Genomic DNA, 72,089 nt, shown 5'->3' with positions numbered 1-72,089 from the left:
CCACATTGCTTTCACATCCCACCTTTTTTTGGTCACAATGGCTTTCTGTTGGTTCCCTGAACACTTCAAGGTCATCATGCTTTAAAGCCTTTGTACTAATTATTCTCTGTGTCTGGAGTTGTCTGTCTTTTGATCAACTACAGTTGCTTCTTCTCTGTTCCCTCAGTGTCTCCTGATTCCATCACCATATTTTAGTTCTCCTTGTAGTGGTTGATTGGTTACCAGGCTCACCTACTAGAATATTATCTCTATGAGGCCACAGATTTTATCTGTCCTGCTCACTATGGTGTCTCCAGCAATACTGTCTAGACATTCTTATTTAAATATTCAATGCCCAGACATTATTATATGTATTTATTGAACATTCCAATAATGTCTGACATATAGTGAATGCTCAACAAATATTTACTAAAGTGAATGTTTATTAACACGTCATTTTCATTTCCCCATTTCTTTGAGCCAGAGAGAAATAAAATGCTATTGAAATAGAAGCCAGCAGTAAACCACCAGGGCAGGGTAGGAAGAAGGAGTCTCCCAGGAGCACCATATTGACTGGCAGCGTCGGTGGCTCTTAAAACTCTCACAAAAAAGTCCGACTCCGGAAGTCCATGCCCGGTTTTACTGGCCACTTTGGTCTCATCCACCATTGCTGTTCTATGTCACTCTCTTTACCTAGTCCACCCCTCTTCTTCCCTAAATATCCAACTCCTCTGCCTGTTCCATATATTTGTTTTTACATTATTCCCACAACAAAAATGCCTGTACTTTTTGTCTCAACCTGTTCTTCAAAACCCACCCTGAGCCCCACCTCTATAGGCTGACACACCTTTGGTGAGCTCTTACTGCAGGTCAGGCCTGCTCAGTCACGTGACCCTAGGCAGCCCTCACAGTGGCAGGTGCCACACCTCACACGCATTTTACAGATGGCCCTGGACTCAGCCTCTGGACTGGTGGAGAGAGTCAGGGGAGGCTGCCTCGGGGAGGGGAGGCTCCTAGAGTTTCTCTCATGTCACTGCATCCGAGCAGGGCTACTTTGTCTACTTTTATACGGTGAATTACCAGGGGTCCCCAAACTTTTTACACAGGGAGCCAGTTCACTGTCCCTCAGACCATTGGAGGGCCGGACTATAAAAAAAACTATGAACGAATCCCTATGCACACTGCACATATCTTATTTTAAAGTAAAAAAACAAATCGGGAACAAATACAATATTTAAAATAAAGAACAAGTAAATTTAAATCAACAAACTGACCAGTATTTCAATGGGAACTATGTTCCTCTCACTGACCACCAATGAAAGAGGTACCCTTCCAGGAGTGCGGCAGGGGCCAGATAAATGGCCTCAGGGGGCCGCATGTGGCCCGCAGGCCATAGTTTGGGGACCCCTGGTGAATTACCATCCTAACCAGGGTGAGGAACCCCTTCAGAAGGCACGGCTCTGGAGAGCGACTGTTGACATGTGTGCAGCACAGCCAGTTGTGTCTCTAGTGGGGCTGCTGGACCCCAAGAGAGCAACGCTGTCTTCCCATTATTGGGCATCTTGTAGACAATGCATCCTTATACCTTTAAGTGATGGCGCCCCCTTCAGCTCACGCTCTAAAGGAGGCCTAGTGGGAAGCCCCCCAGGGTCCAGCAGCATCACACCCGTTCACATGGTGGAACACCCGATCGGTTGAATTGGCGGATTTTTGTGTTCGCAGGCTGTAGTAACCATAGTGGTTTGGGGTTTTGCCCATGGGACTGCCTCATTTTTAAAGCCTCTTACATTTTATTTCAATAAAGAGCGCTGCTTTTAACACGTTGAAACCACAGCTCTCTGTATGTTGTCTTTGGTACCTCATCAAATTGTTGCACTTGCATGATGCAATATGCATATGCAATATATCTTGGAAAGGATCTGAGGCCCACAGTGTAATTATGGCTTTGAAGTTTTAGGAGCAGGAAATTCATCACCTGTGCCATAAAATACAATCATGAGAGATGTGCAGCTGTACGATTACAGCAAGCTGTTTCGGCTAAAAAGAATGCTATCGAGGTGTTTCATCCTTTTCATTCTAAGTCCTCAGAGTTTAAGGCTGTTCAATTAGCAAGGTCGAGAGAAGAAAGGTTTCTAATGGAATACACTGAAAGCGGCTTCATTAAGCATTGTATGAACTGAATAATTAGGATTTCTAATCCCTTGTTAAAATACTCCAGGGGATTTCAAGAGCAGAATTTTCTTGTGATTCACAGCGTATCAACAGAAAAGACCTGTGGGCTTATGTCATTTTAGGAGGCTGATGCCTTTAGTTCATCCATTCGGTCAGTATTTGCTGAGTGCTTGCCTTGTGGTGGGGAGTGTCCCACATGCATTGGGTGATGACCATTCACAACACAGGCAGGGGCTCTGCTCCCAAGGAGCTTAGTTCTGGTGGAGGTGGAGAGAGATAGGCAATGTGAATAAACAGACAGGGTTTGGGAGAGTGCTATGTGCTATGGATGGACCATAGGAGCAACAGTGATGAGAGCAGAGGGAGGGCGTTAGGCTTACTAGGGTTGGGGAAGACATCTCCAAGATGGGGACACTTGAGCCGAGATAAACTGATGTGAAGGAGGGAACCGCACCAAGTTTTGGGGAGAACAGTATGAGCAGGAGACTGGCTCGTGCAAAGTGCTGAGACTATCTGGAGGAGGATGGCAGGAACAGTGGTCACGGCAGGTGGGGTCCTGTTATGGGGGACCTGGTAGACCACAGTCAGCACATCCCCAGAATGGAGATTTGATTCTAATTGCAATGGGAAGCCATTGGAGGGTTTTACGTAGTACTTATGCCTGTGAGAGAGCAGATCAAGTCCAAGGTGATTAGGACCAAAAATGTCTGGCTGAGCTGCCAGGTAAGAAGAGAATTGTTGCAGTCACGGGCATCAGATAGGACTGGGTGGTTCTTTATCTAACGTGGAGGGTCCATTGTTTTCCCATTGCACCTTGGATTTAAGATCTAGCTCACACATTCCTTAGCAATGATCCAATTGAAAAAGAGCCTTTCTTTTTTGTAGATGATCTGAACTGATACTGGTGCATGGTTTTAGAATTTCCGAGCCCTATACCCCATAGATTTCACTTCCAGGTGAGATGTCTTCATTGCCTCTAAGGAAAATTAGTGTGTTCACCCAAAAATCCATTAAAATTTTTAGCTGCTGTAGGTCACATCTTTAACCTTTTCAAGAGGGGGCAGGGGGAATATAGTGACTGAGCTTCAAAGCCACTCCAGGGGGTGAAATAAAGCTTGGCTTTTCCAGAGGAAAAGCCTGGTTCTTAAAGCTTTCATTGCTAACGGTGAGCCTCTTCTCTTGTGAACTAAATAAACAAGTGTTTGGAAGCCGTTTGTCAGAGCACCCTCTCCTTGATTTTTAAATTTTGCCCCTTTTAGAACCTCAGTTTTATACCAGTTTACATGGAAAGTTCTAGACCTGTTTTACCAGGCTGGACTTCTTGCTCCTTTACGGTTATTTTCAAAGATGAGCCATCAGGCTCATCTATTCCGAACTCCTTGCGGTGGCCCGTGAGGCCCCTGCCTGTTTTTCCTCCTCCTCCACTCTTCTCTCCTCCTCACCCCCTCCAGCTCTCGGTTCAACCACACTGTCCTCAAGTTCCTGGAAGATGTGACACTTCTTACCCTCTTAGGGCATTTGCACCTTCTGTTCTCTCTGTTTGGAATGCTCTCCCCCCAGATCTTTACATGGCTGGCTTCTTCCCTTTGTTCAGGTCCCAGCTCAAATGTCACCTTCTCAAAAAGGTTCTTTCCTGACTACCCAATCCAAATAATAACCTCATCAAAGGTGATTGAACAATGGTAAACGACTTTCTCTATCACATTCTCTTAATTCTTTTTTAAAATTTTTATTTCATGGACACACTATCTGAAAATTATTTTGGTCATTTCTTAATTGTATATCTTCCTACTCAAGAACATGAACTCCACGAGGGCTGGGGTTTTATCCCGCACACCTCTCCAGTGCCCAAGGCAGCGCTGGGCTGAACAAATGTTTATTGAATGAAAGAATCTAATCTCATTGTTTCCAGATTATTCCTCCTGCCCAGGAGTATAACCATGGTCTGTATCAAATATCAGAATGTGAAAATATAAAGCAGGTCAAAGTGAGGTGTCCCATCCATGGCAGTGGCAGAGCACCCAAAGTCCAGTTAGTGTTAGCCACCCAGAGCTCCATGGAACTTGGCCTGAGAATCGGTATTCCAGGCCAACCCTTCCACTGTGCAGAAAGGAAGGCTAAGACAAGCAGGGGATGAGACTTGCTCAGGGTCAAACAGTGGATCCATGATGCAGAGCAAACTGAAACCCTGAGTTCCTAATTTCTACAAGCCAGGACTTTCTTTAGTGTTCTTCACTTCCTGGCAGTGTTATTCACATCATCCGTGTAGCTAATCATTAGACAACTAGTTATTAAATACATTGTAGGTACTAGGCATCAAAAATGGGTTTAATTATTTAAGATTTAACCCAAAGGCATGCCCTCAGACAGTACCATTTAAAGTCTCTAGCCTTGAGTCCTCATGTTTTTCAGTCCAGCAAAACACATCGGAACAAATTTTACCAGAAAGTGGCCATGAACCAGTCACTTCTCTTTACTTCTATAAATAACAAGATGTATATCCCAAAATATGCAGTGGGTTTCTGCCATGTGACAGACACTGGGACACAGATAAAGCAAGCGTAGTCCCTGTCCTCACAGCTCAAGATCCAGTGAAAGAGGCCACTGCAATAACACAGCAAATGAATAAGTGATGCAAGTAGAGTCAGGGAAGGCTTCCTGGAAGAAGAGGCATTTCATCCGAATCCCAAACAATGAGTAAGAGTGAGTCAGAGGAGATTAAGGGAGGGATGGGGTTGAAGATGAAAAAGGGCTTTCCAGAAGCTTGGAACATCCCATGCAAAGGCACTGAGTAGTTGAAGAGCTTTTGCGGGAGCTCCAAGTGGCTGGCTCAGAGTGATCAAATGTTCCGGAAATGAAATACCAAAGCTCTGTGGGAAGAAGGAAGGTATGCTTTTCTTCTGACTCTTGTTTCTGTTGTATCAGAATGGATGTGGTTGAGGACAAAGATCCTTAGATCCCACTTTCAAATTAGTTTTATTCCTCCACTTGGTAGGCATCCCCTAGAGTAAAGTTTAAACCTCCAAAACAAGGGCAAAAGCAGCTAGACTGACAGGGTGGGGTCTTTCTGCTCCCTATACAAATGTATTGGACTGTGAGGACCCTCGTTTGTGGGATTGGTCCTCAGTGAGGAAGAACAAAATGAGATCTTCAGTCTGTGTGTGTGTGTGTGTTGTCTGCAGTTGAAATGGAACTAGAGGGAGGACTGGGAGCCAACACACTGAAATGATCATGAATACCTTTTCTGAAGTCCTACTTTGTTACAGAAGCTGAGGGGTTAACATTGATTTCATAAAACTAGTATTTTTGGCAGGAGAAGTACCTGGTAGCTTATCTCACTCTCTCCAGGATTCTTGTTTCACCCTTGTAGTAACATTTAAATTAATTTGCTTTGATGGTCTCGAGTCCGCATGGCAGGTTGCACAAGATAGAAATGTGCTCACATTAGCAGAAGAGAGAAAAAATATGCAGGCTTGCCTATAAAGGCTGACACAAACCATTTTGTGAGCTGATAGATTTCCCCAAGAGAGTTTTGACTTTCTTTTCTTGAATATTTTGCACAAATGGGGAGAAGGGTATGAAAACAATAGATAGTGTTCAGGCGGCAGAAATAGAATTCTGATATAAAGGCAACAGTTAATAGATAACATCACGGAGAATGTAGAGGGAGCTAAGCAGTTTATATGTGGGGGTCCCATTTAACGCTCGTAATTGAACGAGGAGTCATAACTGTCTTCATCCTCATTTTGCTTATGAAGAAGCCGTTGCTTAAGCCATTGCCCATGTCATGCATTCCCTGAGCTTCTAGCTCCTGAGCAGTTTACCTGCCGTAGTAACTCAGCGGGTGAAGAGTAGAGTGGAGAGCGGAATCCCAGCAGTTTAACCTCAGACGGTAAACACTTAATCATGGCGAACACGACCTCGCAAGGTTATTTCCTTGTTGAGCTTTTTCTAAGATTCACAATCACAGTGGGGCTTCGTTGGGAAAAATGCTCACTTCTTTGTTTCTTAATGGACTAGAAAAAGAAAAACTTTACAGAAAAAATCCTTAACGACCAACATTTTCTGGAGACCTTGGTTTTGGAATGGTCTTTGAAATTAAGCACTGAGAACGGTTCTGCAATTCAGCTGATGCTGATCTATGGACTGGCAGGAGACCATTAAAACATTGAGAGCAGAAGGAGCAATGTGGAAAATCAGAGATAAGGAACTGAAGCAGACGGTGAGGCAGTTTGCCAGGGGGGAGTGGTGGGAGGTAAGGAACAGGTGTGCACGAGCTAGGTCTCAGACGACCACGTCTGGGAGGAGGTAGACTTCATCCTGAGGGCAATGCAGAGCCACACTGGAATATTTTGATCTCAGACCAGTCACTGAGTGAGGTGCAGGGACTCACTAGAGAGGTCAGACTGCGGCCTGAGCACCTGGTTCGAAGGCAGCTGGCAGTGGTAGAGCCTCAACTAGTGGGGAGAGATGCAACTGCAGTTGCAATGGATGGAATGGAAAGATGATAGGGAAGGTTTCCATGCATGCTCTGAAAGAATTTTCAGATTAGAGTGTCACCCTCTTAAGGCAATGTCAAGGTCTTCTTTCCTTTCTTTTTAAATTAATGTGTAATTTACAGACAGTGAAATGTACAAATCTCAACTGTACAGTTTCTTGGAATTTTGATAAGTTCATGAAACTATGTAACTGGTATCCCTATCAAGGTATAGAACATTTATATCATTCCAGAAAGTTTCTTATTCTCTCTCTTCAGTCAATTCATGGCTCTCTGTTGCATAGAGGTGACCATTTTTCTGATTTCTGTCACGGTGGGTTAGTGAGGCCTGTTTTACAGCGGCTTCTGAATGGAACCATGCTGTACGTACACTTTTGTATCTTGCTTTTTCACTCAGCAGCATCTTTTTGAGATCCATGTGTGTGGTCGCATGCTGCGTAGTACCCTATTGTATGAATATACTGCAGTGTGTTTATCCATTCCTTATCGATGGACATTTGGGTTGTTCCCAGCTTTTGGCTATTATGGCTGTCTTCTCAATACATTTTTTAGGGGCATATATACTTTAACTGTTCTTGAAAATTTCACTAAGAGTGAAATTACTGGGTCACACACGGGTAGACATATGACGTAACTCTAAGAAACTGCCGTCAGCTGTCAAATGGGGTTGCACCATTTCCCACTCCCTCCACCAGTGTGTGAGGGTTACGATTAGTCCGTATCTTTGACAAAACTTGGTGTGCCCAAGTTTTAATATTAACTATTCTCGTGGGAGTGTTGTGGTTTCTCATGGTGGTTTTATTTGTATTATCTTAATGACTAATGCTCTTAAGCACTTTTCCACATGTTTGTTGGTCACCCTTAGTGACATATACCTTTAAGTTTTAGCCTACATTTGTCTTGGGTTGTCTGACTTATTTTTATTAAGAGTTCCTTATATATTCTGAAGTCTAACTTATTGTTTTTTCCTTCTCAGTTAGTGTTTCCTGTGTACTGTCTAAAAAAATCTTTGCCTGCTCAAGATTGGGAAGATACGCCTTTTTTACTTTTAGTTTTTCTATTTAGATCTATGACTCATCTCAGATAATTTTTTGATGCATGAAGCAAGTTATTGTTTTTCATATGCATATCTAATTGTTTTGACATCATTTATAGAAGAGACTTTCCTTTCCCCTTTGAATTATGTGGTCTTTTATAAAAAAATCAATGGAAAGTATAAATGTGGGGCTATTTTCACACTGTATTCTATTCCATGGGCCTATTTATCTATTCTTATGTTAGATTGTGTTGGATACTCTAAGTCCCTTGAAATTTCTCATGCATTAAAATTAATCTATTGATTTTTATCAAAGAATATGGGCTTTTGATTGGCTTATTATATTGACTTATCAATCAATAATAGAGAGAAATGACATCTTAACAATATCTAGTGGTCTGACCCAAGGAGTGATAAGTTTCTTCCACTTCTTACAGTCTTCGAGTTAGCACTTTTCAGTGTAGAGCAGGAGTTAGCAAACTTTTTTGCTAAAAAGTCAGGTTGTAAATAATTTACACCTAATGGGCCAAGAGGCAAAATCAGATATTTAGGTTCTCATAAAAACAAGAGAGAAAATAAATTTCCACAATTTTATAATACAGATCTGCTAATGTGAGGAATAGAATTCTCTTTTCAAGGGACAACATTTTATATAAATAGAGTTCAGAGTTAGTTTACTCTATCATAAAATCCAATTGCTAATGTTCCTCTGTGAACGGTGACCTGTAATGAGATCTTCTGTATTTTCTTTTAGAAAGAGAAATGTTTTCTTTCTTTTCTACCTGGATTGGTAGGAACTCAGAGTCCTGATGCCAGACCATGAACATATGTCTGTAATCGAGCATAGTCACCATTTACCACTCAGAAGGCATTTAAAAAATCTATTGGATTCTTCTCTTGGTAATTCTCTTCCAATAAGCCATTGCAAAGCAGATATATCCCTTGCGACTGAAAATGAGGAAGAAGCTTCTCAATTGCCCAGCTGAATGGGTTTGGAAGTATAGACATTAGCTTTGCACTTACATCAGGTTTGAAAAACACTGCTGGAAACTGGAGTTTGAACTATGAAAACACACACAATGCACATTTGCATGGGAATGGAGCTTTCGCTTTTTGTTTTAACTTTTGACAGCTCGGTTAGCACAGAAAAGCAGCTTGACGTTATTTGTGATTCAGACAATGCTAGTTGTAGCCAAATGACTTCATTGCGGTACGCGTTTTACGAGGTCAGACTGTGCTGCCTTGTAATTTCAGGTTGCACCGAACAAGAAATATTGTTGAGTCTGCAGCAAAAGCTAATTTCTGAAGCCATTTAAGTGTTTGGTAATACTGATTGAGGCAGGCTCTCTTGGAAAAGTTTCAATCTCATCAATGAGCTTACAAAAAATTTTGCAATAAATATTTAGCACTGCTAAAACATCCAACTGCTATGTGGCAGGGCAAGTCAAGATATTCACTTTTGGCCCTGGCCAATTGGCTTAGTGGTACAGCGTCAGCCCTGCGTGTGGCTGTCCTGGGTTCAATCCTGGTCAGGGCACACAGGAGAAGCAACCATCTGCTTTTCCACCCCTCCTCCTCTCCCTTCTCTCTCTCCCTCAGCCATGGCTCGATTGGTTCATGCGCATTGGCCTGGGCACTGAGGATGGCTCTGTGGAGCCTCCACTACAGGTGCTAAAAATAGCATGGTTGTGAGCATGGCCCCAGATGGGCAGAGCTGGGTGGATCCCGTTGGAGCACATGTGGGAACCTGTCTCTCTGTCTCCCCTCCTCTTACTTGGAAAAGAAGAAAAAAAAAAAGATAGTCACTTTATATTTGAACCAACATGGAACTTCTTTCCCATAGGAGTAAATGAATTTCACCATTGATGATACTGATTTAATAACATACAATAAATGTAAGTATTTTCTACAAACTACCTACTGATGAATAATATAATGAATAAAACCTTACATTTTCACAAGATTTGTACATTTGTCCAACTAAGAGTCCTGCTCCACACACATTTTTACCGCCATCAGTTACAACACATCTAGGCAGATTCCTCTTTAAAATGTACTTACGTAGTGTTTTCTCCACATCGTTGATAATATTCTTACCTGGAGTTGTTTCATAAAGTCTATTCATGGAGGCCAACTGTTCATTCATTTCAAATTTGGCAGCGACTTCTCGAATAAGCAACTAAACAGCATTGGTAACATCTGTCAACTCATCAATAGCCAAGAAACATTAATCATTTGCCTTGTTTTTTAATTGACTACTGATGTTCCTCCCAATGTCCTCAATTCTTCGAGCAACTGTTCTTGCCAAAAGGTAAACAGCCTTAAGCAAGTTTATTTTCTGTGCTCTGAACACATTGCGTTAGCTGCTGCAAACATGATTTCATTCACTCACCATTGGTAAATGGCTCCCCTTCTTGGCTAACAAATGAGCCACTTGGAAACATATTTTGATTGCAGCTTCATTTCTGTTATTTACGTATTCTTGTGAAGAAATTACGCTGTGAGGAGGTATTTTATTTTCAATTTCTCGGTTTTTCTGACCATTGCTATCCCATGAATTGGAAATTCTGTGACGAATGCTTACTTGGTGATGTTGACATACAGTGTATTCTTTTAGCGCAGCTGTGGTATCATTGCGTAATGATACACTGCATTGCCATCTACAGATAAAATAATTCCTGCACCATGTGGCCCTAATGTGAGACATCTTCTCTTTTGCGAAATGAAAGTACACTTTTTCTCTTCTTATTTTTTATTTTATTTCAATGTTATGGATTTGTACTGGTAACAATAAAAAGAAGTATGAGGCTCAAAATGCTGTTAAGTTATAACTGCATCACTGTGATCTGTAGTTTCCCACATGGCAGTGAGAGGTGATAAGAGCCATGAATATGGTTTCTGCCACCGCTACTCAACTCAGCTCTTCTTGTGCAAAAGCGGCCGTAGATGCTACCTAGGCAAATGGGCCTGTGTACTAATAAACAATTTTTATGGGCACCGAAATTTGAATTTCATATAATTTTTCACATGTTCTGGAAAATTCTTATTGTAGCATTAGATTATTTTTTTCCTTTTGATTTATTTTCAATCATTTAACATTACAAAATGTTGGAGCCATTCTTCTGACCTGGGGTGGTGCAGTGGGTGGAGCATCGGCCTGGAACGCTGAGGTTGCTGGCTTGAAACCCTGGGCTTGCCCGGTCAATACACGTAGGGCAAGCAATGAGCAGCTGGGGTGAAGCAACTATGAGTGGATACTTCTCATTCCTCCACACTCCTTTAAAAAAACTGTTGCAGCCATTCTTACCTTGTGCGCTGTACAAATATTGGTGGCAAGCCAGATTTGGTCTGCTGGTGGTAACTTGCCAACTTCTACTTAAAATAGTTCATTGTCTTTTAAAAGATTAGCAAATTAGGTAAGATTCCTTTTCTATTCCCTCTTCTACTTGCCATTTCTGGTGCTTCTGCTCCTTTGTGTAGATCTTTGCTGTGAGTTCATTTCCCTTAAACCCAATTCTTCCAGTGCAGATCAACTGCCGGTGAAGTCTGTTTTTGTGTATTTTAAATGGTTTATTTTGCCTTCATTATCCCCTTTTAAGTATTTTTATATTCCCAAACAGAAACGAGCAAAAACAGCACACGAAATAAAGACAATATTAATAGTGTTGTAAGGAAATAAGAAGTTGCAGCAGGCATTATATAATTGCATGTTTATATTTTGTCTTGCCCATTAAAATACCCAGTGCTGTTAACTTCCAATCAGCATTCTGATTGCTTATGAGAAACCTTTCTGATCCCCCTGCCTTCATTCCCAGATGATGCTTATAAGTTTGTTTATGTCAATCATAACATCACAAGAGGCCCCCATGGGAGAGTGTGTGTGTATTGTGTGCTGAGTGAATGCATGTTTTGGTCCTCTATTCAAACTGTTCAAATGTCAAGAAAACCTGGAGATTCTCTTTCCTGGGGCTCCTTCTCTGTCACACCCTCTCGGTTCTCTGCATCTTTACCAAGGCTTTGCTTGAGTTAAAGTTTATTTTCATTCAAAACATTATATTCCTCTGCTCTCAGTTTCACTAACTATAGTTATTCCGTTAGCTACAAATTAAAATTCTTAAGGTTACCAAAATAAAATTCAGCATGTAAGAACTCTCTATTAAGAAGGAGAAAATAGAGAGAGACAAGATGGCGCTGGAGTAGGCGGACGTACCAGCATCTACCTCCCAGAACCAATGTGGATTACAAACTAATTTTATGAACTATCAGCTGGAAAAACCAACTTTGGACTGAACTAAAAGGACTCTTCAACCCAGGAACACTAAAGAAGCCACACTGAGACTGGTAGGAAAAGCGGAAACGCGGAGAGGGCTGCCCAGCTTCTCGGAGCAAACGGCAGCAGGGAGAGACTCGCATGGCGGGAAGTGAGTTTAGCAGAGGGGAAAGGGTCCTGAGCCCCAGGAAAAAAGCCCCAGCCTGCAGCCCCAGAGCCCAGAAGAAGCATAAGGACAGTATTTAGCTGGAAACAAGTCAGGATACTGTTTGTGAGAGAGTCTGATTTCTCAGACCCAGGATCCTTCTTAAAGGGACCACGCAGAACATCTTTCTCATAACCACCCACATGGGGCTCCTGAGGAAGGGGGGAGAGGGGAGAGAACCACAGTAACAGGAAGAGAGTGCAATCTAGGAGGCATAGGGAGAAACATTTTGAGAGATAGCCATCCTAACCCCTGGGACGAGTCACTCCCCAAAGCTGAAGTGAATATTTCCCCCGGAAACAGCAATACCAGCAAAGGGAAGCAGGAGAGCAGCCAAACAAACTCCCCCGCAGCATTCAGAGCAGAGTCGCATAGAAGGAGGGAGCTTTCGGGTCTACAGTAGTGAGTCTTAGGGTCCGAGCTGCAACGCCCCCACCCACGCGGCTGAGGGCGCACCGGAGAGCGGGCGGCAGCGGGAGACAAAAGCACAGTTCTGCTGGCAGGGGAGGAAGCCGGCTGGCCACCAGTGGGCTCAGGTGTGAGCTCAATCTTGCCTGGCTGGGGAGAAGGGGGCGTGCAAAAGCGGCCAAGCTCAGCTGCCGGCAGCCTGTAATCCAGCCTCTGGGAGAAGGGCGGGAAACCCAGAAAGGGTAGAAACCAGCCCCGGAGCAAGGGCAGAGGAGCACATCCCTGCCCCGCCCGTGCAACCCAGGCTTGCAGTCTGACTTGGTAGCCGGCTCCTCCCGTGAGGGTGGAGCCAAAAACCCAGAAGAGGTGGAGTTCCGGTACGAAGCTGAGCTTGGGCACGCAGCCCTGCCTGGCGGTAGAGCCAAAGCTAGCAGCTGTTCCTTGAGTGGGATCATCCTGCAAAGGCAGGGCGAAAGCTCGGAAACAGGCGGAGACCCGCAGCTGAGCAAAGGTGCTCGCCAGTGCCCTCAGGACCGAGCATAACATCACACACGGGGGCGGGGCAAAGGCCAAGGCCACCAACCCTTGTGCACCCGAGCACGTGATCACAGCCACTCTCGTGAAGAGAAAATGCGGAGGCAGAGAAATACAACACAAATAAACCAAGAGAAATCCCCAGAAAAGGACCTAAGTGAATCAGATATAACCAAATTACCAGATGCAGAGTTTAAAATAACAATTGTTAGGATGCTCAAAGATATTAGAACCACCATAGATGGCCATTACGAAAACCTAAATAAAGAGATAACAAATATAAAAAAGGACATTGAAATAATAAAAAAGAATCAGACAGAAATGACAAATACAATATCTGAAATAAAGAATACAATGGAAGGAATTAAAAGCAGGATGGATGAAGCAGAGAATCGAATCAGTGAGTTAGAGGACACGATAAATAAAGGCATGGAAGCAGAGCAGAAAAAAGAAAAGAGACTCAAAAAGTCTGAGGAAACTCTAAGAGAGCTCTGTGACAACATGAAGAGAAATAACATCCGCATCATAGGGGTTCCTGAAGAAGAAGAGAAAGAACAAGGGATAGAGACTTTGTTCAAACATATAATAGCGGAAAACTTCCCCCAATTAAGGCAGGAAAACATTTCACATGTTCAGGAAGCACAGAGAACTCCATTAAGGAGAAACCCAAAGAAACCAACACCAAGACACATCATAATTAAATTACCAAAGCTAAATGATAAAGAGAAAATATTAAAAGCTGCTGGAGAAAAAAAGATTATCACCTACAAAGGAGCCCCCATAAGGATGACTTCTGACTTCTCAACAGAAACACTGGAGGCCAGAAGGGAATGGCAAGAAATATTCAAAGTAATGCAGAACAAGAACCTACAACCAAGACTACTTTATCCAGCAAGGCTATCATTTAAAATTGAAGGAGAAATAAAAAGCTTTACAGACAAAAAAAAACTCAAGGATTTCACTGCAACAAAACCAAGGCTGCAAGAAATGCTAAGGGACCTGTTGTAAACAGATCAAAGGAAAAAAAGAATATAGCAAAAGAGAAAAACAGTTTAAAAAAAAAATGGCAATAAACAATTACATATCAGTAATAACCTTAAATGTTAATGGATTAAATGATCCAATCAAGAGACATAGGGTAGCTGTGTGGATAAGAAAACAGGACCCATACATATGCTGTCTACAAGAGACACACCTTAAATCAAAAGATGCACACAGACTGAAGATAAAAGGATGGAAAAAAATATTTCACGCAAATGGAAATGAAAAAAAAGCTGGGGTAGCAATACTTATATCAGACAAAATGGATTTTAGAACAAAGACCATAGTTAGAGATAAAGAAGGTCACTACATAATGATAAAGGGAGCAATCCAAAAGGAAGATATAACCATTATAAATATCTACGCACCTAATATAGGAGCACCTAAATATATAAAGCAGACTTTGATAGACTTAAAGGGTGAGATCAACAGCAATACTATAATAGTAGGAGATTTCAATACCCCATTAACATCATTAGATAGATCCTCAAGAAAGAAAATTAACAAAGAAACAGCAGACTTAAAGGACATATTAGATGATCTCGATTTAATAGATATCTTCAGAACCTTTCACCCTAAAACAGCAGAATATACATTCTTTTCAAGCGCTCATGGTACATTCTCTAGAATAGACCACATGTTAGGGCACAAAAGCGGGCTCAACAAATTTAAGAAGATTGAAATCATATCAAGCACTTTCTCTGATCATAATGGCATTAAACTAGAAATCAACCACAATAGAAAAATTAAAAAACATTCAAACACTTGGAAACTAAATAGCACGTTATTAAACAATGAATGGGTTAACATTGAGATCAAAGAAGAAATTAAAAAATTCCTAGAAACAAACGATAATTAGCATACATCATCTCAAAATTTATGGGACACAGCAAAAGCAGTCCTGAGAGGGAAGTTTATAGCATTACAGGCATACCTCAAGAAGCTAGAAAAAGCTCAAATAAACAACTTAACCCTGCATCTAAAAGAACTAGAAAAAGAACAGCAAGTAAAGCCCAGAGCTAGTAGAAGGAAGGAAATAATAAAGATCAGAGCAGAAATAAATGACATAGAGGCTAAAGAAACAATACAGAGGATCAATGAAACCAGGAGCTGGTTCTTTGAAAAGGTAAACAAGATCGATGAACCTTTAACAAGACTCACCAAGAAAAAAAGAGAGAGGACTCAAATAAATAAAATTAGAAACGAGAGTGGAGAAATAACAACTGACACAACAGAAATACAAAATATTGTAAGAAAATACTATGAAAAACTGTACGCCAAAAAACTAGACAACCTAGATGAAATGGACAAATTCCTTGAATTATATAATCTTCCAAAAATCAATCTGGAAGAATCAGAAAACCTAAACAGACCAATTACAACAAATGAGATTGAAACAGCTATCAAAAAACTCCCAAAAAAGAAAAGTCCTGGGCCTGATGGCTTCACAAGTGAATTCTACCAAATATTCAAAGAAGAACTAACTCCTATCCTTCTCAAGCTTTTTCAAAAAATTCAAGAGGAAGGAAGACTTCCAAACTCCTTTTATGAGGCGAGCATAATTCTGATTCCAAAACCAGGCAAAGACAACACAAAAAAAGAAAATTAAAGGCCAATATCCCTGATGAACTTAGATGCAAAAATCCTCAATAAAATATTAGCAAACCGGATCCAGCAATATATGGAAAAAATCATACACCATGATCAAGTAGGATTTATTCTTGGGAGGCAAGGCTGTTACAATATTCGCAAATCAATCAATGTGATTCATCACATAAAAAAAAGAAAGGAGAAAAACCACATGATAATTTCAATAGATGCAGAAAAAGCATTTGATAAAGTCCAGCACCCATTCATGATCAAAACTCTCAGCAAAGTGGGAATACAGGGAACATACCTAAACATGATAAAGGCCATCTATGACAAACCCACAGCCAACATCATACTCAATGGGCAAAAATTAAAAGCAATCCCCTTAAGATCAGGAACAAGGCAGGGGTGCCCCCTTTCACCACTCTTATTCAACATAGTTCTGGAAGTCCTCGCCACAGCAATCAGACAAGAAAAAGAAATAAAAGGCATCCAAATTGGAAAAGAAGAAGTAAAACTATCATTATTTGCAGATGACATGATATTGTATATAGAAAACCCTAAAGTCTCAGTCAAAAAACTACTAGACCTGATAAAAGAATTTGGCAAGGTGGCAGGATATAAAATCAATACTCAGAAATCAGAGGCATTTTTGTACTCTAATAATGAATTGTCAGAAAGAGAAATCAGGGAATCAATCCCCTTTACCATTGCAACCAAAAAAATAAAGTACCTAGGAATAAATCTAACCAAGGAGATTAAAGACTGGGAAAATTATAAAACATTGATAAAAGAAATCAGGGAAGATATGAATAAGTGGAGGCATATACCGTGCTCATGGTTAGGAAGAATAAACATCATTAAAATGTCTATATTACCCAAAGCAATTTATAAATTCAATGCAATACCAATGAAAATACCAATGACTTACTTCAAAGACATAGAACACATATTCCAAAAATTTATATGGAACCAAAAAAGAACACGAATAGCCTCAGCAATCCTGAAAAGGAAGAAAAAAGCAGGAGGTATCACACTTCCGGATATCAAGTTATATTATAAGGCCATTGTACTCAAAACAGCCTGGTACTGGCATAAGAACAGGCACATAGATCAATGGAACAGAACAGAGAACTCAGAAATAAACCCACAGCTCTATGGACAACTGATATTTGACAAAGGAGGTAAGACAATACAATGGAGTAAAGACAGCCTCTTCAACAAATGGTGTTGGGAAAACTGGACAGCTACCTGCAAAAAAATGAAACTAGACCACCAACTTACACCACTCACAAAAATAAACTCAAAATGGATAAAAGACTTGAATGTAAGCTGTGAAACCATAAGCATCTTAGAAGAAAACATAGGCAGTAAGCTCTCTGACATCTCTCGCAGCAATATATTTGCTGATTTGTCTCCACAGGCAATTGAAATAAAAGACAGGATAAACAAATGGGACTTTATCAAACTAAAAAGCTTCTGCACAGCTAAAGACAATAAGAACAGAATAAAAAGACAAACTACACAATGGGAGAATATATTTGACATAGCGTCTGACAAGGGGTTAATAACCAAAATTTATAAAGAACTTGTAAAACTTAATACCAGGAAGACAAACAATCCAATCCAAAAATGGGCAAAAGAAATGAATAGACACTTCTCCAAAGAAGACACACAGATGGCCAATAGGCATATGAAAAAATGTTCAACATCACTAATGATTAGAGAAATGCAAATTAAAACCACAATGAGATATCACCTCACACCAGTCAGAATGGCGCTCATCAATAAAACAACACAGAATAAGTGCTGGTGAGGATGTGGAGAAAAGGGAACCCTCCTGCACTGCTGGTGGGAATGCAGACTGGTGCAGCCACTGTGGAAAACAGTATGGAGATTCCTCAAAAAATTAAAAATCGAACTGCCTTTTGACCCAGCCATCCCACTGTTAGGAATATACCCCAAGAACACCATAGCACTGTTTGAAAAGAAGAAAGGCACCCCCATGTTTATGGCAGCATTGTTCACAATAGCAAAGATTTGGAAACAGCCCAAGTGTCCATCAGAGGACGAGTGGATCAAAAAGCTTTGGTATATATATACTATGGAATACTACTCAGCCATAAGAAATGATGACATAGGATCTTTTACAACAACATGGATGGGCCTTGATAACATTATACTGAGTGAAAGAAGTAAATCAGAAAAAACGAAGAACTATATGTTTCCATACATAGGTGGGACATAAAGATGAGACTCAGAGACATGAACAACAGTGTTGGGGTTATAGGGTGGGGGAAGGACAGGGAGGGGGTTGGGGGAGGGGAGGGGCACAAAGATCATGGCTTTTCAGCATTTGCCATATTCCCCCCTTAATCTATAGACAGACAGCAAATATTTACGTATGGTGTTCCCACTATAAAGACTGCTGTCTTAGGGACAAATGCTGATAAACTATTTCAGCAGTTCCTCCTTCTTCAAAGACTTATATGTAAACATAGAGCTCCATGTTTCATAGGACATACTCAAGCTCACTCCATGCTCCCTGGAGCTTTAGCACAAGGGAATGCCCCCCCTTTTTTTTTTTAGTATTTTTTATTTTATTTATTTATTTTTTGTATATTTCTGAGGATGGGGATGGGGAGGCAGTCAGACAGACTCCTGCATGCGCCTGACTGGGATCCACCTGGCATGCCTACCGGGGGGAATGTTCTGCCCATCTGGGATGTTGCTCTGTTGCGACCGGAGCCATTCTAGCGACTGGGGCAGAGGCCATTGGGCCAGCCTTAGTGCCCAGGGTGGATTTGCTCCGGTGGAGCCTTGGCTGCGGGCGGGAGGAGAGAGACCAAGAGGAAGGAGAGGGGGAGGAGTGGAGAGGTAGATGGGCGCTTCTCCTGTGTGCTCTGGCTGGGAATCGAACCCAGGAATCCTGCACACCAGGCCAATGACTCCGACGGGTCTACCATATCATGCTTTTTACTTAAAAAAAAAAAAATTTACATTTCTTTTGAATGCTGATGAACAGGAGACACCAAATCGTTTTCGCCTGCAAACTACTACCTTCTTTATTAGATCTAGCTAATAACACTGTTCTGTCTTTTTTCCAAATAGCTCCAGATATATGGAAAAGATTTATATAGGCGGATGGGGATCCTCAAACCCCTCAGCGAGATCTTCTGAGAATGGCTTTTAAGATACCTAGAGGCAGAAAAAGCCCAATAGAGATCAGGGGGAACTACCAGCTTTTAGGATACACCCTTAAAGGCTCCAACACCCCAAAGGGGTCTCATAGGATGCCATCTGGGTCCTGCTTCAATAGTGGAAAGGAAGGTCATTGAGCTAAAGCCTGCCAGGCTTACATGCCTCTGCTGTGAGGAAACAGGGACACTGGAAGGTGGGCTTCCCCTTCGCTCCTCTAAGGGAGGGTTCAGTCTCTTCCAGCCCTGCTCCAGCCACCTATGACCTAACCTTGCCCAGAAAGCTGGGGTTTGCCACTGAAGGCTGAAGGTGCCCAGGGCCGTCGGCCCCACCTATGACACTGTGGACGAGCCTAGGGTATTTCTTCCAAGAAGCAGGTAAACTGATCTCATTCACACAAGGGCCACTTAAGTATGTTTTGCCTGAATAGTCAGGTTTTTTATTCTTCCCTCAAAGATCTCTGTTGTGGGTGTTGATAGTCCTATTTTCTGCTGCTTTGCTTAATATATAGTGTTTCCTTTATCCCTCCTACCTCAATGCCCCACTCATATTTCAGGCTGGGACCTACTCTTAATTTAGAGCTCTCTTTCCTCCTTTTTCCAACTTGTATTATGAATTTACCTTTGCCACCCAGCTTAGTGTATCCCAAGGTTCTCTTTACCAGGCCACAGTCACAGAGCTCCAGGGAAAAGCAACCTGGTCTCAACTCTCCAGGCAGAGGAGAACAGAAGCTCCATATCCCCGCATGCTGCAAATGGCTTTTTCCAGTCTACCTGAATCATTACCAGCTAGAAGCAGCGGTCATTGGGACTTGGACATGAGCTGCAAAGTATAGAATGGTGACAACAATTCCAGTGCCATGCGGACTTTTCCTGTGGGGAACTTTCCTGGACTCCTGCTCCCTGTGACAGCTCCTAACAGACTGAACTGTGGTTGGGTTGCATTTTTCAGGGATTTGGCATGGTGATGGGGCCAACTTGGATTGGGAAACATGTTAAGGACACTACTCATTTATGGATTCTTGCTGTATTGGCCAAGAGTTCGCTTAAAGGCTTTTAATCACTGTAAAAAAAATAGAGGACTGGATGAAGAAGATGGGGCACATATACACCATGGTATATTATTCAGCTAGGAGAAATGGTGACATCGGATCGGATCACTTATAGCAGAATGGTGGAGTCTTGGTAGCATTGTGCGGGGTGAAATAAGTGAATCAAAAAAAAAAAAAAAACAGGAACTGCAGGATCCCATACATTGGTGGGACATAAAAGCGAGACTAAGAGGCATGAACAGGAGTGTGGTGGCTATGGGGGGTGGGGGGAGGGAAGGAGGGAGAGGGGGAGGGGGAGGGGAAGGGGTACAGAGAGAACTGGATGGAGGGTGGCGGAGGATGATCTCTCTTCGGGTGATGGGTATGCAACATAACTAAATGACAAGATAACCTGGAAATGTTTTCTTTGAATGTATGTACCCTGATTTATTGATGTCACCCTATTAAAATAAAAATTTATTTATAAAAAAAAAAAAAGGAGAAAATATAGCTATATCCTGGTTTTAAAGACTTTATTTTTGTTAAATTTTAAGCTGCAATGTTTTTAAATGTTTCATAGTTTTAGCACATACATCTCAGGACTAGAATTAACATCCTTTGTAGAATGCTTATATTTTTATGCCTCAATTTCAACTTAAAAGTCTTATAGGCTCGCTATAATTAAAAACTATAATGCTACCCAACACACGTATCTAAAGGTCTTCCTTTCAGTAAGCTACTTTCCTGTTGAGTATTCCTTCATCCAACACATCTGCATTCTGCACCCACTGTCTTCAGGGCACTGTGCTAGGTGCTGGGACTCAGCAGGGAAAAGGCAGATGTCCTGCCTCATAAGCATAAAAATAAACTGTGCCAGGTGTTATGAGGAGATTCAGGGGTATCTGTACAATGATCAGGGAAAGCTCTGCTAAGGAGGGGTCAGTGAGTTGAACTACTTTGATTAGTTCCTGATGAAAGTGTGAATGAGAGGGATGGTCTCAGTGGGCCATCTGAGACCATGGTAAACTCATTGCAGATTGCTGGGGTCAGTGGGATCTAGTCCTTTCACTCATTCTTAGAAGAGTTCTTGTATGTGGCTGCGGAACTAGAGCTACTGTATATTGCTGCAGCTGAGCTACATTAACTGAAGAATTTTTAGTGCATGAGTCCCAAGAAAGAGCTGCTGCTGAGACTTGTGGTCCAAAGCCGCATGGTAGCTTCTGAAGAGTCCACTGGTACCTGAGTACTAAGACTGTCAAGCTTGAAGGAATCGGCACCAACCTGTTCTAGACATCCAGATTCCGAGTTTCTGGATTTTAAAATCCTTCCACTACTGGTCCATTGGCTAGAGAATTAGGAAGAGGCTCTGATCCACCCAAGGGATCAGTCCTTAGATGCTCAACTCCATCAGTTGGGGATACTTGATGACTTCTAGCAGTACAATTAAAATCTTTGCAAGCAATATCCATCCTGCTTGATGCATCTTAAAAGTTTATTTTAGAATTATGAGCATAATCTCCCTGTTTAGGATCTCTGTCCCCACCCCATCACCCTCTCCACTGCTCCTGTTGCTCTATATAGCATGTGTACTACCCCAAATCATGTTTTTAAGAAAGTCTCCCTCCCCACCCACGAGAACACAAGCTTCTCGAGAGCAGAGCCCCTGCCTATGTTGTTAATGCTATACAGGGTGGGGCTAAAGTAGGTTTACATTTGTGAGTACCCAAAACAGAGTTTATTCTTCTTGTATTACTATTTATTAATTATTGTATTATTTTCCATATGAACAACTATAAACTTATCTTTGTCCCACCTGGGGCCCAATGCATATAGAATACTTTCTGCTACAAGGTTAAGTATTTAACAAATATTGATTGAATAGATAAGCTGAATGCATTGGCCACCTAAAATGACACTAAGCCCATAGTTCCTTTGTGTTGATACACAAGTCAGTCACAGGAAAAATCCCCTTGTGAATCTCTCTGGGTTATTTTAAGAAGGGAATCCTAATTACTCAGTATACACAAGATCCTTGATCATGGAAATAGTATGATATTTGCTTCATTGTTTTCATGAACACCTTGTCGAGATTTTCTCTGTATTATAATAAGCCGAAACACTGACTGATAAAAAGTGTTTCATGCAATCTCTCTATATTCATCATCCCCCAGAAAATATGCTTTTTTTTTTTTTTTTTTCCAGAGATACTTTTGGTAGGCTAACGCTATTTCTGGATGGACAATGAGGAGAAATCATCCTTTGGATAGTGGGTCAGCAAAGTCATCACCATCTCTCTCTCATTGTCTGAGATTTTAATAGAAGGGCTGTAGGGTCTTGATTTAACCTCTATTGTCCTTTCATTTTTGAAGGAGAATTTCACTCAGTCTTAGAATTGTGTCAATATATTTTTTTCCTTCAGCAATCTAGATGTTATTTGATTGCCTATTGAGAAGTTAGATGCCATGTCTATTATGGTTTCCATGTTAGGTGTATTTTTTTCTCTGACTGCTTTTGAAAAGCTGAGTGGAAAAGATAAAGGGATTAAGCAAAAACAAAAACAAAAACAAAAGAAGCTCCTAGACACAGACAACAGTATGGTGATTGCTGGAGGGAAAGGGGGTGGGAGAGATGGCAGAGGGTCAAGGGGGATAAGGAGACAGACTTTGGGTGATGAGCACACAATACCATATACAGAGGATGTGCTAAAGAACTGTGAACTTTAAAACCTATATAATTTTATTAACCGATGTTACCCCAATCAATTCAATAAAAATTAAAAAAATATTACCCAGACATAAAGAAGAAGATCTTTCTCTACTTCATTTATTTAAATATAATAAGCCTTTGTTTGGTTTTCTCTTTCTTTTTAAAGACTGTATCCTGTTAGTGGCTTATTAAGCTTCTTGGGTCTAAGGGTGATTTTTTTTTTATAAAATTTGGAAATTTTGGCTATTATTTATTCATGTATATTTTCCTACTTCATTTTTCTTCTCTCTTTCTGGGACTTGAATTAAGCATAAGCGGAACCTGATTTTGTCCCTCGGGTCACTGAGGTTCTATTAATATTTTTTAGTATTTTTTACCTGTATGTCTGTGTTTAAATAATTTCTGTTGACCTGTCTTCAAATTCACCAATAATTTTTTTTCTGTAATGGATATGTGGTTAAACCCATCAGTGAGTTTTAAAATTCCTGGTGTGATGTTTTTTATTGTTAGAATTTTTTTCTTTTTTAAATTAGAGATTTATTTTCCTTTTTAAAATTATTGATTTTTTTTAAGAGAAAGAGAAAAAAGGAAAGACGCAGAGGGAAAAACACTGACTTGCTGTTACATCTATTTATGCATTCATTGATTGATTCTTGTATGTGCTTTGACTGGGGATCACACCTACAACCTTGGCATATATTAAACAATGCTCTAACCATCTGAACTAACTGGCCAAGGTGCTAGAGTTTTCTTTTGATTATATTTCTACTTACCCATTATTTTCTGAAAGTTCCTAGATGTTCACTTGTTATGTTCTGCTGTTCATTTAAAACTGTGAACATATTTATTATACTATAGCTACTTAAAAGTCCTTGTCCCCTAAATCCAATAACCCTGCTATCTCTGGGTATGTTTCAATGATTTCTTTTTCTTCCTGGTTATGCATTTTATTTTTCTTGATTTTTTTCAATGTGTAGTAATTTTTTATTGTATAATGGATATGGTGAATACTATGTGTTATTGAGAGCTTGAATTTTTTTTTTCTCTCCCTTTGGAAGATATTGAGGGTTTTTTTCCCTGGTATTTTTGATCCTGTCAAGGCTTGTTCTAGGGGCTTAAGATGAGAATAATGTTTATCAATGTTTAGCCGATTCCTGAACATGTCCTCTCTAGAGTCTCGGCTGAATGCCTGGGCCTACAGTCATCTGCCTCTACTCTGCCTGGTCAGAAATCCAACTTATCCCAGTAGTGTGTGACCTGTGCAATTTCCATTCAGCTCTTATCCCTCTTGGAGTTCCTAACTGTGATGCTACTGAACTTGCACTGTTTAATATTCAACCACAAGGACTGACATGGAAGTTTTCTTCAGCTTCTGTGCCTAGCAGCCTTCATTTCTGTAGCCTTCCCCACAAATTCTAGCTGCTTCAGAAATCCCCAAAACTGACACGCATCTCCTCTTCCTTGTAAAACTCTTTCCTTTTGGGCTCCACTTTTCCGGGCCACTGTTTGGAAACTGTGTAGACAGAAGTCTAAGAGTATTGCGAGGTGAATGTGGAGGGCATCTCATACGCTTCCCTTCTCTCAAGGATCACAGCCTTCTGTTGTCTGTTGTTCGATGCCTCCAGGCAGTTGCTTTGTATATTTTGTCCTGTTGTATAGGTGTTATGACAAGAAGGCAAGTCCTTTGGCCATGACTCTGCATGGCTAGAACTGGAAGTTCCAATATCATCTTTATCTTTGTTTTCCTCGAGCTTAGGGTAGTGCTTGGAACTAGATGCTGATGTTAGTTAAATGCATGCACAGTAATTTTGGGATGTGACCTGGCTGAGGGCACACGGTAAAGCAATACATAGAATAGATCCTAAGTCTCTGGTCTGGGCCTTTGCAGGCTATAATTCATGGGCTTCATTTTCTTCTCTCTGTGGTTCTGAATGGGGTCCCAGAGTTCACTCAACATCCTTTGTGGAAAGAAGGCTTAAGTTCCCCAATAAATGACTTCTTCTTCCCTCCTTTACGAAATTGACACCCACGCCTGCGATAAAACCACATTTAACCTTTTGAGATTCACTTTGGAGGACTATGGGGGAAGCACAGAGAAATGTCCAGCGTTTTTCAGTACTCTCTTTTCAGCTTCCTTCTTCATTTTGCGAAGCCACAGAACATGCTTAGAGCATCTGTCTGATGCAATCGGGGGCTACCTTCTTGTCTTCTCGAATAATCCTGATGATTAGCCCGATCCTTCTGGGGCAATTGTCTACTGACTTACACTCTTTCAGGTTGATGATGCGATAGTGATTTCTATTTAACCCGTTTCCTAGGAGTGGCTGGAAAGGGAAGTGGCATTAGAAGATTTTGTCAGGTCAGAAATCTGGAACATGGAAGGAAGAAGGTCTCTGAAACGCAGTTCTATTACTTAAGAGATGTTCGTCAGTGGTCAGTTTCCTTAAGCTCTCTAAGTCTCAGTTTCTTTATATACCTATCTACTAGGTCAGGTTCAATGTGTTAACAAGGGTAAATATTTCTTCCCTTCCCTGCTCTTCTTTTCCCTTCATTTTCTCCTCCTCTCCTTCATTCTTTTCTTCCTGTCTTCCTGCCTGCCTTTATTTCTTTTTTTAAATTTTCTTTCTTCTTTCTTTTTCTCCCCAGGAGAGAAAGGAGCAGTATATTTTATTAGTTAAGAGCACTTAAGAAAAAGACTCCCCCCTCTTTTTTTTGTATTTTTTTTGAAGTGAGAAGCAGGGAAGCAGAGAGGCAGACTCCTACATGCGGTGATCAGGATCCACCCGGCATGTCCACCAGGGGGCGATTCTCTGCCCATCTGGGCTGTTGCTCTGTTGCAACCGGAGCCATTCTAGTGCCCGAGGCGGAGGCCATGGAGCCATCCTCAGTGCCTGGACCAACTTTGCTCCAATGCAGCCTTGGCTGTGGTAGGGGAAGAGAGAAATAGAGAGAAAGGAGAGAGGGAAGCGTGGAGAAGAAGATGGGTGCTTTTCCTGTGTGCCCTGGCCGGGAATTGAACCCAGGACTTCCACATGCCGGGCCAATGCTCTACCACTGAGCCAACTGGCCAGGGCCAAGAAAAAGACCCCTTTTTTGAGGCATATGATTGACTTACAAAAAACTATAGAGGAGCATGGTTTCAGCAATCTGCCAGACCTCTGTTCAAATCTTAAGCCTCCAGCTCATTACCTTTGGGACTTGGTGGAGTCACAGCCCCTCTTCACGCCTCGGTTTGTTCAGCTGTGAAATGGAGGTAACAAGTTCTGATTAATAAAATTATTGAGAGAATTGAATAAGATGAATCAATGAAAAGTGGCCACCTGATTCTGTTTTGTGGCCGGGGGGTTCTCTCTTCTAGTTAGTTCCAGATCAATTTCAAAACAAGCTCTGGGATTAGCTGTTTGGTTGGTCAAGTTTCTTCCCATTCTGACTTCCTCTCTTCTTCTTGCTAGGGAATGTTGGTTTAGAGTGGGGATGTGGGCGGTAGCTGAATTTATATTTCTATAAAAACATAAATGTTAAAAACCTATTTTGCAGATTTTGGTTGGAGCCTTCCCCTTTCGCTGTTTCAACCTTCTTCCAGCCCCGACTAAAAGCCTGTTTTTGCTCTGGGCAGGATCCTTGGGGATAGATAAGGTTGGGTAAGTCCTATAATAATTAATTTTTTTTATCATAAATCATTGACAAACATAATTTTCAGTTGGACATTGGGAGACAGATGCTAACAGGAAGGGACTCTACATTTGAAATTCTGTTTAATAGCTTGCTCCATAAGCATGTCTTAGCATCCACTGGATTCTAGTTCCCAAGAGTGAATCAGAAACCATCTAATGGAAGGCAGACAAGCAGACAATGAATCTGAGGTAGGGGCCCGGGTGCTGGTGTGTGCGGCAGCTCCTGGATGGATCATTCAGGGAAGGCTCCATAGAGGAAGTGATACCAGAACCAAGTCTTGATGAACACATAGGAGTTTACCACAAAGTAGGGGGAGAGCAGGTGTTCTCCCCAGAGTAAAAAATAAACCAAAAACTGTGAAAAAGCACATTGCTTTAGCCAATGGTGTTGTGGGCAGTATGTACCAACCTTCAAGAGCTGAATGTTAACTTTTTAGGAATTTTATGAGCTGGTCATTAAACAGGCCATGATTAAACATTAAATTATGTGAACTTACATTAAAATAAATTATATTAAAACAAAGGTAACACATACTCAAAATTTGCTGCTTCCTAATTATTAACTACATTTTACTTTTCTCTATCCTCTTGAGGTTATTTATTTTTATTGCATCTGTGTGATCAAAATATTATATAATGGGGTGCTACTACACACCTCCTTCCAACTCCCCATTCAGTGGCAACACATTGGCTGCTTGAAATTGGTCATGGTGGAAATATTTACACCACAGATATTGGCAAATGGTATAAATCAGAACTTTATGTTGGAGAGCTAGTTATTAAACATTTATCAGCACATTACTGCCTATGACATGTGGGGATTAGACACCTATTGAGGGAGAAAGACTGATAAGGGCTGAATCAGGAAAGATGTTGGTTGCCAAGTTCAGGAGCTTGGATTTTCCCTCAAAAGGGATAGGAAGCTACTAGACCATTTTGAAGCAGAACTACAGGGTGGGGCAAAAGTAGGTTGACCTTTGTTTGTATGGGAAATAATGCAATAGTTAATAAATAGTAATACAAGAATAGCCTTATTTTGTGTGTGTGTGTGTGTGTGTACTCACAACTGCAGACCTACTCTTGCCCCATGCCGTATGTGGCCCAGTTTGTTATATAAGACCACTTAGGCTGCTGTGTGGCAGATGGGCTGGAGTGGGCTGCACATGGGACAAGGGGCCCAGTGAGGAGGCTGTTGCAGTAAAAAGAGGTGGGGTCAGCTTTAGTGAGTGATTAAATGTTGGTGATAATGGAGAGTGACCAGTTTAAATTGGCCTCGGGTCCTGCCTTTGGACATTTGGTGGAAGATGGTGATGCCTCTGAATTGCTAGTGACCATGGATACATGAACAGGCAGAATGTCCCAGAAGCCCAGTGCATTTGGGTCTTATTCCTCTGTTCCTGCCTACGTCAAACCCACAAGCACTTGGGATTGACTTCTGCTCTGTGAACTCCCAGAGTGGGGCATCTCTGATCCCTTTGCTCATGGGTCTGAGCACATAGTACTGGGGTTGATCAGATGTGACTCCTTTTATTCCTGTGAATCCTTAGGCATGATGGTTTCCTCTCTGAACCTCTGTTCGCTTCTCTGTAAAATGGGTATTGTCATCCAAACCCTAGACTCCTCCTCATGGAACTCTTGGGAGAGGGAATACAAGCCAGCAATTTTTCTGTGATGTCAGATTGTGTCCCCTAGCGAAGGGTGAAAACAGGGAGAGTTCCTCAGCACAGAGGGAAACAAGGTCTAGTCGGATGCCATTCCTGAAAAACAGCAGGGAGTGCCGAAAGGGATTCTGGATCCCCACAAAGTGGCCGCAGAGGAAATGTTTCCCGTCTGAGAGTGTGGAGTGGAGCCGCAGGAATTGGTGAGGTGGTTATTCCCAGCCATGCCGGAAGAGTCCAAGGTGCAGCTCATTTGATTTGGCTCAGGGACAGCAGGCTGCTGGCCAGTGCTCAGGCATCTTGTTCTTTGCTCTTGATGGTTCTAGTCATCAGCTGTACCTGCTGAGTGAGTCATACCTGCCCTCAGTCAGTAATGATGTTGTGGAGTCACAAGTCCAAATGTCAATGAAATCAAACACACTGATATAAAATAGGAGTCCCTTCTGATGTTCTCTATCTTTACATCCTGTTTGTTTCCTTGAGGTTGCTTATCACAATGTGTTTTTATTTATTGACTCCTTTATTGTACCCCATCACATTTTCAACTCAATAACGCAGAAGGCTGGTGAGCCCAATAGCCATGCCCATTTCACTGACACGAGCTCAACAAGGGTGCTTATTAAATATCAGTTGAATGAGTGCTGCCCCTGCTCACATGGAATGGTGGGTGTACGCCAAGCCCAGGGAAAGTCACAGGGGCTGGGTGAGCAGAGGGGTAAAGAAGACAGCTGTCACAAGGGAACTGGATTCCTCAACTCCAGACTTTACCTCTTGATTCCAGTTACCTTTCTGTTTCCTGCACTGAGGGGGTGAAAAGTCCCCGCGAGCCAGCCAGAGAGACTGGCAGTGTCAGGTACATGGGGAATTTTGCTTTCTCTTGGAGAAACCCTTTTCTTCCCTCCTCCCCCATACCTGAAAAAGGGAAGCTCATTTGAAAGTCAAGCACAGCATTCTTGAGACTTATTTCTAAACTGCCAACGGAAGGGGCTTTAGTTCACTTCATTCATCTCTGCTCCTGATTCTCAGAGGAGGAAGCTGAGGTCTATAGACATGAAGGGGTCAGCCTGAGGGCTCAGACTTTGTCAGCTGGCAGACCTGGGCCTGGAACATAGGTCTACCTTTTCCATCCAGGTTCATTGTGTTTTCTATAGTTCTATCCTGGAACATTATTGATGCTGATGCTGTTCGGTATTATTATTTGAGGGTGTGTATGTGTGAGTGGAAGAAATGTAAACAGGGATAGTTGTCAAAATATCTAACAGCCAGTGTGCCATAAGCATCAGCCAATCAGAATGACATCTAACTAATTAGCTCAGATGTGCTCCTGGCCACCCTGACTGAACGTTGGCTGGGGTTCTGACTGGACACTGGCTCTCCATTATGGACAGTCTGACAAACGTCAGTAGAGACAGTTTGCTAGTTTTGTTTCCTTGCTCCGGAGCGCCCAGGGGTGGAGAGTCCTTTTGAGTGTTGATTGAAAACGTTGTTTTTGCTGAGCTAGGGTCGATGAAGAGTAGTTTTCATCTGGAGAACTGGCACTGTGACTTGTGTATGTAATTGACTTTTAATAAATTCAGGGCAAACAATTCATTTCTCTCCATAAGTGTAAAAAATGTTCTGTGCGAATCACTCCTAGGAATGGATACAAGCTAAATGTAAAAAGTGAATTGAGGAAGGGCATTAATCAATACACTCTCTGGTTCCCATTGAGGGGAGAAATTTTTGAGGCTGATGTTTTGGAGGAAACACTTACCCTCTTTTCTCTTAATCTGTGTCTGATTTTTACCTAAAACTATTAGATGGAGGCCTGACCTGTGGTGGCGCAGTGGGATAAAGTGTCGACCTGGAACACTGAGGTCGCCGGTTCGAAACCTTGGGCTTGCCTGGTCAAGGCACATATGGGAGTTGATGCTTCCTGCTCCTCCCCCTTCTCTCTCTCTCTGTCTCTCTCTCTCACTCCTCTCTCTCTAAAAAAAATCAATAAATAAAATATTTTTTAAAAAAGTAGATCTAAAACTATTAGATGGAAACACATGAAATTCTATGTGACTATTTTTAACCCGCAGACATAACAATTTAATATGGTTCCAATCTAATATGGGCTGAGCATCAGTAGTGACTCCAGCTGCTGTCCTGCAAAATGGAGAGAGATGGATGGGTTGAGCCTCTTTGATTCAGGCTGATGACTGTTTTCATGAGAGGCAGTGGGGTGCAGTGTCAGAGGGACCTGGATCTCAACTCTGGCTCCAGCAAGTAGTAACTTTTCACCCATTGGCCTCTCTTTCTCTTGTTGCCAGGTAGGAGTTCAGGCCACTTAACTACAGAGTTTCCTAATTCACAGAAGGAACTTTGGTAGGAACCTTCTTCTCTCCTTTCTTTCATCTGACCAGTGGCACAGTGTGGGAAGTTTCAGTCAATTTGCTATAAGATGTACTATAACCTGTGAAAATCAGTTGCATTCAAGTACATGGAGAACTAGATGCATTTCTAAAACCCCAAGAGGTACCACTGAGAGATCTTAATTTAGAAAAAATAAATAAATAAACAGGTGAACAAAAGATGGACTCAATTATTAAAATGTGTGGCTTTGACTGCCAATTTATTAAGTTACATCTATTAAATACATCAACACATACAACATTTCATTCACAGAGGTTGGAATCGACACAATGGTGCCCCAAGACGTGGGCTGTGTACCAGTGAAGTACATATCCAACAATATACAATATGCAATTTACTTTGGGATTCTGACGTTTTAACATAAAACATAAAGTCAATGAAAGCACATGGGGCTTATCACTAAAACCACATAAACACTTACGTTTGTTTAATCTCTACACCCCTGGAACAAAAGAGGGGAGAGTGACATATTTTAATGACTTTAAGAATAAAATCATTTGGTTAAGTTCAGCTCCTTGATTTACTTGAAACGGGGTGTCTCCTTCCTTCTGAACGTATGCACCGTGAGTGTGGGCCTGGCCCGTCACGGTGTTCCCTCTGGTCTTGGTTCTCCGGCCTCTAGGTAATGTGTCATGTGACTGATATTCGAACAATAAATAAATAAATAACAACTGATTCATGGATGAACTGGAAAGACTGCAAGGTTTGCTGTCGGGAGATATGAATTCTCGTCTCAACACTGCTACTAGCTACTGTCTGGCACTGGGCTATTTGTATCAACTTTCTGAGGCTGGGTTTCTTCATCCTTCAAATGATGTAAACTTGGAGCAGATAAACTCGACAGATTGCATCAGATCTAAAATTCCATGAAGTTCTCTATTGGCCAAGATCTCAGAGTTTCTTCCTGTTGGCTACTCTCTGAACAAGTGGGAAATGGCATCTACTTCCAGGCCGGAAGCCACAGAACTCTGGATGAGGCCTCTCAGGTTCTCAATGACCGAACAGAACACACAGCAGTTAGACAAGGGCATAATCACGGATTTGGGAAAGACCTCAGATGTCATTTCAGAAATGGAGCTGCTGTAACTGTACCTCATCAATCCTAGCTCCTTCCTCCAGGGACTCGTGGAAGAAATCTCCTTTATCTTTCCATATTATCCCATAAGTATTTGATAAAACTTCTGGTAGCCTCCTCCAATTTCTCCCCCAGCTATTAAAATGAATAATTGAATGGTTTTAGGATTATAATTCAGGAAGATAATATTCTAGCTCTACATCTGCCCTTAACTCCTTGTGTGGCCCTGACAAGTAACTTCTGTCTGGGCCAGCATGGTATTTTCTTCTTAAAATGGGGTGATATAAGGGGGTGGGGGCCAACACGTCCCAGAGCTCGGGAAGTTGTAAATATGGTTGCCGGAATGGAGCAGGGCACAGATGTGACTGCTCTGACCCACACTCTGTCACCACTGGAGCAAAAGGATTCAGGGGTTAACAGTCCACTGAATTCTCTGCAGGCCCAACTGCCATTATGATGTAATAGCTGTTACTATCCGGTGTAGTGATACATACTTTAAAAATTCTGCTAAAAATGGCAAAAACACTTTCAGGGCTGTGGGCCCTAAGAGAACAAGAAATCTCAAGACAAGAGAGTTCTGCATGTGTTTTGCAAGGTGTGGAATATAAACCACTGCGTCCTGAAGGATTAGTCCCCGATGTCACAATTATGGAAACACGACTGGGAAAGGACTTGGAAAATACCTTACTAAAGAATGTTGGCAATGGGCATGCCACGTGCGCAGTGAGCTCGCTGAACTTTTATAACCCAGAGAAGCTATTGGAATTTCCTCTGGGGTGAGACAGTTAAGATTGAAGTGGAGCCAAGGGCTTCGGCATGCCTTGTTATTCAACTGAACCGGACACTTTTCAGGATGTGAAAAGTGTACCTTTTTACATTCTACTGAAGTTTAGTTTTAAAAAAATTTTTTTAGAAATTTTAGTAGTTTAAGCAATTCTGTTCCTATCAAATACATCTAAACCATGCTAGGGTCGAAATGCTAGTGACCCCGTGCACTGTGATCCTGGTTCCTGTATGTGCTGAAGGATACAAGTACCTCTGGGTCACCCAGAAAGCTCTAAGATTTTCAAGGTGTTGTTAGCCAAACTTGAGTCCAGCAGATAATAACTTCTTTCCACATTTGCCTTACTAATGGATTCCATTATAGAAAACAGTAAGTTCTCCCCTTTTATTTACAGAACACTGTCTTTGGGTAGCTATTTAAAAAATCACTTAGAGTAAACATAAATCATTTTGTTAATGATCATCCTTCACCAAACGACACCCATTTTCCTAATGAGGAAATATCCATGTGCCTAAAGTTAGCTAATTAATTAGCTAATACAACAAAAATAAATGAAAGGGTCTACAGATAATGGGGGCGTGGAGCAGTGAAAATGAACACATCTGAGACGAAGATAATTTATCTTTGTGTCTCCCGGATGAGTAGGTACTCAGTAAATGTTTGTGGAATTGATTTGAATTCAGACTTTTGAAAGACATTGAACCAGCAAAGCACTTTTTTTCCTAAATTAACTATTTTCTAAAGCCCATAAGCATGTCTCTGTTTCCCTTCTGAACCTTTGAATGCAATCCCCCTTACTCTACGTGGTCTTAAAAAGCATTCTCCCGCTTCATTTGAAAAACTGAGGCACAGATATCGGTCGTGGGAATAATGCCTAGCACTTGAGTCCTACTAGAAATGTTCGGCTGGGCCTTTCTGAACAGAAAATGATGATATCACGGAGCATTAAACAGATGCAGCTGTGGAAACTTGAGTGTAATATATTCTTCAATAAACATGCTTATAATGGGAGCAAAATAAATACATGATAGTATCTGTCCAAAGCCTCCAGTCTTTTAGGATAGTAGGAAATTCCAATTTCTTGTACAAACTTCCAAATCCACCAGCTGCCCAGGGAACAGCGGGCAGGTTTGAAGGCCCTGGGCGCAAGGGTTCCTTTAAGTGGAGAAGATGAGCACGACACTCCGGCCCCTCCCACACAGATCCTTCCGACACCCCACATGGCTTAGCGCTCTGTCATGCAGATGTGGTCAGAGCATTTTATTTTCTTAATGAGGTGTTAGTTCTGATCATAAAGCCAGTCTACAGTCATTGATAAAACATTCGTGATCTAATATTGTTCTAGGAGTCGGTCAAGGAAACATTCTTTGATGGAGCTGGTTTTGTAGTTACTCAGAAACCTTTCCTTTCTGCTTTAAGGAAAGGGTAATTCCTCCCTCTGAGATGCCCTTTCCCCGAGGCCATCTGTCGTCCACCCACCTTCTTTCAGAACTCACTTCCTTGGTGAAGAGTCTTCTGAACCAGGTGGAGGGGCCACGCCCTTCTCTGTGCTCCCACTGAGCCCTGTCCTGACTGTTTGGAGAAGCTGATGGCTTTAGAGCCTTAACCAACCAGTTGAGAGACTGGAAATTAATTTTTATTTCATTATAATTCAACAAATATTGATCAAGCACTGCTATACTAATCATTGTACTCAGGAGGTCCATTGTGCACCTCTGTCTCTGTAGACTCCTGGCAATAAGGGGAAGAGTGATTTTGATGTCAAGTTTGCTTTCAGACACATCGTGAGGTCTCCAACAATAGGGAGCATTTATAATAGAGTCTGAAGTGCTGAAGGTCGCACCCATGTCATACTGACATGCTCTTGGACTTCACAGAGCACTCAAGATTAATGTGGTTCATCTCCATGAACTCATTTGATCCTGGGAAACAAATTGATAGATTCTTGCTTTACAGACAAGTCAGCAGAGGCTCAGAGAGCAGAAATGCCCCTCCTACCCTTGACATATTAATACAGGAAAATGATATGTTAGAGGATATAAACCCATTGACGCTCAGGAGGGACTTCCTCAATGTCCACCTGCTCCTCCAGGAAGAAGTCTTGGCTGAGCTGATTACCTAATCCCATATTTAAATCCGTTTGAGTATTTTAAGAACAAAATACCCACATGACACTCTGCATATGAAGTTGGGAATCAAAATTCAAAGCAGATCTAGGTTAAGTTCTCCAGATATGATGATGAATGATATTACCCACCCCTTCCCCCTTCCCCAGAGAATAGGTCCATGCCTCCTGGCATTAATCAAGTCTGTGGTCCAGTTGATCTAGTTAGCTAGAAATCTGTCTTCAGGTTTCTTGAGTGACCTAATCAGCTGGCAGTCACACTTGTCAGATGATCTTATTTTAGGACTTGGAGTTAGTTCTTGGAGCATGCTGAGACACAGTTGACCAGGAGCCATCCAGTGATATTCACATAAGTTTTGAGTAGAGAATCTGGCTTGTTCTTCCCAGTGTCTTCTGGGTAAAAGTAACACCCAGAATGTGATAGGCGCTCAAGGACACTGTGGTGAATAAATACTATTGTTGTATTTTTGATATGTAGGTGGAACTCACACTTGCCTGTTTTGATGCTTGTGTACACAATAAAGGGAAAGGTAGTTCTTCTCATGTGCCAGAGATAGCTTTATGGAAACCAATTTCTTCTAAAAAAATTCATGAAGAACACCAGCTTCTTTCATTCTTTTAGGCAAGGCATGGAATTAGTATTTGGGAAAACTGATTAAGGATTTCTCCTTGGGAAGGTTTACACTGTTCTCAAGGGCTCTGGGTTTTATTCAAGGCTCTTGAACTGAAGCAGATGCTTTATAATCTAATTGAACAACAACTGAGCCCACTGGTGACAAATATGCAGTAGGATGGTATGGAAATGTTTCAAGTAGATCATCCATTTATTTGGCGACTGGTGTTCTAATGTGTAGAAACTCACCACTCTTCCAAGCAGTCATGATAATACATCTGCTGTCTTCTGCCTTTTTCCAATTAGTATTCTCATCAGTAAGGCATATAAAGTGTGAACTTTGGGGCCCTAAATTTCATAGCTAAGTCACTGTCTCTGTGGAGTTCTCCAAGAAAATCCCTGGCTATAATTACATATGAATGAAAAAAAAAAAAAAGGAATTAAGAGGAGAGGACCTTTCCACAACGCCACTTGCCTTGCCCCTATAGCAAGAAGGCTCCAAAGAAGGTTTTATCTTCTTTTGTGTAATCCACCAAAGAGATGTCACTGACGTTTACCGTCAGCTTGTCTCCTTCTTGCAAGAAGAACATGGCCCCTAGATAAATGGGTTGGAACCAGTTGCTGCCTGTTTCACACACTGTCTTGGTCCCCATTAGAAGTTGGGTGGGCTCGGGGTAGCTGTCCGTTACCTTGGTAATGACCACGATGATGGCATCAGGCTTGTTCGGCCGGTTTCCTTGGCTGACTTCACCACACTTGGATATGGGGCCTCGGAATGTGATCTGGGAGTAAACAAAGTAGTCTCCTGCCTCTGGGATCACCAGGAATTTATTGGTATAGTTCATCCGGTTCTTGGTGAAGGCCAAGCCAAGTTCATGTTCCCAATCCAGAGTTGGGAACTGATTTATTAACGGCGGTGTGGGCGTTTGTCTCACAACTGCAAAGACATGAAAGAGGTTTAATTTGTTGGTGTTGGAGAACCTGTGGATTTTTCACAAAGTGTCTCATGTTATTTTTAAAGAGTAAAGTGATTGAAATAAAACCAACAGCTAACAAGCTGCTTGGGGAGGAATGAATGGAGGATACATGCGTGGACATGTGTTTGGAGAGTAGCATCTGAGGCTGGTGACCTGGGGCAAATTACTTTGCCTTCCTGAGCCTGAGTTTTCATACCTGACGATATTAAATTTTACCTGAGTCCTGTGATCCTGGAAACCAGTGAAGTTTTAGAAATCTCACTCTTTTGGTTTGGGAAATTAGTGTACTGCAAAAAAATCACTCTTCCCCCAATGACTTACTAGATAAGATTGATGGATGCTCCTCCCTTTGTATACCTATATAACACAAGCCAGACACAAGACCCTCCACAATCCTATTTGTTGCCTCCTAAATGATTAGCTGAACTGTTGTATGCCCCACTGATGCATTGGAACTTGGATTAAGCTCCTCTCCTTCCTCCAGCTCTCCCAACTGGGGCCCACCCTCAGCCTGAGATAGTATATGTAGGTCGTTTGCTCCGAGCATGCCAACCTTTCTTCTCTCTTCCCTACACCCGGTTCTGTCTAGCTCTGTTTACTTCTCTCTGTGAAAGAAAAGCCCTTTCAGCCTAACTCTGGAAAACCTAGCAGACTTTCTGGTTGGAGGATCTCCTGACTGCAATGGTCCCTTCCCTCCCTAACATCCCTACCCTGCAATAATGCTTTTGCATAAATTCTCTCTCTTTTATGTCAGGATTTGTTTTTTATATGACATCACCTTCCCTTAAAAATAAAAGGGGGAAAGAGAGTTAGTAATACCTCTGGAAAGAATGTAGAGAGATGGTGTATATAAATCCTTAGCTATTGGGAATATTCTCTAAATGACATTCACTTTTATTAGCTTTTTGTTTCAGACATGCTCTGCTACAAAGAGAGGATATTTTAGAGAGCATCAAATGTTTCCTATCACCCTGTTTTAACACGGGGGCCCAAAGCCACATGAAACTTAAGTAATAATTAATACAAAATCCACATAGTAGGGTGAATATTGGACACAGAGACCCAGAACACTTTTGAAGTGCTTCTCTGACATCGGTAGGGCCAAAATATAAGCCAGTGTACATAGTTAACTTGCAGAGTGGAAGGGACCAGGGCTCTGGGCCGCTTGGGCCCCATTCCTATCCTAACTCTACAACTCTAGGTTGTTAATCAACCATGTTGATCCTTCTCTTCTCTGAATCTCAATTTTTGTCTAGGAACTGGAGATAAAGCTCCTTCATCGTTGTGTTCTGAAGATCAAGTCACTGAAAGAGACATGGGCATTTTTAACATGATGGCTGGATATAGCTTTACTCAATATGTATGTATTATGTCTTTCCCCAAATAAACTAGCATCTTTCACTTGGACAGATTAAAAAAGAAACCTATTTCATTTTATACATTTTTATATGTACTTAAAAAAAAGTTGATTGATTTTAAAGAGACAGAGGCAGGGGGAGAGAGAGAGAAGCATTCATTTGTTCTTCCACTTAGGCCAGAGCTTATATGTTCTTATGTTTGCATTATTTACACATATACATTATGTAGAACATATGAGTGAATGTTTTCATGAAGTATATCTATAGAAAAAAAATGAAGAGAAGCAAACCATATTTCAAGTAAGATAATTTGCAATAAACTAATACTGTTTAGGGAAAATAAAAACACATTTTAATTTCCTAGCACTGCTTTTGAAATCCATAGTAATCACCACTGTGTCCTGTCGGCCTCAGTTTTGGGAGTACAGTTGTCCCTCGCCATATCGTGATTCCCTTTTTGAGGTCTCGCTGTATTGCAGATTTTAAAATTGTATATATTTAATTTTTTATCACGGATTTTTTGCTATATTGTGAGATTTTGCGATATATAGGGTTTTTTTGTTTTTTTTTTTGTTTTTTTTTGTATATTTTCCACTGAAGTTAGAAGCAGGGAGGCAGTATGATAGACTCCCGCATGTGCCCAGCTGGGATCTATTCAGCATGTCCACCAGGAGGCGATGCTCAGCCCATCTAGGGCATTGCTCCATTGCGACCAGAGCCATTCTAGCGCCTGAGGCAGAGGCCATGGAGCCGTCCTCAGCACCTAAGCCAACTTTGCTCCAATGGAGCCTTAGCTGTAGGAGGGGAAGAGAGAGATAGAGAGGAAGGAGAGGGGAAAAGGTGGAGGAGTAGATGGCTGCTTCTCCTATGTGCCCTGACTGGAACTTCCACATGCAGGGCCAACGCTCTACCACTGAGCCAACCAGCCAGGGCCTATAGGTATTTTTAATATATTTATTATTTTAATTATTTTTGCAGTAAAATAAGCAAAATAAGTGTGGGAGAAGTTAATAACAGTGTGGGAAAGGTTTATGAGAGCGTGGGGACGGTTTATAAAGACTTAAAATATATAAGGTCTACCAGAAAGTTCTGGCCATTTTTGGAATAAAAATACAAATTTTTCTTACTGTCAATAAACTTTATTAAATAATATATTTTCACACCAATACTATCTTTCGAATATGGTCCAAAATGGTTTGCTGAGCTGAATTAAGCCTTTCTGTGATCTCCGATGCTGTCAGAAAAGGATCTTGCTCCAACATGATCTTAACAACATCGTCATCGATCAAAGATGGTCACCCAGAACGTGGCTTATCAGAAAGGTTGAAATCACCTGTTTTGAATTTTTTGAACCATCTTCTGCATGTCCTATCAGAAACTGTACCTTCACCAAACACTTTCAATAAATTTCTACATGCTTCTGTAGCATTTCTTCCTTGTTGAAATTCATATACAACACAGTGGCGTAAATGAACTTTATCAGTAGCCATGGGTACACTATCGCTTCACACATAAGACTAACGTGAATCAACTTTATTTTAGTTAATTTGCTACGTCAGTATGTATACATTAAGTGATAAAAATAGAGAGGCACACATGCACCAAATAAACGTGCTTACGTGTCGAAATTTGTGATAGAAACAAACAGAACTTTCCGATAGACCTTATATATAAATAATCAAATACATATAAGGTCACTACTTTGCAGATTTTCACCTATCTCAGGGGGGGTCTGGAACCTTACCCCTGTGATAGACGAGGGACCGCTTTAGGTTTAAAGAAGTGTATAGCAACCTTCACATCTGGTGGTTGACCAAAATCCTGGTTCCTAGATTTTTCTAAAGCATCTTTCTTATTGCTGACTAGCCTACGGTTTTCTTTGCAATTGTGAAAAAATGCTTGAATGTGTGTGGTCCTCCCTGGGCCCCACACTTGGTGGCCTCTAGAGAGTTCATTTGCTTCTTTGTAAAATCTATGAAAGGCATTTTTATTAGTCACTCATGATAGTCACTGCTCCTTCTTTGTTGGTGATGCAATAGATTAAAAATGAAAAAAATTCCTCCCAGATGATAAAAGAACCAACAATCATTTAAGTCTCTACATAAATAAGTTCTGGCAAATTAGTCTGCAATTAGCTGTGTCATCATAGCAGGAAGAAGGAGTTTGGGTAGGAACTGTGTGATAACAGAAGCAGTGCAGGTCTGATAGTCTAGCTTGATGCTCAGCTCTCCTTACTTATGTCCTTTAGGATAAGTGAATTTAGTTACCCAAGCCTCAGTTTCCTCATCTATTGGGTAACATGCAGATGAAATAAGTCATAGATGTACAATGCCTACCACAGTGTCTGATACATATTAGGAATTCAATAGAACCTCAATTCCCACACCAATTTCTACTCCCCCATTCGGTAGGAAGAGGAGTGGCCTCTCTGTACTCAGTTTTTAAGGGTTTCCTGCCCAGCCTTTTCAATTTCACCCATTCTCTATAGGTGAGTGGTAAGTGAGGGTGATTTGGCACCGCCCTGGTCCTAGTCCCCTTGAGGACTCTTCACAGATAGCTTCCTCTTGAACAAATGTTAAGACAAAACTCTTGGACCCCAATCCCCCTGTGGGTTGAAATTTTTTTATAGGTCAGGAGGGTGTGCTTGCTTGTTAACTCATTTTCCAATAGGTTTTTAAAATCTTTTTGCACTGTTTTGCCTTTTTCCCTTGAGACTTAGAGGTCTATACATCTCCAGCAATGAGATGCCAGGAATTTTGACACTAGACTTGGGGAGCTGGCCAACTGGTGATATTATATTTTCCTTACTCTATTCCTATCAACGCAAAATCTTTGGAAATACCTACCTGAATGTAAATGTCCAATAACTTTATTTTGAATTGGGCACAGATGGACTTGAAAATTGGCAACTCAGGGGATTGTTCATCTTTGATCAGATTCACAATTACATGAATCTCAGAGTTTGAGAAAAGCCATTTCTGAATGACTGTGTGAATGATAGAGAGAAACAGTAGAGAAAGGAAGAGGGCTGATAGAATCTGAAAGAAAATGCCCCAGAGACATGAGCCTTTGGATCCTTCCTGATAAAAAGACTTCTGAAAACCCTCGTTGGAGAGGAGGAGTCTGTTTACTAAGGGCTGAGGTTTCCAGTTTGAAGCTGCTAGAATGAATTTTGGCAAACACGCTGAAAGCAATCTCAGGCCCATGCCCCGTGGTCTCCTGGAAGCGCACCAGGAAGAATTACCTGTCAGGTGTGCCCTTGGCTTGTCTCCACCAGCTCTAGGAGGTGTATCTGTAAGAAAAGGAGAAACATGCTTTCTATGAGCCAGAGGGTGATTGGAGTGAAGACGGCATTTGGGTAACTTCACGATGCCTGCAACTGGTGAGAAATATTCCTCTTTTCCAGCTTGGTCTTGGTCTAGTTTCTCACTTTGTGTATTTTTGCTTTCTTGTTTATTTTATTTTCATTTTTTTTTTTTGGCAGGAACAAGGCTCACTCAAGAGAAAGTTTTAAACACAAGTGTATCTTGGCTCCATGACTTTAGACAAATTAACCTGTCTCAGACTCTGTTTTCTCATCTCTTGAATGGGTACATTGATTCCTACCATGGATAGAGTGTTCAGAATGACTCTTGGCATATGGTGGGTGCTAAGTAAAGCTCATCTTGCCTCTCCTTCCCTCCTACTGCTTCTTTGGGAGCTAGCTGGTCTTTTGCTTTCTTCAGTGTCCCTTTAACCATCTCCCCTGAGGTACTGGGATGGCCTAACAGAATGGGGTGGGAACCCCTCCATAGCTCTATGACCCTGACAGGTCTTTTCCTTTTCTGGCCCTCTGTTTCCCTATCAGTTCTCCAGAAGACCTGAGAATTTCCTTTTGGTTTTTAGACATGATTATATTGAACAAGTGTATCCTAACTGCAGTGATCAAGATGATGTTGATGATAAAAAGGAAAAGAAATCATTGTATTCTTTTGATGTGGTAGGCATTATTCTAATACCTTTATAAGAATTAACTAATTTAATCTACGCAAACCCTGGGAGGTAAGTACTATCATAACAAACATTTTTATAGTTGAGTAAAATGAGACAAAGGCTGGTGAAATTATTTGCACAAAGGCCGTTGATCCACAGCCCCTGCACTTGACCTTCTTAGTGCTGAGGAGGCCCCTCACTTCCCTTCTAGCTTTGCATCCCTCTGATCCTTCTGCATACCAGAACTACTAGACATGTTCCTGTTCCCCGCAAGAAAAGACATTAAATATGAGCATACTTACAAGCTCGCTGATGTGAAGGTCCAGATTCCTGTCCTTTTGGAGTCTGTTGGAAAAGAAAGTTATAGTTCAGACCATCTGTAATCCTTTTTACCCCAACATCCACACAGCTGTCCAGAGCATAGGTACGATTAAGATGCTGCTGGCCCTGGCCAGGTAGCTAAGTGGGTCAAGGGTCCGTGTGGCCCACCAGAGGTTGCAGGGTCGGGGCACATAGGAGGAGCAATCAATGAGCACTCAGCTAAATGGAACAACTAAGTGAATCAATGAGTTGATTTCTCTCTCTCTCTCTCTCTCTCTCTCCCTCCCTCTCTCTCTTTTTCTCTCTCCCCCTTCCCCTCCCCCTTTCTCCCTTTCTTGTTCCACCACAATTTAAAAATTGAAACTATTTTTTAAAAAATAATACAGAAAAAAAATCACTATATTCTCCTTTTTCTCAGTCTCTGCAATTCTTTCTTGTCTCCTTATGTCTGAAGACTTTTTCCTCATTGCAGTGCTAGTTGGTGAGCCATTTTGGATACCACATGGCAATGGGTGATTAACCGCTTTGGAGGCAGTCAGACTTGGCCTTGAACCGTAATTCCACCATGTAGTAAGAGTATAATCTTGAGCAAGACACTCTTCTCCTCTGAGCTTCGGTGTCCTCATTTGTAAAATGGTTCTGGGTAACTCCCAGGTTCGAGATGAGGAGCAACTCAGATGAATAACATAAACTAACAGAATAGAAATAGACTCATCAATACAGAGAACAGACTGAGAGATGTCAGAGGGGAGGGGAGTTGGGGAGCTGGGCGAGACAGGTGACGGGATTAAGCAAAACCCTCCAGAAACAAAACTCCTAGACACAGACAACAGTATGGTGATCAGCAGAGGGGAAGGAGGCTCCGGGGAGGCAGAAGAGATAAAGGGGGATAGATGCTGATGGAAGGCGACTTGACTTGGGGTGGTGAACACACAATGCAATAGACAGAGGATATATTATAGACCTGTGCACTTGAAACATATAATTTTATTAATCAATGTCGTCCCAATAAATTTAACACAAATTAGGGAAAAAAGAAAAAAAGAAAAGAAAATGTATGAGTTAGCACAAAGAAGGCATGGAAACAGAAGCCCCCCCACCCCCCACGTCAAGATAGGTCAAGAGCAAAACTCCGCTCTTTGCTTAGGGAAAAACAATCACCAGCTAACACTTTACAGAGTTTCCAAAGAACCTTCTCTGATATGACCGACTCAGCCCAGAGTCTTCTGATTTGGTTCTCGCGATTGCTCAGTCCTCCTGCCTACCCCCAACAGTAACCCTCGCATCACCATGGGCCTTTGATCGGTTTTACATCTTCAAACCTGAATGGGTGTATCAATGTATATTCATGAATGAGGAGCCGTCTGTCTGTGTGAGGACAAGGGAAAACAGCCTCCTCGGTGGGAAGGGGTGCTTTCGCCTGTGTGTAGGCACATGTGTCTGTGGCCTGGTGCTGTGTGCGTGGATGTCCCTCCATTTATATGTGTGTAGCTGCGCCATTTCTGCGTCTATTATCAGTGTCTGTAAACAGTTCTGTGAACAGTGATTCCATTAGAACCCGGACTGTCAGGCTCTTTACTCTCAAGTCACACGCCCTAGCCTCTGCTGGAAGTCCTCTTGAGGACAAAGATGTTGTCTTGGATTAACAGACTGACTTCGCGGTCTCTCCAGGTCCCTTTTCTCTGCTTCCTAGTTCTGTTAATGGCACCTCTACTGCTTCCCCTCAGTTACCAGGCGCAAAACGTGCCTCTTTCTTCTTCCACAAACCCAAGCTGTCACTTCTGTTCTGCAGTTTTTCTTGTTTGTGAATGCCCTCCAGGCCTCAGCATGCTACCCACCTGGGTTCTTCCAGGAACCTCCTGGCAGGTCCCTCCGGCATCTGGCTCTCCTTTCCTCTAACCCATCTCCTAGCCTGCTTTCAGATGGCTTGTGTGTGTGTGTGTGTGAGAGAGAGAGAGAGAGAGAGACAGAGAGAGAGACAGAGAGAGAGAGAGAGACAGAGAGAGGGACATATAAGGACAGACAGACAGGAAGGGAGAGAGATGAGAAGCATCAGTTCTTTGTTGTGGCTCCTTAGTTGTTCATTGATTGCTTTGACTGGGGGGGGCTACAGCAGACCAAGTGACCTCTTGTTCAAGCCAGATGAGCCTACACTCAAGCTGGCGACTTCGGGGTTTCAAACCTGGGTCCTCTGCGTCCCAGTCTGACACCCTACCCACTGCACCACTGCCTGGTCAGACGAGATGGCTTTTTCTAAAGCATCACTTAATTGAGACACTTACCTTGGCATTTGAAGTCCAATTTACCACCCCAGTCCCAGAGATGGGGGAATCAGGGGAAGTTACCCCTGACCTGAGTCTTACAGGTCCCACACATATTAACCAGGTGATAAAAGGTAATCACCACTCCAGACAAGGCCACCAGCTTGTGCAAGAGCAAGGAGGCCCAGCAGTGCTTGGGAGCTGTTGGGAATCTGCAAGGATTTTTGCTGCCAGATGAACATGTTACATACATGTAGTATCAGGTCATGAGTACAATGGTCTTTGAAAACCTAAACCCAGTTGATGTGACTACTTCTCCAGCATCACTAACTTTGATGGGCTTGGGAGGTAGAGAAGCAGCTGAGGGATGAGCTTATTTCATAGCCGGCTTCCTTGCTGTTGCCAAGGCTGATAAGGAATTGGTCCTTTAGCAAGACAGAAAACTGGAGGTGGGGTTCACAAAGAGGATGGGGAGAGCTTGGTTGCATCCCCATATGTAGGGAACAGTACTTTCTCTGACTGGCCTTCTCTGGTTCATTCATTCTGCTAAGAAATCTTCTTGAACACTCTCCTTATTTTTGGCTAAGCAGACACCTAGTTAAGAGTTTGGAGCATTCTTTTTGGCTCAACGTCGCCTTGGATGGATGTGGATGAATCTTAGTGGCCTCAGAATGCCACTAAATATCTGGAGGCTGTGGTAGTGCCAGTTAGCAGGTGGTGAAGAACACAACATTCCCAGACTTCCCGAGAAGAACATCAGCTGGGATTCTTTCCCCAAGAACATCTGAAGCCTCCCATTTCTGTTCCTCTTAATAATGACTCCATCATGGAAGGAAGATTATTACAACAAGAAGCAGGAACAAATGAAGAGGAGATTTGGAAGGAAGAAATAGCAGTTTAATTGGGGAAAAACTTTATGTATTTGACTTGGCTCAATGCCTGCCCTCCAGACTGTTGCTGGCAACACCAGGCCAATAAACTGTTCCCTGTCATCTAACCCTGACTCATCCCCGTGGGTTATTCTGGGGCACCAAGAGATAGTAGCTCCTGAAAATCAGTGCAACGTTGACTTCCAAAGCTAAATAGACACAGTATTCAAGAGCACCCCAGAGAATGTGCTCTATTTCCCCTTAAATGCCTTCCTAGCTAGAGGCTGAGAACCAGGGCCCTATTTTATTTCCCCTCCAGAACACTTTTACTCCCTGAAGTGATATTACTCATTCGTGTGTTATGGCCTCTCTTTCTCTGGTAGAATTCCAGCAGCGTGCAGGCAAGGGCCTAGTCTGTCTGTCTCGCTCACCGCTATGTTCCCAGTGCCTCGCACAGTGCCTGGCCCCTCCGCTGGGTTACCCAGCCGGCAAAATACACAGAGTCTTGGGCATCAGAAAGACAAGCAGGAAAGAGAGCAGAGGATGGAGTAAGGTTCAGTTTCAGGGACTTCAGCCACAGTTTTGCAATCCCAAGAACTAGGAAGGAGACCATTTTATTTTAGACTGCATGCAAAGTTCTGTTTTTGTTCAAAGTAAAAACTGTTTAATTATATAGAGGTGGGTAGCCAAAATCTTTTAGGACAGAGGCCTGTCCAGGTTTTTTATCAAGCTCTGCTTGGAGCATAGTCATGGCTTTAGAAATGTTTGTGAAAAGATGGGAGTTTCGGTCAGAAGTCAGAGCCAGAAAAGGCCCGTGTGTACACCCACAGGCATGCACGGCCATGGAGTGGTGGAAGCCTGCCACCCCCAGCACCCAGGAGCCTGAATACCGAGCAAAGCACGGGGGGCTTTTCACCCCTTAGCTCCTAGAGGTCAGGACTCACTTGATTTTCTTTCTTTGTTTCTTCTAAAATATATATATATATATATATATATATATATATATATATATATATATATATAATTTGTTTGTTTGTTTTTGGTATATTGATTGGTGATCCCTGACTCAAACAAGCCATGACCTATTCCTACAGGCCTTTTTGGCATTACTCTAGTCCTTCAAACAGGAAAGAAGGAGGATGGAGGGAAAGAGGAGACGGCTACCTAGCTGGCGGGGGGCCAGGTCCTGTGCTGGGCGTTTGTGTGCATCTTCCTAGCCCTGCACCTCCTGTCAAAGGGGCGTGCTGCCTTTTTAGAGCCTTTATAAGCCAAAGCTCGCAGGGGAAATGGAGGGACCGGGACCTGGACCTTTTGACCAAGTCCAGACCCTGGCACATCCCAGGGGCCACATGAACTTTAGCCGGGCACACACGTTGGAAGATTGAACCTGAAGCAAGATGGTTTTTGAGATGATCTTCTTGTCATTTCCCCCCAAAAGTCCCTGGAGTGTACTTTAACTAATGGCTCATTCAGACTTTCTGTCATGTTCAGTAGTCATGCTCTAGTGCATTCATAAACAGGAAGAGATATCTACTACTTGCCCTCATGAAAGCACAGTGGCAAAGGCCTGATTGTTTTATGGCACGCGTTGTCCTCCTGGCTCTTCTCGGAGAATGGCACAGGCGTTTGGCTACTTGTCTTTTCCTCTTGCTCCTCCCTGTGCTTAGGATAAATCTAACCGAGACGTGTTTTATTCCAAAGCCCTTTCATTTCATCGTCTGCTGAACTGCGCCAGACAGTTCTTTAATTCACAGGCAATGTTCAGAGTGGTGCAAAGTAAAACATATGGTGTTTGCTGTGGAGCAAACGTGGAAATGCCAGCTCTATTCTTCCTGGTGGTCTGACTTTGGCATGTCACCTGACCTCAGTGGGACTGTTTCTCATCAATAAAGCAGACAAGGATTCTTTATCCTGGGACTGTTGTGATGGCCAGGAAAGACCATACATAAAGTGGATAGGCAATTCATTTTCCTTCTTTGTTTGAGCTCAAGAGATGCTCGGGGCATATGTTGTTGCTTTGGTAGGGCTTCTTTTTTTTCATCGTTTTATTGATAAATAAAGCCACTCTTGTGTCTCTTTGTGATCAGTAGCAGGTTGGGACCCTTGAGGAGCTCGAGAAGGCTTCCTCCTTCTCCGGACAGGACACTTTTTCGGCCCTCAGTTTGCTCCTGGACTCTGCCCTTTCAGAGCGCCAGGGGGTTGGGGGAATGGAATGTACTCCCCCCATGCATTTCAACACCTAAGCCAGTTGCAGCTGTCAGCTGCTGGGCCTCTAGAGAGCGCGGCCCAGGGATGACCTCTGGTCTTGCTGCAGCTGGGCTGTCTGTGGTCTGTCCAGTGAGCCTGCTTGGCACTGACTGATGCCTGTGCTGACTTTCACAGGCGAACAAATGGGGGGGCCACAGGTGTGTTTGGGATGCACACCCACAGTGCACCAGCCCTCCATTCCTCCGCACTTGCCCAGCTCACCTCCACGACCTCTGCTTTCTCTGCCCTTTGCCCACACAGCCTGACCTTTAAAGTGAGTCGGGCTTCTCTGACAGGTGTGCCAGGATTTCCTGAGGCTACACCGGGGCGGGGGACAACTGAGGGCTCTGCATTTTGCAATTTGCAAAGCACTTCTATCTCAACTGTCTGTGTGTTTCTTCCAGACAACCCTGAAAGGGGATTATTATGGCTGCCCTCTTGGCAGCCCAGGTCACAGCTTGAGTGAGATAAAAGGGCTCACCCAAGGCGGGGGAGGGAAATAATGTCTGTTGAGCAGCTACTTTATGACAGCTCTTTTTGAGTATCTCCTGGCAGAATTCTCAGCACAGTGCTGGGCAGACAGCAGGTCAGCCTTCCCGTTCTATGGGCAGGGAGTGTGAGGGTGTCAGGCTTAGGGAGGTCGGGCACCTTGTGCATCCCGCCATCCCTCTGCATTCAGCTAACACTTCATCAGTGCCTTCTGTGTGCCACATACCGTTAGGTGCTCTCAGGGGAGGAAGGAGACTAACACTTATTGAACACTTACTATGTGACAGGTACATCTCAGGTATCAGTGGTACACCCTCCAGATTGCCTCGGGGGTGAGTAATTCATTGTGCATATGCCCAGAGGCAGAACAGCATAGTGTTTAGAAGGAATAGGTATGGCAGATCTGAACTCCAATGTCACACTGTAATTGTATGACTGGGCACGGGGCTTAACTTTTCTAAGCCTCAGTTTCATCATCTCTAAAATGGAGATAATAGTGGAACTTTCCTCACTGTGTGATTGCGGGAACTGACTGAGATGATGCCTATGGTAGTAATAGCAGACCTGTGTCACATGTGTCAGTATTGGACACCATGTGAAGGATTTTCTAGATATGATGTGATCTCATTTGCTCTTCTCAAAACGCTAACTCTGAAAAGCTTAGAATGGGCTCTGGTACATAATAAATTATTGTGTTGGACCAGGCAGTGGCGCAATCGATAGAGCAGGGGTCAGGAACCTTTCTGGCTGAGAGAGCCATGAACACCATATATATATATATATATATATATATATATATATATATATATATATATATATATATATATGTATATTTCTGAAGTTGGAAACGGGGAGGCAGTCAGACACTCCCACATGCGCCCGACCGGGATCCACCCAGCACACCCACCAGGGGGTGATGCTCTGCCCATCTGGGGCATCACTTTGTCACAACCAGAGCCATTCTAGCGCCTGAGGCAGAGGCCACAGAGCTATCCTCAGCGCCCGGGCCAACTTTGCTCCAATGGAGCCTTGGCTGCCGGAGGGGAAGAGAGAGACTGAGAGGTAGGAGAGGGGGAGGTGTGGAGAAGCAGATGGGCACTTCTCCTGTGTGCCCTGGCCAGGAATCGAACCTGGGACTCCTGCATGCTAGGCTGATGCTCTACCACTGAGCCAACTGGCCAGGGCCAAATGCCACATATTTTAAAATGTAATTCCATGAGAGCCATACAACGACTCATGTACGTTATGCATTATTCAATAAAAATTTGGTGTTGTCCCTGAGGACAGCTATGATTAGCTCCAGCTACTCGCAACCATGAACATGGGCGGTAGGAAATGAATGAATTGTAATACATGAGAATATTTTATATTTTTAACATTATTATTTTTTATTAAAGATTTGTCTGCGAGCCAGATGCAGCCATCAAAAGAGCCACATCTGGCTTATGAGCCATAGGTTCCTAACCCCTGTGATAGAGCATTTATTGGCCTGGGATACTGAGGACCCAGGTTTGAAACCCCGAGGTCACTGGCTTGAGTGCAGGCTCATCCAGTTTGAGCACAGGGTCACCAGATTGAGCATGGGATTGTAGACATAATGCCATGGTCGCTGGCTTGAGCCCAACGTCGCTGGCTTTAGCAAGGGGTCACTGGCTCGGCAGAAGCCCCTGGTCAAAGCACATATGAGGAAGCAATCAATGAAAAACAAGGTGCTGCAACTATGAGTTGATGCTTCTCATCTCTCTCCCTTCCTGTCTGTCCCTCTCTGTCTCTCTCTAAAAATAAATAAATAAATAAATAAATAAATAAATAATGGTAAGGTCACGACTGTGATGTGAGGAAGCCATGGCTTTCCCTCAAGTCTGTGTCACTCTGAAGCCTGAGCTGCCATCACTAGAGGTCCTGTTTTGTGAGGAGACGAGGGTGTGTCAGGGACATGTGTGTGTGGTAGGGAATAAGGACCAAGAGCCTTGCAGGGATTTTCAGGAACAGGTGAAAGGGAGAGTGGAGGGAACCAGGGAGAACAGAGGGGAGAGTGTGTATGCAGATGTTTCTAGGAGTAGGACCTGGAAGGGAAAGACAGAGATAGTGTACAGGTATAAGCTGGGCAGCAATGCCTAGTATGGCATCCCTGACAATTCAGTGCACAGCAGGGTTCCCATTCTGTGGCAGGCTTGGGGTTGAGCCAGCGCGGAGCCTTCTGTCACACCTGAAGCAGTGTCTGGAGAAGATGGGGGCCTGGCCTGTGGACCCATCCTGAGGACAATGGAAGATACAAAAGACCTAAAGAAGGCCCAAGCCATGGTCAAGTGCCACTGGGTCAAAAATGGATTGGAGTGTGTGTTGATGGTGCCAGACAAGTGTAGAGAGGAGGCACGGAGATAGCTCCCAGGTAACAGAGACCAAGAAAAGTCCTCTAACGCCCCAACGTGCTCTCTGGCCTCGTGATGGCAGATTCCAGACCAGGTCGGTCGAGAAGTTGTTTTCTATGATGTAATTTCCATGAACAGGGAAAGTCCCTACTTACCACTTACTAATTCCCCACTAATTCCTGCCAGACACTATAAGTACTTTATTTCTAATTATCCCTATTTCATGCACGGAGAAGCTGAGGCTCAGAAAGGTTAGGTAGCATGGCTAAGAAGTGGCTAGATTAGAATTCAAACTGGATTTGAATTTCTGATCCGTTGTTGTTCTAAGTAAGATTCTACGGTTGCTGTTGCTTTCCCCATGTCTGATCTAGGAACCTGGCAAGAATGGAGTCAGTCCTGTTTGCTGGTTAAATGAGGCCGAGCGACTGTAGAAATAGAATTGAGGTTTGGCTCTGCCTCCCCTGACCTGCTCTGTGACCCTGAACTTTTCCTTCTCATCTCTCACCCTTGGTTTCCTCAACTGTAAAACAAGGAGATTGGGCTAGATCAAGGTTCAGCACATGTTTCCTGTAAAGGGCCACCGAGTAAACATTAACTTGGCAGGTGATAGAGTCTCTGTCCCAATTACCCAGCTCTGCTGTTGTGGCATGAAACAGCCACAGATAGCACCTATGTGAGTGGGCGGGGCTGTGTTCCAATAAAACTTTATTTACGGGTGAGATCTGGTCTGTGAGTCCTTGTTGCTGACCTTGGGACTAAGGGAATTTCCATCCATCTTTTCACTGGCATAAATCTGTGCAGAGCTGTCCTTTTCTATGTAGGGAAAGGAGAAGGATCAATGCCCCATTGCTGGGCACTCACAGGTAACCTCATGGAGAGAACCTGGACTCCTCATAGTGCTTCAGTCAGGCGGGTGACATGGGCCAACTGAACCTCAGGGGGTTGTGTGCTTTTCTCCCTCTCTCCCTTCTGAGCCCCTTTGAGCCTCCTCTTCTCAAGCATCCATTCTCTCTCTCTTTTCTTTATGTGAGGTTAGAAAAGATTCGTAGGGAAGCTAATCTCCTGTGGTTGTTCCAAGGAGGGACAGAGGAAGTCCCTTCGGGCTGTGCTGGCAGAGGGAACAGCCAAGTAAAGGGTGGGAACAGAGGAGCACTTGGCGTGCTGGGGAGCAGAGGGAAGGGGTGGCTGGGGGCCAGGGATGGGGGCAGGGGAGCGGAGGGAGAGGCCCCAGAGGCGGGGCCAGGACACAACCCAGGGAAAGTTCTCAGAGTTCTCTCGGCTCCTGTGTGGAGAATCAGACCCGGGCTTGTCTCTACAGTTTCTTGGTTTACGTGGGGGATCCACTCAATCATCTGTAGAAGGGGTGGATGGAAAGCCCTCTCCACGATCACAAAGCTTGCTGTGCGTAGAGAGGGTGGGGTGGGGGGGCAACGTAGAAACCAAAAGAAACCTGGGTTTGCCAATGCGGACATTTAGCTTGGTCCTCTCCCGGCTTCATGACCTTGGGCTCACACAGACTTTCTCACTTCAAGTTCCTCATCCGCAGAATGAGACTGCTCACCCCCTCACTGCTTTTCTGGGCTTCTGTGACCATCCAGTGAGATCCTCTCTGTGAGCTCTCTGCAGATGGGAGTTCATGTCATGGTGCTCTTACTGTTGTCATGGGCTTAGTCTCTGCTGCTGGGCTTGCTCACCCTCCTCTCTTATTTCTCCTTGCGTTAGAGTCGATTGTTGAGGACCCGGGGCACTGTGGGAATGGACAACTTGGAAGTAGGTTCTCCTCTCTTTAAAATGTATGTCAATCTTTTGAAGACCAGAGAGGCCATTGATTCCTCAGTGACCTTGGAGCTATCTCTTTGAAATGTGAGGGCCAGCCTGGTACAGCGGACGGGGAGCACTGAGCAGGAGCCAGATGATGGGGTGGGCAGCTTTAGCTTGTATGACCTCAAAAGGCTTGTGACCTCCAAAGGTCTGCACTGTCTGACGGGCTTTTCTCTGTGATGGAGTCTGTGGCCTGAACCTCAGGTCTAGCCTTCTTGCCACCACTGACTTCCTTCTTTCCTCCAAAGCCTTCCCCTGAGCCACCTCTACCCCCGAGACTGGGCTAGCAGAGCATCTGGAATGCCACAGCACACAGCCTATTTCCTTGTCATGCATCAAACTTGGAGCTCCCTAAGGCCAAGATCAAGTCTTCTTGGTAGTTGTCTGGTGCCTGGCATAGTGACAATCACTTCATATCAACTGTGTGACTATAGTTCTCCCCATTGGCAAAGTACGAACTCCTCCTGCACATGCCTCGTTAGTGCTGTCGAAGTATGGATATTGGTACCCTCTTTCGGTAGAAAAGGAAATAGGCTCAAAGAAGTGAAGCCACGTGCCTGTTATCACACGGTCAGAGACGGCCGAGCTGGGAATCAAACAAAGGTTCTAAGAGCCGTGATGTTTCACTGTTATGTCCATGCCCAGCCAAGCTCTGCTCAGTGACCTGCTTTTGCCTCCTTGATTCCCATCTGCTTTACCTCCCCTGAGCTGGTTATTGTCTGTTAACCGCTTTGGATCCACCGTTCCTGGCCTTTCCAGTGCCCTTCGAGGCTGATCTCGGGGCACATTTGCCCTCAGAGCAGGGGCCCGAGTTCCCCTCGTCACTCCTTCCCTCCCTGCTGTCCTGGCAGACTGCTGGCTTTCCTTCACTCGGACGGCGTCTCCTCCGGGCAGGCCCCCTCCTTCACGAGGTCTCCTTGGGCTCCTCTGAGTCAGCCCCCTCCTTTTGGCCCTCCAGGCCAAGGTTCGGTGGCCTGCCTGCCACTGTTGCCAATCCTCCGCGTGCTTCTAGCTCTGGAGGTTCCCTTTAATCTTTTTGCATCTCAACCAAGAGACTCTTCTTTGAGCCCATTTTCAGTTTTTTAAACATTTGTCTTTAAACTCTCTTCTTTCTAGGACCCCCATTGCTGCATGTGCCCCGGCTTTACCCCCAATTCCCTTTGTCTTTCTTCTGACCAAGAAGTTACATCTCCTGGCCAAACCACAGCCCCAAATGTCCTGTCACATCCACTCTCCAGGGAGACTGTTTAACCCTGACGGAAGCAGTCTTAGCCTTTTCATCTTTGAGTATCTACAATAGGGCAGGTACTCAGAGCCTTCTCTTATAGGCTTCCTGTCCAGCGACAGCTCCCGTCTACCTGACTGGGCGAGTCACTGGCCCGCTCTGGACCATGGCATTCTACCTGATGGTCTTCTAGACCAACAAAGGTGTTTTTTGGCTTCTGCCAACAAGGGATGTCAGACACTGCTTTGGGCAGAGGAAGCGTTGACCTCCCGGACGCAGGGGAATACAGGTTACTGGGTTACTCAGTGCCACACCAAGAACAACTGTCTCTTTCTGGCTAAAGATGGGCAGAGTCCCAGAGCGTCAATTGGATGCTGCAGTTTGGCTGCCCAGCAAACAGAACCATGGTGACCTTAGGGTCCCAGACTGACTTTTTATGCCCTGCCATGTTCCTCTAACATAAACAGCATTTGCAGCTGGCCTGAGTATTCCTACGTTTTTTGGATGATGGTATGTGGCCTGGGCTGCTGCTGCTTGAATCACACACTATCTGGTTGCCCACCCAATGGGCCAGTGAGAGTAAGGCTTTGACCATGGCTGGCTTGCTTGCTCTCCGTGTCTCTGCTTTGAAGTTGGCCAGCATTGCTTGGAAGCCAGGTTTTCAGTGAAACCAACCGAAAAGCCTGCCTTCTCCTATGGAGTGTAATACTTTGGACTGAAATTAAATCAGTCATCCACAGATTATGCAAGAGCTTTGAAAAAAAGCAGTATTATTTAAAAAGCACTTTCTTTAGACTTTCAGGTTTTTGATCTTAGTTCAGAATTGTAAGTTTTTGCCTTGACACCTGTATCCTCTCATTGTTCTCCCTAGACTCTCTCTCTATATTTCAACTAAGCTCCTCCCAACTGCCCTGACCCCCACACCCAGCAGGACCTGAATGATAGACAACCTGGCAAGCAGTTTCTTCTGGAACATTGAAAAAGAATTGTTCTAAACCCAAGCAAAGGGGTTGATTAAATAAATGATAGCACATACGTATATAGAAATCTACTATAGCCATCTATACCCTGATGCTGCTATGAATTTATCAACAATAAATTCAATGACAACAATAAGACACTCAAAATAATCCCATCTTATTAAAACGTGAAATTATGTATCCCAAAGTATTAATATTTTAGTGTAGTTAATTCTATGGAATAAGATAATTATCTTCTTTTCCTAATCTGTGATTTCAACTTTTTAAAATGACCATGTGTTAGTTATACGACTTAGAGTTTTTTCTTTTAAGAAAAAGAACATTCCCAACTTATCAGTACCCTATGATTATAATTATCTAAAAATATGTGGCTTGAGGTTTTTCGCATATAAAAATAAAAAGGGACAGTTCATTCCCTGGAAATATTGAGAACAAACACCAAATTGGACCTCTCCACCCCTCACCATTTGCATTTCCGTTGCATGCTGAAGCAAGGAAGAAAAGGAGGGTGATGGGCCAGGGAGCTCTGTCCTGGTAGCAGGGTTGCAGACACCCATAGAGGGTCCGCTGGTCCCCCCAGGGCAGCTCAAAGCCTTGCTTACCTGGAACAAACAGGTCTCTTCTTGGGCTCGGAGCTGGCCGACAAGCAGGTAGGTGATGAATCCTACCAAGATAAGGAGTGATACCAGGCAACAGGAGAAAACCCAGCAGGCGCTGCTGATCCTGGCTGCCAGCCTGGCTCTGTCCTTGGGCCTGCAGCTGTGGTCCTCGGGCAGCATTTCCACACTGGCTGTTTCCCCAAGGAAGCCTAGCCCCAGATCCTCAGCCATGCTCCTGCTGGTCCGGGAGCCAGAGCTGACTCCTCCAGAGAGACCCCCCATTAAATAGATGACCAGCTCTCACAGTGGCTGAATGATCACTGCCTACTCCTCCCTCTGGCCTCTTCTCCTCTCCCCTCCACAACACAGTGCGCCCCGCCCTGCTAGGGAATGTACCGCCTACAACAGAAACCAAGTTTGGTTTAAGAAAAAAAAAAGAAGAAGAAGATAGCTTCCCAAACATATTTATGTACAGTGTGCTCATGTGCCCCTTCCTTCGTTTACAGAAGGAAGTCAGGAAAGTCCCTGGAGGAGGAGAAAAATAATTCATCAAGTCAATGGGCGGGATGAATTTAAATATACCTGTTTCTGCGGCGGAGGCCAGCTGGCTGCACCAGTCTGGAAAGTGAGCTTCTGCTGGAAGTGAAAGTGAGGGACGGGGAGGTATCCGTCTGCTGTGCCTGCAGACTGGGAAATGGAAAGCAGCTTTGCATCACCACTGTGCGAAGGGCTGGTGAGCCCTCTGTCTCTTCTGAGCCTCTGAGGAGCCCGTTCCCATTGCACAGATGAGGAAACCGAAATTCTAGACAGTGAAAGCACGTGCCCCAGGTCACCTAGGGATCCAGGCAGGGGAGCGAGGAAGATGATCTAGTTCTTCTAAATCATGCTGTGGGGACCTTGCCTCTACCGCGCAACTACCTATGAAGGGAAACTGTATTTCTAGCCTGTGTTGACCAACTGTCTAAGCAAAGAGTACGACGGGGTCACAGAGGTTGACTGTCTGTGAGAAGAGGACATTGACTTCTACTCTCTGTTTAGTCCCAAGCTGATTGATTGCCCACAGATGGGTGTGTATGAGAGCCACAGCATGTAATAAAGGCTAACATTTATTAAACATTTGCTTTGTGCTAGTCACTGTTCTAAGTGAGATTAATGTAGCAATGAAATTATTCAATCTTGCGATAACCTTTTGACGTAACAATGTTATTATTCCTATTTGAGAGTTAAGGAAACTGAAGCGCAGAGGGTAAGCCATAAAGCCTGGATTGGGATTCGGCAGGCGGAGTCACAGCTCCTCACCGTTACACTCCGCTGCACCTGCTGCTGTAAAGTGCACGAGCAGGGACATCTGTACCCCTTTTACCCAGCAGGCGGTCAGCCCTTCCAGATGGGGGGTGGGAGGCTTCCTGGGGAAAGAGGTGGCACTGGAATTAGACCTTGAAGCTTAGGGAGAAAGAAGCACACTGGAGAAGAGAAGGGAAAGGAAAGCTTATGGATGTCCTGTGACATCTGGTGGAAACCAGTCTGACTGGTATTTCCATTCAGTTGCTTCTTTTCTTTATATTATTGCCTAACCCCTTTAGGCTACTTGGAAAGGACTATTATGACATGGTCCCTGCCCACCATCAGTCCCCCCAGTGTCTAGCCTCATCTCTTACTGTTTTCCCACGCTGCAGGCCCCTCCCCGCCAGTGCACTATGGGCTAGCTGCTCTTTTGCACATGCTGTTCCCTAAACTGTGAAAACTTCCAGTCCTTTCCCTTTATACCACTACGCTACCCTGTTTCTTAACTTCATGTCAAAAACTTCCCTGCATCTCCCTGCCTCCAAGCTTTGGTGAGATGCTCATCTATGTTCTTTCCTTATCATTGAACATTTCATACGAGTCTATTTTCCTCATCATCCCCATGAAACAATCATATTAAAGAAGACAGGTACTAGGTTACATCCCTTTCCTGTGGCTGCGGCACCTAACATCGTGACTCTCACATAATGGACTCGATCAATATCAACTGAAATAAGCATCTAATATTTTCAGAGAACCCCAGAAAAGAACGATTTTTTTTATGGCCCTAGGTTATCTATTCTTTGTTAACAAATCTAGTAAGAATTTTTTCCTTGAGACTAACCTAAATCTATGCTGTTGGAACTTTTTTTTTTTTTAAGTTCAGAAGAAGAGAAGAGAAGAAATACAGAGACAAATTCTCATATGTGACCTGACTGGAATCCACCCGGCAACCCCTGTCTGGGGCGGATGCCTGCCCAGCTGGAACCATGCTGGCAACTGAGCTGTCTTTTCAGCACCTGAGGCAGAGGCTCCATGGAGCCATCCTCAGTGTCTGGGGCTGATGTGCTCAAATCAATTGAGTCATGGCTGCGGGAAAGAGCAGACAGAGACAGGGGTGGGGGGGAAGAGGAGGAGGAAGGGTGGAAAAGCAAATGGGTGCTCTCCTGTGTGCCCTGACTGGGAATCAAACCTGGGACTTCCACACGCCAGGTCGACGCTCTACTGCTGAGGAACTTTTAAATCAGGGGTTCCCAAACTATGGCCTGCGGGCCACATGCGGCCCCCTGAGGCCATTTATCCGCCCCCGCCGCACTTCCAGAAGGGGCACCTCTTTCATTAGTAGTCATTGGTGGAGTACTGTATGTGGCAGCGCCACAAAGCATGACCTCGCTCACTACAGTACTACTTCCTGTGACGTGGGACGCATGCATCATGGCTCCGGAAGCGCGTCATATCACTTGTTACGGCTAGCAGTGACAAATATGGAACCGGACATTGACCATCTCATTAGCCAAAAGCAGGCCCATAGTTCCCATTGAAATACTGGTCAGTTTGTTGATTTAAATTTACTTGTTCTTTATTTTAAATATTGTATTCCCATTTTGTTTTTGTTTTTTTACTTTAAAATAAGGTATGTTCAGTGTGCATAGGGATTTGTTCATAGTTTTTTTTTTATGGTCCGGCCCTCCAATGGTCTGAGGGACAGTGAACTGGCCCCCTGTGTAAAAAGTTTGGGGACCCCTGTTTTAAATAAATGCTCACACTTAATATCTGATCATCATGAAGGGATTTACAAATGTGTTCTTTCCCTGTGTTTCTTCTTTAGAAAGTTGGTGTGGTTGATCAAACCAGGGTCTTAAAAGTGTTACATGTAAGGCTCAAATGAAGTGTTATATGTTATCATCCACAACATAAAAAGGCCTTGAAAGATGGTGAATATTAAAAACACCAGTTTGGGACCTGGAAACCTGTGTTTTAGTTCCTCTATTCTGTGAGCCTGAGAACGCTATCAGACTGTCCCTATCTAACATACCTTGCTACTGCCAAACGTGGTAATTAAGCTCGTTGGGGTTCTGTTGAAAGTAAATGTTAATGGATTCTGAGTTTGTGCCTGAGGAATGTTCTTTTGGAAGAGAATAAGAGTTTTAGGTCGTGGACCTATAAACATGTCTTTGAGATCATGGTAGATGTAGATTTCCATGCAGTTGTAAGAAATAATACATCACTCAGTTTTCCCCAAAGGTAACATTTTGCATAGGTTCCGTATAATGTCACAACCAAGAACTTGACATCGACGTTGATGTTCAGATCCCACCACTTTCATCTGCTCTCATTTGTGTATCTGTGTATCGTTTTGTGCAGTTTGTCACATGTGTAAGCTCATGAGGCCATCACGGCGGTCAAGATACTGAACACGCCATCCCACGGATTCCTCATTCTATGCTTTACAGTCACAGCCATCGCCTTCCACCCCCTCTTCACCTCCGGCAGCCACTAATCTGCTGTCGAAATCAACAACTATTTTACAAATGTTATCTAAACGGAATCATGCTGTCTGTAGCCTTTCGAGGCTGGCTTTTTTTATTCAGTGTAGTTTCCTTTAGCTTCATCCAAATTATTACGTGACTGATAGTTTATTTCTTTTGACTGCTGGATAGTAGTCCACAGTTTGCTTACCCAGTCACCCACTGAAGGACGTTTGGGCTATTTCCAGTTTAGAGTTATTATGAATAAGGTGTACAGGTTTTAGTGTGAATGTGTCTTCATTTTTTCTGGTGTAAAAACCCAGGAGTGAAATTGCCGGGTCATATGATGGCACCTGTTCAGTTTCGTAGGTAACCACCATATCTTTATTCAGAGTGGTTGTAGCATTGTGACTCCCACTGGCAACATGTAAAAGAGCCGACATCCTCTTTCCACCCTCTCTCCAGCATTAGTGTTATCACTATGCTTTTTATTTTAGCCATTTTAGTAGATGTATCATGAAATCTATATCGTTTGGTAGGTGTACAGTAATCTCTAACTGTGGCTTGAATTTGCATTTCCCCAATGGCTAACGATGTTGGACATCTTCTCAGGCACTTGCTTATTCGCCATCTGCATAACCACTCTGGTGGTGCAGACATCTATTTTGACTGCTGCAAGTACTTCTCACTTCCTTCTTGATTCTCAGTGGATTCCCAGGTGAAGGTTACAGATAAACGATGAGTTCCTACACTAGAGTGTCAACTCTATGGGTTTTGTGTACTAGGGGATAAAACAGGGAAGAGAATGGACAAAAATCTCTACTTTCATGAAGCTTATATTCTAGTAGGGCAGATGACCAGTAAATAAGGTAAGTTAAATCGATAGTATCTGAGGTAATCTTAGTGCTTTAGGGGGAGAAAAAGCAGAAAAGGCAGCTTGGGAGTTAACCTTAGTTGTAATTTAAAACAGGACGGTCAGGAAAGGCCACCTGGCAGGAGGGGAGGCCTGTGGGTGTCTGCTGGGTGGCTGCTCTTGGCCTGGAAGCAGGTGTGTTCTGGGAGCATCAAGGGAGCCAGGAGGGCTAAAGCAGGGAGGGGGAGGGAAGTGAGGTGGGGTAACGAGGTCAAAGCAATAGGGGTGACGAGGTCAAAGCAGTATCGCAGGAGGCTGACCACAGAGGGCCTCCCGGCATTGGTGGGGAGTCTGGGGAAGGCGTAGGGCAGAGGGGAGGTAGGTTCTGATTTCACTTCAAAAGGCCCATTTCAGCTGCTGTGCTTTAGTAACCTGAAGGAGAAAGGTGGGGTCAAGGGGACTGCTGCACTAATTCAAGTGAGGCGTGATGGTGGATTGGGTAGGGAGGTGACAGTGGGGGGCGGGGTCACAAAACATGGCGAATTCTGGGTATATGTTGATGTGGAACAGAGATAACTTCTCATCAAGCTGGATGTGAGGTGAGAGAGAGAGAGAGAGAGAGAGAGAGAGAGAGAGAGAGAGAAGAGTAAGCCTGGATCCCAGGTTCTTGGTTGGAGCACTGGGAGGATAGAGAGGCCATCCGTGGGGACAGGAAAGGAAGCTCCGGAGCTCAGACGAAGATACACAGCGCATACGGGAACTTTAGACAACTAAGCGTGAATGACGTGCGGTGCAGGCAGTTGGCTGCTGCGTCTGGGGCCCCAGGGGCAGGCATGGATGGAATATTAGTTTGAGGATCTCATTTGACCCAACACTTATCACCTAGCTCGTGCTCCAAAGTGGAGGTTCCTCTTGATCACAGGTCCTCAATTCCTTGATGCCAAATCCTTGGGGCCAGGTTTTAGAAAAGCGTTAGGTCGAACCATCGGACATTGCCATTATCTGACCATTTCTGACCTACAATAATAAGTTCACGCGGTTCACCCTCATAATGCACTCTATGCCTATATTCCATAGCACTCTCAGTGGGGTCCAGAACAGCACCCTATAGTCAAACACAGAAACATTTCTGCAGCCCAGCATACTCACATTGAGTGGGATCAATAAGGACCACACATACACACACACACAGATACAGACACACACCGGCTTGTGTTGCCAAATATGTCATCACAGCTCTCAGATTTTTAGAGTTTTTTGGACTTTATTGTGGACTTGTGTTATCATCAGTGTTGTTATTATTATTTTATCATTCTGTTGAGGCCTCCGAAGAGTCGAAATAGGCCAGGGAGTAGAAGGTACTGAAAAGCATATTTCAGCTCAGTTTTAGGACTCTGTCAGTGCCAGATCATGCTGCTTCTCAAGGTAAGAGCTCTCTGTCCCTTGAGTAAATTTAGAATCCGAGCAACCATTTATCGGGGCTATTTTAGGAGAAAATAAATTAAAATTCAGAGATGATTGGAGTCGATATCTTTTATAGCTCTTGGCCTCACTGCAATAGGATGACGCTAAATCATTTCTGCTCCTCAGGGCTCATTCTCTTCATCCGCAAAATGGGGCCCAGGGGTTGAGCAGTGTGCCTGGTGAGGACGCTTCTGGCCTGAACGTTGGCAGGGCCGATCAGCTTCTCTGGGTCTCCTCTTTGCCCACTGGCTGTTCCCCCACTCCTTTCTAGGTGTCCTTGTCTTCTGAGTCACCCTTCTCCTAGGCTGTGCCATGGCAATTTCCCTATGACGTGTAACAAGGGATTAGGATACACAGCTGGGATGGAAAAGCAGATGTTTTCCCCGTTGCTTTGCAAACTGGGAAAACAGTAGTCGTCTTTTAGTAGTAGTCACTTCTTGACTTTTAAGCATGTTTTGACTTATGCAACATTCACAGACGTCCTACAAGAGTGCTAATTAAGGGCACAGCTCCATCTTCCTGAAATGGTATTGACGGTTGCAGGGCCGTCCCTTTCTGGGTCTCTTGGGAAATGAGCTATTAAGAATTTTTTTTTTAAATTCAATGAGAGGAGGGGAGGCAGAGACAGACTACTGTGTGCTCGCTGACTGGGATCCACCTGGAAAACCTACTAAGGGGTGATGCTCTGCCCATCTGGGTGCTGCTCTGTTGTTCAGCAACTGAACTCTTCTAAGCACCTGAAGCAGAGGCCATGGAGCCATCCTCAGCTCCTGGGACCAACTTGCTCTCATCGAGCCTTGGCTGTAGGAGGGAAAGCGAGAGACCGAGAGAAAGGAGAGGGGGAGGGGTGGAGAAGCAGATGGGCACTTCTCCTGTGTGCCCTGGCTGGGAATCAAACCCAGGACATCCACACATCGGGCTGCCACACATTGGCTCTACCACTGAGCCAACCAGCCAAGGCTGCTAGTAAGAATTTTTCTTCAACAATCGGCACAGAGCCTTCTAAAGGACAACCTAAAAAAATGCAACCATTTTGAATGGAAACCTTTCTAAAATATAGTCCACACCTTTAAAACAGTTTACTTTTCTTCTGATTATGAAAGAATCCTATTTTGACTTCAGGAAACTGAAAAAAGAGGGAGAAAATAATTATCCACTCTCTAAACGGAGTGTTTGGAAACTTTTTCTGTGAAGGGCTAGATGGTAAGTATTTTAGAATTTGTGAGCCAAGGGGCAAAATTGAAGTTATTATGCAGGGGCTTATACAGCCATTTAAAAATGTAACCCTGTGCTTTGTTTTTAGTCCATACAAAACCAGGCCTACCTGGATTTAGTCCATGGGCAGCAGTTTTCTGACCTCTGCTCTAAAACCTTTTAGAAATTGGTATTAACATTTAAGAATATTTCTTTTATTTCTTTCCAATTTATTTTTCTACGCTTTTAGTTTTAACCATCTCTGTGATCACCTTATACATCCCACTTTGATTTCTGCTCATCCTGTTGAGTAGTAGCATTTCACGATTTTCACGGATAAAGATGTTAAGGCCTGCACGAACCTTCTGATAAATGGAGATATTGAAGTTTACACGACACCTACTTAAAGGGCATTGGAATTTTTTTTTATTTTAAAATTTTATTTAGATTAGCCCTGGCCGGTTGGCTCAGTGCTAGAGCGTCGGCCTGGCATGCGGAAGTCCCGGGTTCGATTCCTAGCCAGGGCACACAGGAGAAACGCCCATCTGCTTCTCCACCCCTCCCCTTCTCCTTCTTCTCTGTCTCTCTCTTCCCCTCCCACAGCCGAGGCTCCATTGGAGCAAAGATGGCCCAGGCGCTGGGGATGGCTCCTTGGCCTCTACCCCAGGCGCTAGTGTGGCTCTGGTCTCGGCACGGCGACGCCCCGGAGGAGCAGAGCATCACCCCCTGGTGGGCGTGCCGGGTGGATCCCGGTCGGGCGCATGTGGGAGTCTGTCTGACTGCCTCCCCGTTTCCAGCTTCAGAAAAATACAAAAAAAAATTATTTATAAAATTAACTTTAACAGGGTGACATTGATCAATAAGAGTACATAGGTTTCAGGTAAACATTTCTATAGCGTTTGAACTGTTGATTATGTTGTGTGCCCATCACCCGGAGTCAAGTCATTTTCTGTCACATTATATGTGTCCCTCTTTACACCCTCCCCTCCACCTTTTCTCCTGTCCCCTTCACCTACAGCCCCTTCCCCCTGTTAATCACGTCACTTTTATCTATGTCCATGAGTCTCAGTTTTATATCCCACCTATGTGTGAAATCATACAGTTCTTAGCTTTTTTCTAATTTATTTGTTTCACTCAGTATAATGTTCTCAATGTCCACCCAATGTTGTTGTAAATGACACTATGTCATCGTTTCTTATGGTTGAGTAGTATTCCATTGTATATATTTATATTTACCACAATGACAAAGAAAGAATCCTCAAGGCAGCTAGGGAAGAGAAGAACATAACATAGAAAGGAAAGCCTATTAGATTATCATCAGATTTCTTAGCAGAAACTCCACAAGCCAGAAGAGAGTGGACCCAAACATTCAAAGTACTGAAAGAGAGGAACGACCAGCCAAGAATACTGTATCCATCAAAGTTATCCTTCAAAGATGAAGGAGAAATAAAAACTTTTATAGACATACAGAAGCTGAGGGAATTTATCACCAGAAAACCCCCACGGCAGGAAATGCTCAAGGGCACTATTCAACCAGATACAAAGAACAAAACAAGTCAAAACTACAAGTAAAACTCCAACAAGGTCACAATAAAAACAAACATAGTCTGTGACAACAAAAACTTAACAAGGGAGAGGATAACGATCTGCAGTAGTGAAGGACTGTTTCTTCTTAGTTTGTAAATACAGCATAGGTGTTTTTTTCTGTTGGTTTGTTCTGTGTTTTGGGTCTTGCAGGGAGTCCCGGGGAGGGGGAGCATCTCTAGGACTGAAGATATGAACATACATATTTGAGCCACTTACTATGTAGAGGTAGTACCACATATCACTCCATTCTTATTTATTTATTTATTTATTTATTTATTTATTTATTTATTTTGGCAGGATTGGATATTTTCCTAGCACAACCTTATTTGCAATTATTTAGTGAGATACCAAAGCAGAATTCACTGTGTCTGAGTAATTCCATTCCCACAATGAACGATGCTACGTCTGTGCCTGTGTCCTCTGTAGCCATCGAGTCCCAAAGAACAATGTTGCTTCTATGCTGAGTTTACCCCCAAATTAGGCATTTAGAATCCGTTCTTCTTTTTCTTTCTTCCTAATTACTGTCTCTCTGGTTTACTTAGATCTAGCTGCCCTGTAGATATATGTCAAGCAGACGAGAGTCTGCTCATCTATTGATACTTCTAAGCACATGCCACAAAAAATTCCTGTGCGTATCCTTGATACGTGTGAGGGCCTTGGTCGTAGCAGATGTCATAGTGACAAAAACCTGGATGCACACCCAATGCCTGTCAACAGGAAAGTCAGTGAATAGAGTATGACAGAATTACCCAATAGGGCATTGTACTGTCATCCAAATGAGGAAACAATAGCAAAGTATCTCAGTTTGGTGGAATCTTAGCAAGACCAGATAAAGTGAAAAAGTAAGTTCCCCAAGACTGTATACAGCAAGGTAACAGAACGTTAATGATAATGCATATGTGCACACACAGACATATGCACACACAAATACATATAGATACAACTAACTAAAAAGGAGAGTAAAACAATGATGAGTACAGGACTCAGGACGACAGATCTCCTGAGCTGGGCAGTTCAGGGTGGTCATGGAAGGTTCTGTTATGGTGTCATAGGCTAACCCTCAGGGTCCTGGCTTTCATCTTACGTTGTGGATTAATAGGTACTTACAATGTTCTACCTAATTAACTGACTAAATAGAAAGCAATCCAAGTGTGAACCAGGATGACAGTGTGGCATAATGCAGGGATTCCACTTCCAATTCTGTCTTTGTGAGACCCAAGGACAGAACAGAGGAATAAGCCAGAGCATGTTGGGTGTGGTCCCGACAAGCTTTCCAGTGAACCATTGTGGATGAACATTAGCACATAAATTTTAGCGTGTATCTTTTGGCTTCCAGAAGAACGCTTTTACTTTCTTTTTAATTCCTAATTCTGGTCCTGGCAGCTGATGTTGGCAGATGAATGAGGTCTTGTTGGACGTAGTCCCATTGTTGAAGTTAAGTACATTCCCTTAGGAATGTTCTTAACTTCATTCCTGGAGCTGTGATTGTGTATTTGTTGACCATTCGGTTATGGTAAGAGCATAGGAAGAGGAGGAGGAGGAGACCCGTCTTCAGGTCGATGGCACGCTCTGGTTGGGAGAAGAGTGCCCAGGTGGAGGGAGGGTTGGCAGGAGTCCAGGAGCACAGGAAGGGGTGTGGAGCTCGAGTTGTCCCAGGTGGTGACAGAGTGTGTCAAGTTCGGAGCAGGCTAGACGGAGCCTGAGAAGTCTGCGCAAAACCACCAGACGGTCACCTCGGACTCCTCTCTGCTCTGGCCTTTACATTACTGCTCAGTTTCAACCAAGAATGCTACTAAATTGTGAGGCCTGGCTGTGAGTGTCCCTCATTCCTCAGGCACCTGCTCTGTGGTCCAGTCTCAACCAGCAACTGGAGGGATAGTTATGACCCAGATCTGAGGTTGGAGATCATTATTATTTTGTCCCTGGTTGTAGCCCTACCTCTCAACCCCGACAGTATTGGCTCTCCTTGTTGAATAGAGTCGGGTAGGTCTGGCAGGGAGGGAGCAGAGAGCTAAGCTCTGGGGTTGCATCATAGTGGCAGCCACAGGCAAAGCCAGAGCTCCCTCCTCTCAGTGTGTCCCACCCACACCTCAATTACTGACGCCTTATCACATTGCACTGTCACGATTTATTTATGTAGCTCTCCCGCCCACTGACCTGTGAAGATGTGAACATCTCAAGGGTGGAGACTATGTCTTGTTCATTACCAAGTCTCCCAAGTTCAGTACAGAGTGTAGATGCTAAATTCATGTTTGGGGAGAACCCCATGTGTTACACCTGTTGTCAGCACCTAGTGAGTGGGACCTCAAAGTGGAGATAGATGATCACTCTTAGGATGGGTTCCAGGGAGTTCAGAGAGGAGGGGTGGTTTGGTTTGCATTTTAAAGTGAGTTTTGTGGATGGAGACAGAGGAGGAACTGTGGGGTGGGGTAGAACAGTAGGGGTGAGGATAGGCGAAGCGAATAACAACAGGAACACCATGCCTGCTGACCCAGCAGAGTAGACTCCGGTGGTGAATAGTCAGTGTTGCTGTTCCCGTGCCTAGTAACCATGGGTCCTCCTAGAAGATGAGGAGAGGCCTTGAATTTGGGTGGGGGGGGGAGTGAGGAGGTAGGAAAAAGAATAGCATCCCCATCACTATCTTTATTCCAGCTCTGCGCCAGGGGCTTTCTGTGCCTGATCTCACTTGATTCCCCACATAATCTTGGCAGGTCAGCACCACAACTCCAATTTTTAAGAGGTGTGATGCAGTTGACTCAGAATTATCCAACAAGTAAGTGTCAGAACTGGAACTGACCTTGAACCCAGGCTTTGTTTTCTCTCTCATCCTGTCACTCTGCCACGAGTGGAAAGCGTGGCCACCAGTGGAGGTCATGGGAAAAGCCAGGGCGTGAGTGGGAGCCATTAGACATATCCAGGGGACTGTGCAGGGGAGGATTAGGAATGAGACCATAGCAGGAGGCCAGGCAGCTCCTTCGGCTGGGTGGTGCCTGTGGCCAGGGACATTCTACATGGAATCTGTAAACCTCCACTCTTCATAGCCAAGAACATTCACAGTGGCCACACCCTTGCCACGGCCTTCCAGGGCATGTTTCTGGAACTGGACTGAAAGCTCAGGCAAGCTTACAGCAACATGGATGGGCTTAGAACATTATACTGAGCAAAATAAGTAAATCAGAACAAGCTAAGAACTAGATGATTTCAGACATCGGTGGGATATAAAAATGAGACTCATGCATATAGATAAAGGTGAAGTGGTTACCAGGGCGAAGAGGCTGCGGGGAGGGGAGGAAACAGAGACAAAAATATGGTGACAGAAAAATGATGTGACTTTGGGTGATGGATGCACAACACAGTCAACACTTCAGATGCTGTAGAAATGTTTACCTGAAACCTATGTGCTCTTATTGATCAATGTCACCCCATTCAATTTAATGTTCTAAATTAAAAAAAAAATCAAAGGAAGCTCTGGCAGGGGAGGGCAAGGCAGTGCCTTGGAACCAGGGCCAGAGACAACAATTTTGGAATTTAGATGGAAGAGGTTGAGCAAAGCTTTCAGCCTTTGGGGCTGGTGATGAGTAATGTCTGGTTAGGGGAGGAGCTCCAAATTGGAGGATGAAAAGGAAGTGATAAAAAAAAAAAGAATCAGAGACTGAAGATGTGGCCGAACAGGTTGGAGGCTAAGCTTCAATGAGAGAGAAGTCTAAGGACGGGTTTCGTGGGGCCACACGTCATCAAAAGCACCTGGGTGGAATACTGACGGAGGCAATGTATGTGGGGAAGAGACTGAGGGAAGGCTGGGGAAGAGGAGAAAAAGCAGAAGCAGCATAGAGTCCGAGGGATAGACTGAGATGGAGGCAGAAATATATAAATATAAAAGAAAAATGCAAAGACACAGAAACACAGAGAGAGAACAGCCTAAGGATCCAGGGACACATGGAAACCAGGACAGTGTGACAGAGAATCAGGGAGGCGGAGAGATGGGGACAGAGACAAAGAGAAAGGGGACAGTGACTCAGACACTCAATGGGTCGCTGTGTTTAATGGAGACACGTCCTGAGAAGGACTGCATCCTGGCCCTTGGGGCCCCCTTGGGAGTAGGGGCTCCTTGGCTTCTTTGAGGTGCCAGGACTGTCCTAGGTCTCTGTGCTTTCTTTGCAGACAGGCGGAACTCCTTGTAGGTAAGGCCACCTATACTATAGACTTCCCCTGTAATGACAGCATCTCAGCCCTGGCAGAGGCTTAGTGTCGCCTCCCGTCTTCCCATCTCAGACCTCTGACTCCACCTCTGCAGTTACCCCCGGCGACCAGTCGGTCAGCACTAACACTCAGAACATTCTTCCGTAGGCTGGGCTACCGCCCTGTGAATTCTGGTTTGAGAGCAACACACAAGAAAGTCTGGCGCTGCTTTCCTACTTGACTCTCTAGGTTGTTGATGACAGTGACTGTGCTCCCACCATGTGCTCTCTTCTTCAGGACCATCAGCTGCAGTCCCTGGTGTTATCAGTCAGGACAGGCCAATTTATGCTGTAGTAACAAACAATTCTAAGATATCAAAGGCTCTTAGGGGCAAAAGTTTATTCTTTGTGTTAGAGAAAAAAATATATATATATTCTCACTGCTAAAGGAAACATTATTCATGACACATTAAAAGAATGGTAAATCTGACTTTATGCAAGGGAGATTATAATGATGTTAGGGACCACTTCAGTGGGGCCTTGCAGAAACTGGACCCAACTCCAGATGCAGCATGGGCAAGTGGAAGTTTCTGGCTAAGGAGGAAACCCCAGGAATAAGGGGGATTTGGGCTATGCTGGCCTAACAAGATTCTTACTGAAGGTAGGCCAGGGTGAGTCGACATCACCTGGGGGATGGTGAAGGGTGGACAACCTGAGCAGATACTAAGCATGATCTGACGTGGAGTATGGGGGATTCTGGCTCAGCTGACTTGGCAGGATTCTTGCTAAAACAGAGAGACAAACACTGAAGCTCAACTCAGTCTGTTGAGAAGAGAGCCCAGGAGAGCTTGAGTAGAGCTTGTCTGAGGAGAGGGTCTCTGCCACTTGCCCACAGTCTATAAGCTCATTGCAGGCCAGAACAGCTGTTCCAATCCATACTCACTCCAAACACCCAGGCTGACCAATCAGCTTCTACGTAAAACACTGTCTATTGTGGTGGGTGAAGGAAAATGAGAACAGAAGACTCCACTCCCTGGTCCCAAAAGCATCTACCGGAAGTGACACACATCACCTTCAATCAAGTTGACTTGGCAGAGCCTTTGGTCAATGAGGTAGAGGAGGGAAATCTGCACTTAGGATGGGGCGGCTAATATTTATGCATAATAACAAGTCTACCCAAAATAGCTTTTTCTTAGCTCTCTAACTAAGCTAGTCCATTGTTTACAGCGGTTACTTATTGATATTCCTCTTGATATTAAGGATCCAGTTTCAGGACAAGACAACTTGAAGGTAGGTGATGCTCAAGGGGCAGCAGGTGAGCATACCCATGAATAACCTTCCTCTGTCTTATAGCTACACCGCATGGAATATCTGTCCATTACGTTTGCCAAGGCCACCAACAAAGGACAGAGAGAAAGCACACCTTTAATGTGATCTTTCTAGCCAGATTTTACTGGGTCTTTATTATTCAATGCCTTTTTAAAATCTCATCGGTTATTGCTTGGGATCTAGAAGCAATGGGCTCTTCTGTAGCTACAAGATGGAAAAGGGAAGCTTATCTTCTTTGGACTTTAAGTGAGTGAGAAATACACCTTTGTTGTGTTAACCCACTACTGTTTTATGACTTGTCTGTTTTGACAGCCATGGTTAATTCTTTCAACGCAGAAATTGGTATAAGAAGTGAAGTGCTCCATAACAAATACATGAAATAGATGATGTTAGCTTAGAGAGCCGGGGACAGGTAATAGGAAACTGAATGGGAGACTGAAAAGATGGCAGTGAGGGTATTCAGCGGCAATGTATTTGTAAAGTCGTTGCCCGTGGTGACTCGACAAAGCAGACCCTGTGCTTACTGAACTTGTCATTCCAGGGGAAGAGATAAGAAAGCATGGTGGCATTGGCAAGGTGTTGCAAGTATGAGATGAGCTCTGGACATTGGTAGGTGGATTTCAAACAGAAATTAAGAAGAATAGAGAGAGTCCGGAAATGGGAGGCCTTCAAGTTGGACTAGCATACTGCTTTAGATACCCACGCAATAAGAGATGGAATTCCATAGAGGTTTAAGTGGCAAAGGCCCTGTAAACCCTCTTATTTGGAAAAATGACTCAGGGCATAGCTCAAATGAGGAAAGCAGACTCCTCATTGATTTTTCCATTCAGCCTCAAAGCAGTTGCATTAGCTTAAGGGAGAGGGAACTGGAGAAATCAAGAAGCAAGGGAAAGGACAGATTTGAAAAATTCTCTCTTAAAAAGAACTTTGATTGTGGTCCCTGGAAATAAATCAGAAACCTATTAAGTTATCGAGTGAAATGCAATGCTAAAAAAAAGTCATGAGCCTGGACAAAGAAATCTTTGAGGTTTAAAACAACCCTTGGCGTGATAACCTTCTATGAACAGGAAGTAGTCTTAAGAAGACTATGCCATGTCCAAGGAGGGCAAAATCTCTTGATACGCACTGTGTATGTGTCCAAGGAAGGTCAGGTTATGACTCCCAAAGGGAGGACCAGGGGTCATGCAAACCGTGTACGAGCATGAGCTGCCCAGAGAGGAGGTCCACAGCCCCTCCCCCGGAGTGGGAGCCTCCTAAAGCTGGCCCAGCAAGACTTCAGAATTGCTCCCAATCAGTAGTGGGGAAGGGGTGCTACTGGTATCTAGTGGCTAGGAGCTAAGGATGCTGCTAAACATCCTACAAAGCACAGGACAGTCCCCCACAGCCCCCATAACGAACGACTGTCCAGTCTAGACTATCAGTATTACCAAGGTTGAGAAACCCTGGTTTAGGGAATAAAAGCTGTAACATCCCAGCCTAATAGCCAGATTATGGGACATTACCTGGGAATCAGAAAATCATTCTGTTATTCAATACCTAACTGAGGACCTCCGAAGGGGAGGGCTTATATCAGGAGTGCTGGTGGAGGGAATTTGTCAGGTTATCAATGCTAGCTAGCTGCTGCAATGAAAAACCTCCCAACTCTTAGTGTCTTAAGCAATAAAAGTTTATTTTTTACATCATGTCATAAAAAATCTGTTTTCTCCTGAACAACATATATATATATATATATATATATATATATATATATATATATATATATATATATGGAGAGAGAGAGAGAGAGAGAGAGAGAGACATTGTGAGCCTTGTAATGGACTGATTTTCTTCATTGACTTGGCTACTAGGAAGCTCATTTGAACAAACTGTTCATTGCTGTTTACTTATGCTCCCTGGTTCATGTTCCTATCTGGCTTTTATTGGCCCATAACTTTGACTTTTTCTTCCCCTTCACTGCTACCCACCCAATATTGTGTACTTTTGTTTGTTGCCTTAATGGACCTTGGGGATGAGGTTAGCTACAGAGTGAACGACTGAATCAAGAACATTCTTGCTGGAAGATGGCTTCTATTAAAGGGAAATTTGGAAACCAGTTGGTAAGTATCCCTTTCCTTCTTTAAAAAAGAAAGTGGAGCTTTGGGTCCTGGCATAAAAATTTGCAGAACTGAAATCATCGTTGGGTTTGGGATCTGCAACTGGCTGAACTGTATTGATTCTGTAGTTTTACTTACCCCTTTTAAGTTGCAATTTTAACAACCCAGAGTCCCATTTGCTTTAGTTGGCAGAGGAAGGAGACCAGAAAACCTTTTCTCTAAGGTCTTTGGGGAATCACTTCATGCAAATATCTTTTGTCTCAGAAGGAAACTTGTCCCGAGGTTAAGTGTCTGACATCTCCTGAGAAGTCAGCGTTTGGAGTTAACATTTTTCCTTTTGCTTTACTGTTTCCAAATATGGAACAGACAAGAAGTCAGGAGACCAGTCATAAACTTGCTGTGTGACCCCAGGTCATTTGCACCCTGCCTCTGGTCTCCAGAAAAAGAAGTGGTCTGAGAACCTATCCAGATCCATGGCTGTTGTACCAAAAAAAAAGGGGGGGCAATCTGGTGAAATGTGTTTTTCGATGATTTTGGCGAGTATGATTTCAGCAACACCCAAGCCCGGTGTCCGGAAGAAGCTGGTTGTACTTTTCATAGATATGAAGGGAATGAGGGAGTTGGATACTCAGGCCAAGATCTCGCTGGTCAGTCTTGAGAGATGGGTCAACGTGGATCCCAGAGCCCTACCGCCTGGCTCCCAGTTCCCACTGCACCCATAACTTGTGTAACCTTGGGCAAACCATATCGCCTCCTTAGGTCTCAGGGTCTTCATCATCCACAATGGCATGACAACAACAGAGCCACGTGCTGCAAAGAGTAGACGACATGATGCTCACCAAGTTCTGGGCACACTAAATAACCCATATTCCTGATCGCTACCCTTAACTGTGCCAGACACCACCGGGTTGGGGTGTGGTCACCAGGGGCATTGAGCCAGGGCGCCCTCCCTCAGGGCCCCACGGAAACACCCTTTCTCCTCTTCAAGGGGTTTGAAAAAGAATTGCCGCAGTCACAGTCCCAAACTAGGATGGCAGAGAAGGCACAGAAGCATCCTCACAGAGAAGCTGCCAGACAGCCGACTGTTAATCCCCAGAGTCTTTTTTCTCCATCCAATCTGTCCTTGGGACATGAGTCCCTTCTTTTTCTGCT

General features: G+C 43.7%; 1 protein-coding gene across 1 annotated transcript; it reads right to left on the bottom strand.

Annotated features, from left to right (window-relative positions):
- Nucleotides 1-30,588: 30,588 nt before the first annotated feature.
- TNFSF15 (TNF superfamily member 15) lies at nucleotides 30,589-54,772 on the bottom strand. The gene is made up of 4 exons (XM_066256401.1): nucleotides 54,491-54,772; nucleotides 41,606-41,648; nucleotides 40,576-40,623; nucleotides 30,589-35,933 (listed from the first exon to the last, which is right to left on the bottom strand). Exons 1-4 carry the CDS (start codon nucleotides 54,767-54,769, stop codon nucleotides 35,479-35,481), a joined length of 825 nt encoding a protein of 274 aa, XP_066112498.1. The 5' UTR covers nucleotides 54,770-54,772; the 3' UTR covers nucleotides 30,589-35,478.
- Nucleotides 54,773-72,089: the final 17,317 nt, after the last annotated feature.

This window comes from Saccopteryx bilineata, chromosome 2 (genome assembly GCF_036850765.1).
Source record: "Saccopteryx bilineata isolate mSacBil1 chromosome 2, mSacBil1_pri_phased_curated, whole genome shotgun sequence".
NCBI lineage: Eukaryota > Metazoa > Chordata > Mammalia > Chiroptera > Emballonuridae > Saccopteryx > Saccopteryx bilineata.
The sequence above is the reverse complement of the archived record's forward strand: the minus strand, read 5'-3'. Positions and strand labels throughout refer to the sequence as shown.

Coding starts and splice junctions, on each gene's coding strand:
- TNFSF15 (XM_066256401.1), bottom strand. CDS start 54,769: ATGGGGGGTCTCTCTGGAGGAGTCAGCTCTGGCTCCCGGACCAGCAGG. Junction 40,624..41,605: donor ACCTTCACATCAGCGAGCTT/GTAAGTATGCTC, acceptor CTTTTCTTACAG/ATACACCTCCTAGAGCTGGT. Junction 35,934..40,575: donor GCCAAGGGCACACCTGACAG/GTAATTCTTCCT, acceptor ATGTCTTTGCAG/TTGTGAGACAAACGCCCACA.